The 55766-nt window shown below is 42.4% G+C and overlaps 6 protein-coding genes across 7 annotated transcripts in view; 3 read left to right on the plus strand and 3 right to left on the minus strand.

Moving 5' to 3' along the window:
* The window catches only part of cep290 (centrosomal protein 290), a 61250-nt gene extending 43106 nt beyond the window's left edge, over window positions 1-18144 (plus strand). The window contains exons 41-53 of the mRNA XM_023986029.2: window positions 7597-7742; window positions 8026-8181; window positions 8386-8488; window positions 10522-10644; window positions 10876-10962; window positions 11798-11962; window positions 12129-12251; window positions 12341-12510; window positions 14441-14582; window positions 14923-14996; window positions 15309-15397; window positions 15598-15656; window positions 15785-18144. Coding sequence (XP_023841797.1) covers window positions 7597-7742; window positions 8026-8181; window positions 8386-8488; window positions 10522-10644; window positions 10876-10962; window positions 11798-11962; window positions 12129-12251; window positions 12341-12510; window positions 14441-14582; window positions 14923-14996; window positions 15309-15397; window positions 15598-15656; window positions 15785-15973 — 1626 coding nt within the window. The 3' untranslated portion in view covers window positions 15974-18144. The remainder of the gene's footprint in view (window positions 1-7596; window positions 7743-8025; window positions 8182-8385; window positions 8489-10521; window positions 10645-10875; window positions 10963-11797; window positions 11963-12128; window positions 12252-12340; window positions 12511-14440; window positions 14583-14922; window positions 14997-15308; window positions 15398-15597; window positions 15657-15784) is intronic.
* Window positions 8732-10495, plus strand: LOC139027604 (protein FAM9A-like; the record flags this gene model as incomplete). The annotated part of the gene is made up of 1 exon (XM_070443223.1): window positions 8732-10495. A coding segment is annotated over one exon (585 nt), but the record flags the coding sequence as incomplete, so codon positions are not given.
* Window positions 18145-18272: 128 nt separating the features above from the next.
* On the minus strand, window positions 18273-22621 carry rlig1 (RNA 5'-phosphate and 3'-OH ligase 1). 2 transcript variants are annotated; one of them, XM_023986030.2, is made up of 6 exons: window positions 22331-22621; window positions 21350-21467; window positions 20987-21199; window positions 20612-20809; window positions 20340-20509; window positions 18273-20138 (listed from the first exon to the last, which is right to left on the minus strand). In XM_023986030.2, exons 1-6 carry the CDS (start codon window positions 22418-22420, stop codon window positions 19950-19952), a joined length of 978 nt encoding a protein of 325 aa, XP_023841798.1. In that variant the 5' UTR covers window positions 22421-22621; the 3' UTR covers window positions 18273-19949. The 2 variants fall into 2 exon arrangements, with proteins under 2 accessions (XP_023841798.1, XP_023841799.1); XM_023986031.2 differs by having other exon boundaries at window positions 18273-20193.
* A 2455-nt stretch (window positions 22622-25076) lies between these two features.
* lyve1b (lymphatic vessel endothelial hyaluronic receptor 1b) lies at window positions 25077-28139 on the minus strand. Its single transcript, XM_023986032.2, has 6 exons — window positions 27956-28139; window positions 27317-27482; window positions 26821-26960; window positions 26207-26647; window positions 26031-26100; window positions 25077-25370 (listed from the first exon to the last, which is right to left on the minus strand). The coding sequence occupies exons 1-6, from the start codon at window positions 28035-28037 to the stop codon at window positions 25163-25165; spliced, it is 1107 nt and encodes a 368-aa protein (XP_023841800.1). The 5' UTR covers window positions 28038-28139; the 3' UTR covers window positions 25077-25162.
* A 7475-nt stretch (window positions 28140-35614) lies between these two features.
* On the plus strand, window positions 35615-38047 carry LOC111962731 (tropomyosin). The gene is made up of 7 exons (XM_023986035.2): window positions 35615-35757; window positions 36026-36226; window positions 36433-36620; window positions 36875-37088; window positions 37346-37444; window positions 37568-37635; window positions 37806-38047. Exons 1-7 carry the CDS (start codon window positions 35668-35670, stop codon window positions 37963-37965), a joined length of 1020 nt encoding a protein of 339 aa, XP_023841803.1. The 5' UTR covers window positions 35615-35667; the 3' UTR covers window positions 37966-38047.
* A 1503-nt stretch (window positions 38048-39550) lies between these two features.
* Window positions 39551-52793, minus strand: eif4g2b (eukaryotic translation initiation factor 4, gamma 2b). Its single transcript, XM_023986034.2, has 22 exons — window positions 52597-52793; window positions 51744-51846; window positions 50804-50862; window positions 50251-50316; window positions 49413-49538; window positions 49029-49131; window positions 48764-48895; window positions 48520-48586; window positions 48260-48411; window positions 47959-48069; window positions 45975-46157; window positions 45372-45507; window positions 44849-45024; window positions 44497-44589; window positions 43932-44045; window positions 43590-43694; window positions 41798-42013; window positions 41280-41538; window positions 40884-41088; window positions 40354-40598; window positions 40000-40121; window positions 39551-39726 (listed from the first exon to the last, which is right to left on the minus strand). Exons 3-22 carry the CDS (start codon window positions 50842-50844, stop codon window positions 39661-39663), a joined length of 2718 nt encoding a protein of 905 aa, XP_023841802.1. The 5' UTR covers window positions 50845-50862; window positions 51744-51846; window positions 52597-52793; the 3' UTR covers window positions 39551-39660.
* Window positions 52794-55766: the final 2973 nt, after the last annotated feature.

The following is a 55766-nucleotide window of genomic DNA, read 5'->3' on the forward strand; positions in this document are numbered from 1 at the left end:
ATTTGCACTTGTTCGCACCAAAGTACGTTCATCTCTAGGAGACAGAACGCGTCTCCTTCCTGGCCAGTATGACGGCTGCGTTGGCTCCATTGTATTTATACTGCGTACTATTGTTTGTGTTAAGTTCATGTTTTAAGTATCCCTATACTCCTGTTATTACGGGGCTATCACTGAGTCAAGAGTGCGCATGCGCGGGAAAGTCTGTTCGTTTGTTGACCTAGCCTGGAGTGTAATGGCTACCTTGTAGGGTGTTCATATAGTAGAGTAAACTTTGTTAAACTGGAACCTTGTCCTTGCGTCATTTCGGATTAACATGGTAGCAGAGGATGGCTTCTAAAACTACAAACGTGCCACCTCGCTTCGACGAGAAGAGGTCGTACGAAAGTTGGAAAATGAACTGGGAATCTGGATACGCGTTACTAATCTGGACGCGAAAAAGCAAGCACTGCGTGGTATTATCGCTCGAGGGAAGAGCGAGATACAGCACTGGAAATATCCGTTGAGGATTTGAACAAGGATGACGGTATGGGAACTTGATCACAGCACTGGATTCTGTATTCTAAAGAAGAGAAAGACCGTTGCCTACGAGGCATATTTCAAACTTTGACAGGTTACGAGAGATATTTCGGTTGCAATGGCGGACTACATCATTGATTTCGAACAGAGGTACAATAGAATGCGCAAGTACGACATGGTTTTCTCCCAGATGCAGTGTTAGGGTTCAAAGTTGCTAGACACTGCTTGTCTAGATGGTAGGGAGAAACAGTTGGCTTTGACTGCTTTACTTGTGCTGACTTTTTGCATCTATGAAGTCGGCACTAAAAATAATATTTGGTGAGAAGACGTCTGTCGCGCCAATAACAGATGGAATGCAAGTAGAGTGACGCAGCATATTACACCGAGCAGCACAGAAAAGGCGCCAAAAAGTCACGTTCTCAAGACAACCAGAAGAGGCGCCATTTCCCGGCACAAATCCACTGGACACATATGGAAGGAGATCGAAATGTGTAATTTGTCAAAGCACTTACCATTGGTAAAGACTGCTCCTCATAAAAAATGAACAACGTTAAAACTAACAGAGGAAAATGTTGTAAACACAGAGATAGAAGCAGGAAATTACCACTGTTTTTCCAAATAATCTGATTACTGAATTTTTATAGTTGAAATCCTTTAGATTGATTCTGCTGTGATGATACTGCAGCACACGGGGACAGTGGTGTGCAAAATGGCTTTGGATAGCTTATGTCAGCTAAACTAAAATCTGAACAGGAAGTACACAAATATGATACACCACCAAGCAAACAGAGCTTCTCCAATTGGGATGGGAGAATGTCCATTACTTACCAAGATCAGTAAAGATACCAATGCTCAAAAAAATTGGCTCAGGACTAAAGTGTCACATGTTGAAACCAAGTGTGTCCCTAGCAGATATCCCTACTTATTATAAGCAAACTTCACCTCAAGAAGGCAGGGGCTTGTAATTAGACAAACAAAATGACACAGCGCAGTATGATGTTTAAACAACCAGTGACTTCTTGAACTTACACCTCAGGCCAACTAGTTGTGTAAAACATTTGACAACAAAGACATCACACAGAGTCCATGCAAAATGAGATCTTGACTACACAAGAAGCACATAGGAGTCTCTGACTAACAGAGAACATGAACACAAAAGAAAACACAAAGTATTGTTGAAACCGCTTCACAAACAAGCATTGGACATGCTACAGTTGACAGACTTCAGAAGTTACTCCAGGAGTGCAGGGAATAATGATGAGAGTATTTCCATCTTACGGCAGATGGTATAACAGTTGTGAGACATGTCAGAAATACAGCAACCTAAGCCCGACCAGCTGTTGGTTGCCACTGGCTTCCAAGTTACAATGAAAAACAGTGGCTGTAGATGTACATGAGTTAGGACCAAGTGTGTGGAACCTTCACATAATCCACCACTTCACATGCTTTAGTGCTGGAAGCATTGTGAATACAAAGAAACCCAGTGAAAATCGTCAAAGCACTTCATTCCTTCCTGTTAAGTGTGAATGGCCCGCCACAGAAATTGTACAGTGACAATGGAGGAGAATTCAATAATAATGAAATAAGAGAAATGGCAGAGAACTTCAAACATGGAAGTAAAGACAACTGCTTCAGTTGCATGGAGCAATGGACTTTCTGGAGAGACACAATCAAACACTCACAGAGAATCATGCTGAAAGTGAAGCAAGACAATGGAGTGACTGGAAACACAGGCCCTAGATTGGGCTTTGATGCAAAAAACTCAATTGCACAATGTTCATTGGTTACAGCCCATATCAACTATTGTTGGGGCAGAACCCAATCTTCCTCTGTACTGGTTGACAAGCCACCCAGCACTAGAAGGGAGCAGTGTGAGTGCATGGTGGACAGCACCTTCAGCACTACATGCAGCGAGAAAGCATTCACTGAAGCAGAGTGCTCAGAAAGAATTTCGCAGGGCTTCTGCGGAAACAGCTTCGACCCACCGTATGAGAAGTACGAGACTGGAACAGAGTGTACTACAAACGAGTTGACTGTCAAGAGTGGAAAGGACCGGGAGTAGTCATTGGCCCAAAGATGTTGTGGTGATATTTGTGAAGATCACGGAGCATCTTTGTCAGGGTGCATCACTCAAGATTGCGGAAAGTAAATGATCAACAAGATAGAGGGGCTGTTGCTGAGAATCAGTCTCCTAATGTAAATGACAAAAAGGACACAGTAAACAGAACCAAACCTACCAGATGTCGCATCCAATGATATGGACACCGAAACCGACACAGGAAAATGGAGCAGAGAATTCAACCATGCCACAGGTAATACTGTTTGAGCGTTCAAATGAGGAAAACATTCAACAACAGCCACATGTGTTAAGAGAACATGGTTGTTCCAATCTTAAAACTGGACAAACTGTTAAATACATGACAGAGGAAGTGGTATTCCACACACAGCAACCGTCCATTGGACGAGCAGGAAAAAGCCAAAGGAAACACCCAGAACTGTACAACTTGCACTACTCTGAACCAGCTTACACTTTCTGGTACAACAGGGTCAGCTGACCTGTCACTTGTAGATAATCTCAGAATTGAACCAATTGGAAAATCGAGGAAAACAGATATACATTCAAAATGATGATGTACTTGAAACAAAGACGTGTCATTTGACTCAGCTAAGCTAGATGAGCTCAGTAATTGGAGAAAAAAAATGACAGAGTGTTTGAGAGGACAAAGACATTGGCCAAAAATGTGTCTCAACAAGGTGGGTGTGTACCCTTAAAAGAATCCTTAACTGGAATAGTGCCTAAAGCACGTCTAGTGGCTAGAGGTTTTGAGGAGCTGGCTGCTAAAGAACTCCCAAAAGACTCACCGACATGCCGCCTCAGAGTCACTCAGATTGCTGATGTCAGTGATCTGCCAGAAAAAAATGGAAACTTAATTCCATAGACATCAAATTCTGCATTTTTGCAGGGAACAGAGCTGTCAAGGGACATTTCACATCCGACCTCCGCCCGAAGCTTAAAAGCGAAGGAACACTGTGGAAACTAAAAAAGTGTGTGTATGGACTGGCAGATGCATCACTCTACTGGTACAACAAAGTCAAGGCAACAATGCGAATACAGGTGGAAAAATGTCACAAGTGGACCCTGCAGTCTTCTTATTGACTTGATCAAGACTGCAATGTGGACTGGAGTACTGTCCTGTCATGTTGATGACTTTTATCTGGGTGGCTCACAGACCTTTGCTACAACTGTGATTTCCAAACCTCAAAGCTGTTTTCCCAGGTCGGCCGTGAAGAGCGATGATCATTTTTGTTATGTTGGCATAGAGTTTATTACAGTTGATGGAACAATACTGATGCAACAGGAGAGCTATATCAAGAATCTTCAACCCATCCACATGGATTCTTCAAGAGCCGTACAAGGAAATTCCCCTCTATGTGGAATTGAAGCGTTGATCAATTGAGTCGAAGCAAGGTCAAATTCTATGGGTTGCTAGACAGAGTAGACCTGATGTGATGTTTGATGTTTGCAACTTGGCAATCTAACAACAAAACAACGCCACTGTACAAACCATTCATGAGGCAAACAAAGTTGTTCGTAAACTGAAATCACAAACAAGTGACTTTAAAGTTTCAGCATGGTTGAAAAGATGGACTCTTTGAAACTAGTTGTCTTCAGTGATGCTTCACTAGGGAACCTTACAGATGGAGGCCACACAAGGTGGACATCTAATCGTTAATGGTTGAAGGAGGAAGATTCTCACCTATCTGTTGGCAGTCAAAAAGGATCAGAAGGGTGTCCGAAGCACACTTGCTGGAGAAACACTTGCTCTTGCGGATGGAATTGACAATGCGATCTTTCTTTGCAACTCTGTTCTCAGAGCTTACCACTGGTGAGACAAAACGGCACATTCTACCTGTAGTTTGTGTCACTGACAACTACTCATTAGTTGATGCTGTGAAGTCAACCCAAGTCTGTCACAGAGAAAAGACTTCGTCTTGAGATTAGCAGCATCAAGGAACTTATTTCAAAGGGCCTCCCGGGTTGGCGCAGTGGTCTAGAGCACTGCATCGCAGTGCTAGCTGCGCCACCAGAGTCTCTGGGTTCGCCCCAGGCTCTGTCGCAGCCGGCCGCGACCGGGAGGTCCGTGGGGCGACGCCACATCTGGCCTGAGCGGTGCCTAGCGTCATCCGGGTTAGGGAGGGTTTGGCCGGTAGGGATATCCTTGTCTCATCGCGCTCCAGCGACTCCTGTGGCGGGCCGGGCACAGTGCGCGCTAACCGAGGGGGGCGGGTGCACGGTGTTTCCTCCGACACATTGGTGCGGCTGGCTTCCGGGTTGGAGGCGCGCTGTGTTAAGAAGCAGTGCGGCTTGGTTGGGTTGTGCTTCGGAGGACGCATGGCTTTCGACCTTCATCTCTCCCGAGCCCGTACGGGAGTTGTAGCGATGAGACAAGATAGTAATTACTAGCGATTGGATACCACGAAAATTGGGGAGAAAGGGGGATAAAATTAAAAATTAAAAAAAAGGAACTTATTCAAGCACAGAGAATCCAGCGGATTCTGTGGTCGACCACAAAGGAACAGCTTGCTGACTGTCTGACTAAAAAAGGAGCATCCAGTCTTGTGCTCCTACAGGCTCTCAGTAATGGAAAGTGGCAGCTTGAGTAATACAAATAAAAACTGTCACACAACCCATTTGTAATGAGGATCTTGAATAATACTTGGACCTTTAATTATGTTGTTGATGTTTTATTTGTCTTTAAAGAAAAGGGGGAGATTGTTAAGTTCATGTTTTAAGTATCCCTATACTCCTGTTATTACAGGGCTATCACTGAGTCAAGAGTGCGCATGCGCGGGAAGTCTGTTCGTTGTTGGACCTAGCCTGGAGTGTAATGGCTACCTTGTAGTGTGTTGATATAGTAGAGTAAACTTTGTTAAACTGGAACCTTGTCCTTGTGTCATTTCGGATTAACAGTTTGTACAGATGAACATGGTACCTTCAGGCGTTTGGAAATTGCTCCCAAGGATGAACCAGACTTGTGAAGGTGTACAATTTGTTTCTGAGGTTTTGGCTGATTTCTTTAGATTTTCCCATGATGTCAAGCAAAGAGGCACTGAGTTTGAAGGTAGGTCTTGAAATACATCCACAGGTACACCTCCAATTGACTCAAATTATGCCGATTAGCCTATCAGAAGCTTCTAAAGCCATGACATCGTTTTCTGTAATTTTCCAAGCACAGGCACAGTCAACTTCGTGTATGTAAACTTCTGACCCACTGGAATTGTGATACAGTGAAATAATCTGTCTGTAAACAATTGTTGGAAAAATTACTTGTGTCATGCACAAAGTAGATGTCCTAACCGACTTGTTAACAAGACATTTGTGGAGTGGTTGAAAAATTACTTAATGACTCCAACCTAAGTGTATGTAAACTTCCAACTTCAACTGTATATACTGTATTCTAGTCAAGGCTCATCCTCTATAACTACTACTGTACACACCTTTTCTATTCAAATACTGTCCATAATGTCTATACACACCTTCATATACATACAGTATATATTTATATTCTGGACTCTGACATTGCTCATTCTAGCATTTCTATATTTCTTATTTCCTTTATATAAATGTTTTGGATTTGCATGTATTGTTAGGTAGTACTGCACTGAAACATAAGCATTTTGCTACACCCGCAGTAACATCTGCAAAATATGTGTACACGAACAATAACATTTGATTTGATTTGAAATGGCAACTGCTCAGCATCTGACCGTAAGGCGCTACAGAGGGTAATGCGTACGGCCCAGTTCATCACTGGGGCCAAGCTTCCTGACATCCAGGACCTATATACTAGGGGGTGTCATAGGAATGCCGAAAAAACTGTCAAAGACTCCAGTCACCCAAGTCATAGACTGTTCTCTGACAGTCCCTTCCCTTTGTTTTTACACTGCTGCTACTCACTGTTTATTATCATAATCACTTTACAAATTACCTCGACTATTCTGTACCCCCGCACGTTGACTCGGTACCTGTACACCCTGCATATATCCTCGACATTGACTCGGTACTGGTACCCCCTGTATATAGCCTCCACATTGACTCGGTACTGGTACCCCCTGTATAGAGCCTCCACATTGACTCGGTACTGGTACTCCCTGTATAGAGCCTTCCACAATTGACTTGGTACCCCCTGTATATAGCCTCCACATTGACTCGGTACTTGTACCCCTGTATAGAGCTCCACATTGACTCTGTACTGGTATCCCTGTATAGAGCCTCCACATTGACTCGTACCGGTACTCCCTGATATGGAGCCTCCACATTGACTCGGTACCGGTACCCCCTGTAATAGAGCCTCCACATTGACTCGCGTTACCCCCTGTATATGCCTCCACATTGACTCTGTACTGGTACCCCCTGTATATAGCCTCCACATTGACTCGGTACTGGTACTCCCTGTATATAGCCTCCACATTGACTCTGTACTGGTACCCCCTGTATATAGCCTCCACATTGACTCTGTACTGGTACCCCCTGTATATAGCCTCCACATTGACTCTGTACTGGTACCCCCTGTATATAGCCTCCACATTGACTCTTGGTACCGGTACCCCTGTATATAGCCTCCACATTGACTTCTGTATGGTACCCCTATATTAGCCTCCACATTGACTCTGTACTGGTACCCCCTGTATATAGCCTCCACATTGACTCTGTACTGGTACCCCCTGTATATAGCCTCCACATTGTTATGTACATTTATTGTGTAACTTTTTGATTGATTAGATTTGTTTTACTTTAGTTGATTTAGTAAATATTTCATTAACTCTATTTCTTGAACTGCATTGTTGGTTAAGGACTTGTAAGTAAGAATTTCACGGTAAGGTTTACACCTGTATTCAGCGCATGTGTCAAATCAGATTTGATTTGATCCCTGCCTCCCTGTCCCACTGCATGTTGGCTCCATAGAGATACTATAATTACATTCCTGTATTTCATGGACATTCACAAATACAAGGTATTTGAGGATTGAAAGGAACCTATATGTGACATGCCTCATCATCACACTATCTACCCTGCAGACAAATAAAGAAGAAATAGTGCGGTGGGAGGAGGGCAAGAAGTGGCAGGCCAGGATGGAGAAAGTGAGGAACATTCTGAAGGAGAAGGAGAGGGAAACCGAGTCTGTCTCTAAGCAGCTGAGTACTCTCAAGGAGCTCTACTCCAGGTTAGAACCAAGACACTCATGGTGCAAGGGGTTTAGCCACACCATCCACACACCATAAGAAACATACACATCCCACTCACTCCATGAAGACATACAAAGTACAGACATTTTGACTGACACACACGGACGCACATGCACACGGACAAGACCAACAAAAAGTTCACAGAAGCACATGACCCTGCTTACTCATACACAATAGATATCGAACACTCCTTCACTCCAATACTCCTTAGCCATATGGTCTTACGTTGTGCCATGTCCCTGGTTGTCCCTCTGTGTTCAGACTGGAGCAGGAGAAGGCAGGTCTGCAGAGGAAACTGAAGGGTCGTGGTGTGACGGCAGATCAGGTGGTGGGGGTGAGGACACAGGAGTCTGAGAAAGAACTGGTTGAGCTGAAGAGGAGGAACGGTGAACTGGAGCAACAGATCCTCACCATAAAGTAGGTGTTTCAGACATTGTAACTGTGCTGCTGTTGGTTCGTTTAATAGCAACTCTTTTTCTTGAGTAGCTCAAAATCATAGGGCTTTTTCTGGTGGACAAATAAGATGGTGGGAACACATCGTCAGCACTATTATCTATTGTGTTTGCAGTATAACCAGACCAACCCTTGTAGGACTAACATTTTCCTCTCTGTCTATTCCAGACAGCAGCAGGCCCTACCCAGAGATTCTGCCATGGAGGACATGAACCTGAGGAACCACTACCTGGAGGACAGGCTTCACTCCCTGGAGAGCCAGAAGTCCTCTGTAAGACTACACACTGACTGACTCAAATATGATCTGAGACTGCACTACCTTTTACACACAAACACAACAAGACAGGAAAACGTATTAAACTGCAGGGCTTGACGTTGAACGTTTGTGAAATCTCACTCAGACACAACAGACAACCACTGTTTACAAATATTGCCAACTGTCTTTCATCTCACTATGTACGTATGTTTGCATTAATTTCACATTTAAGTCATTAGGTTTCTACACTTTCTTTATTCTCTTTTCTACTTCTCTCTTTCACCCACTCCTCAATCCCATTCGATGCACGTGAAGGAGGGGAGAAGTTTGGTCTCCCCATCCGTGTCCTTGAAAGAGCTTCGTTCGCTGACGTTTGATGTTGGTGACGTACATGAGAAAAAGAGGGTCCTGACCTTCTTAGCCAATGACAGTGTAGCCTGTCAGAGAGATGGCACGTCAGCCCACAAGGAGGGGGCACTACACCCAAACCAAGGACAAAAAGAAACCCAGACAGTCTTTGATGGAACAAATGACTGTGTACCTGAGACAGAGCAGACAGAGAAACCAAGCAGGGCAGAGCGTGGAGAACAGGAAAGAACAGATGAGACTGGAGAGGGAGGACATGAAGAACAGATGGAAGATACAGGAGAGGGAGATGGGGAAACAGAAGAGACTGACAGAGAGTCCAAGAAGGAGAACCTGGAAAAAAGTGATGCAGAGTCAGAGAATATCAATGAGGTGGCTGTTGCTGAACTAGTGGACATAACCACAGAGGAGAATCTCATTGTCAGACAGGATTCCACAAGTGACACTGTGCTGGATTTGAGTGTACCCAAACCATAGAAATAGAATGAATAGAACGGTCTTGGAACCTCTAAACCTGGCAATTTGACTGGTGAACTAATTGGTACACTCGCAATGGCTGCCTGGTATTGTGATGCAATAATTTCCATTGTAATATAGAATGTTCCTTCAAATGATGTTAACTGATGTGGCTCATGCAATAGAATGGAATTTATGTCATGTCAGTTGAGTATAATCAAAATATTACAGCACATATTGATGAGTACACATAGGAGCAAAGTAGGACGTTAAATAAAAAGTGCACCGTACACTTCCTTTTTTATTTTACTTCCTGCTTTGCGAGTGTACCCATAGGAGCAATGACCACCAGTCCACCATTATGCCATAGTTTACTTGAATGGGGACATTCGTTCTATTCATTCTATTTCTACGATCCAAACCCCCTAAATCCAGAGTGAGCCATCAACCTCTGAGAGGCTTGAGTCAGCGAAACCTGCATCTGAGCAAGGAGAGGTGACAGCAGTCAAGTAGTGTGATGGGTACAGATAATGCAGAGGATACTGGGGGAGACAGAGATGGAGACACAGAGGGAGGTGGAGATAGAAATTAAGTGGGACAGTGGAGGAAACGTCAGGAAAGAAGAGGACTTCATAATGGAAGTCAGCGCTGACCCCAGTGCTGACCTCATTGACGGCGAATCTGTCCGTTTTGTCATCAAGGAACTCGACATTGATGATGTCACAGACAGCAAGCTCGAGTTTGCTTCGGAGAGTACCCGTGGTGCCGAGCTGGAGGTCATTACCAATGACATTGAGAAGATAAGACAAAAGCTCAAACCTATGTCTCCCAAAACTCATAAGGTACCAAAGGCTGCCCCTGGCTTCCACCCTGACAAGATGCTAGTGCAGTGTTTGAGCTAGCAGAAAGTGTGCAGTGTTTGGCTTGATAGGCTCCCAGTCTGTGTTTCATTTATTTTTTATTTAACCTTTATTTTAACTATGCAAGTCAGTTAAGAACAAATTCTTATTTACAATGACGGCCTACCACTGCCAAACCCTGTGTATAGTACCTCCTTCCAGTCCTAGGCGCTACGTTTTTTTATGTTTATCCATGTGGTCACCACCTTACACTTCCTTTCTTTGCTCCCTTCATCTCTTCCCTCTTCTCTCCTAATAAATTGTTATTTTTGTGTTTTGTCACATTCTGATTGCGTAAGCGTGACGGCTGTTATTTCTTTCTTTCAGACATCAGACAACCCCTCGCAGAAAGAGTACGAGCTTCAGAGAGAGAACCTGAAGCTTTCCTCAGAGAAGCTGGAGCTCCACTTTCAACTGGAACAGGCCAACAACGACCTACCCAGACTAAAGGTATGGTAGATACATTTTGGGGGGGATTTGACTAAAAACACAGCTGCAGATCATTAGCTCCCTTTCAACTGGGGCCTTGAAGCCCAATAACTTAAGCCCTGGAACTAAGTTCAAGCAACCGGTTAAGACCTCATTGGCTAGGTGGATTTTAAGACCTTTGGTCTGTTAAGACCTGCCAGAGATGTTTGTTTTCCAGCTTATCCAATGATACCCTCTCTACTTTACTGATAGGACCAAGTTGCAGACCTCAAAGAGATGTACAACGTTCTGAAGAAGGAAAAGGCGGAGGTGGAGAAAAAACTGGGTCACGTCCGTGAGGTAGGTCTATCCTAGTCTTGTGCAGGGGTTAAAGTTCTCGGTCTCTGCGACGGATTTTAGTCATATGGATGACGCATTAGGTTTGAGTCTAAAATAATATTTTTGGGGGGGGGTTATTATTTAGGGGATAATATTAATATATTTTTTCAAATAACTGCCCTTTTTTCTGGCCCGTAAACCCATTTTGACAAACAAATCAGTAATTTAAAAAAGTCTGTCCGTTAAATTTCGAAATCCTGATGTGGCTCTTGAGCCAAAAGGTTTGCCATGGGATTTTTTGACTGAAAAAGTTTCAATCATGGGATTTTTTTTGTGCTTTAATGCCTGCTTGTGTACGCTAGTGACTAGGTATCTACACTGAGTATACAAAACATTTAGAACACCTGCTCTTTTTGAAAATTTTATTTCACCTTTATTTAACCAGGTAGGCTAGTTGAGAACAAGTTCTCATTTACAACTGCGACCTAGCCAAGAATAAAGCAAAGCAGTTCGACACATACAACAACACAGAGTTACACATGGAATAAACAAACATACAATCAATAATTGTATTTTCCATGAAATAGACTGACCATGTAACTACTTAATGTATTAATTTCAACGCAATATTAGGAAGGTGTTCCTAATGTTTTGTACACTCGGTGTATACAGATGTCGTATTCCTAGTGGTCAGGCTGTAATTCTACTCTATCCACCTGTCTGTGTGCACTCTTGTTTTACTGACATGGCTTGTAGAGAGGTTCTCACTTTACAGTCAATTTAACCATCTAGTAAAAGTGTATTATACAACAACTGGATCACACGACTGAATGAAACTCTTTCCTGTCCACTGTAGGCGGGTCGCAGCGGTAAAACTGTGCCAGAGTTGGAGAAGACCATCGGGCTGATGAAGAGGGTGGTGGATAGGGTGCAGAGGGAGAATGAGACGCTGAAGAAAACTCCAGCAGCACTGAGTCAGGAACAGCTCACAGCTCTGGAGCGCAAGCATGAAAAACTCAAGGTGAACTCTAGTTGAACTACTTGTGTAATAAGGCATGAGATGTCCTATTACATGTTTAACAACCAGTGGAGCTCTTATAGCCCTTCAAAACTGCTCGAAGGTTATGCTGTTCAAGTTCAAATGTTTTTAACATTTATTTTGTCCTCTTGCTCTCCGTCTTCTCTAGAATGATTACGAGAAGCTCAAGAGAAACACAGAAACACAGCTGAGCTCCAGACTAGAGACCAAAACCAAAGGAGTGGAGAAAATTGTGATGGAAAACGAACATTTACGGAAAGAGATTAAAAGGGTATGTGTTCCGCCCCGTCCCTTTTCATGGGATGCATAGTTACAACATTTAGTCAAGTCTCAGGACTCATTTAAAAAGATGTGTTGCAGGAGACTGAGGCTGCGGAGAGGCTGAGGATGGCCAAGACCAGTCTAGAGATGACCAATGAGAAGCTGGAGGCTGAGCTGGAGGAGGCCAGACAACAGCTAGTGGCAGCCCAGTCCAGGGTCATCCCTGAGGGGGTCGAAAGTAAGACCTGGAAGGCCACTGTGGTAACAAGGTGAGGGATCCGTTGAAATGAACGAAGTCAACCACTCAGTCCTCACTCCTGTTCTCATCTGACTAAAAGACACGAGCGAACTCACTAACCCTGTTTCTTGGACTGTAACTACTTAATGTATAACCTAGAGCAGGGGTTCTAAAACTTTGTTTCGTGACCCGCCAATTGAGGTGACTTTTGAGTTACGACCTACCATAAGGGTTGAGCGGTGAAAAAACATACATAGACCAAAGAATAAGTTGTAGTTAAGCTAATTTCCTGCAATTCTACACATTTTACCATGGATAATGCTGTGTTTATGCTCAAACATTATAACAAAATCAATGGGGGCCTGATTGTCTAGTGTTTCTTTTGTTGATTGTAAAATCTCCAAGATTATAGGCTACACTGCCTTTCAAAAGTTTGGAGTCACTTAGAAATGTCCTTGTTTTTGAAAATCGAATTTTTTGTCCATTACAATAACATAAAATTGATCAGAAATACAGTGTAGATATTGTGAATGTTGTAAATGACTATTGTAGCTGGAAACGGCTGATTTTCTTATGGAATATCTACATGGGCGTACAGAGGCCCATTATCAGCAACCATCACTCCTGTGTTCCAATGGCACGTTGTGTTAGCTAATTCAAGTTTATCATTTTAAAAGGCTAATTGATCATTAGAAAACCCTTTTGCAATAATGTTAGCACAGCTGAAAACTGTTGTCCTGATTAAAGAAGCAATAAAATTGGCCTTCTTTAGACTAATTGAGTATCAGCCTTTGTGGGTTCGATTACAGGCTCAAAATGTCCAGAAACAAATAACTTTCTTCTGAAACTCGTCAGTCTATTCTTGTTCTGAGAAATGAAGGCTATTCCATGCGAGAAATTGCCAAGAAACTGAAGATCTCGTACAACGCTGTGTAGTACTCCCTTCACAGAACAGCGCCAACTGGCTCTAGCCAGAATAGAAAGAGTGGGAGGCCCCGGTGCACAACTGAGCAAGACGACAAGTACATTAGAGTGTCTAGTTTGAGAAACAGATGCCTCACAAGTCCTCAACTGGAAGCTTCATTAAATAGTACCCACAAAACACCAGTCTCAACGTCAACAGTGAAGAGGCGACTCCGGGATGCTTGCCTTCTAGGCAGAGTTCCTCTGTCCAGTGTCTGTGTTCTTTTTCCCATCTTAATCTTTTCTTTTTATTGGCCAGTCTGAGATATGGCTTTTTCTTTGCAACTCTGCTTAGAAGGCCAGCATCCTGGAGTCGCCTCTTCAATTGTCCGGATGGACTGGCCTTTGTATCTTAAAGTAATGATGGACTGTTGTTTCTCTTTGCTTATTTGAGCTGTTCTTGCCATAATATGGACTTGGTCTTTTACCAAATAGGGCTATATTCTGTATACCACCCCTACCTTGTCACAACACAACTGATTGGCTCAAACTCATTAAGAAGGAAAGAAATTCCACAAATTAAAAACAAGGCACACCTGTTAATTGAAATGCATTCCAGGTGACTACCTCATGAAGCTGGTTGAGAGACTGCCAAGAGTGTGCAAAGCTGTCATCAAGACAAAGGGTGGCTACTTTGAAGAATTTAACACTTTTTTGGTTACTACATGATTCCATGTGTTATTTCATAGTTTTGATGTCTTCACTATTATTCCACAATGTAGAAAATAGTCAAAATAAGAAAAACCCTGGAATGAGTAGGTGTGTCCAAACTTTTGACTGGTACTGTACAAAAAATTGCAATGCACAAAATGTTTTATCCCGCGACCTGCATGGACCCCTGCCACAACCTACAAGTGGGTCCCGACTGACAGTTTGGGAACCACTGACCTAAAGAACAAACATCTAGATCTGGTAGAATACCAAGCCAACGTAGACTACAGTGGGGTGTCTTGAAACTAGATGGCTGACTAAAAAGGGGTTGGTTTCCCTCCCTTCAGGATGTTTGAGAGTAAGATGAAAGCACTGGAGCAGGACATCAGCCAGAAGAACTCCAGTCTCTCAGAGCTCAGGCTGCAGCTGCGAGAGGCCAGTGAGAGGGAGGAGAAAGCACAGCGAGTCGCCAGCCAACTACAGGAGCAGGTAAGCGTAAGAGCTCCACAGTCTACACAACGGCTCCGACGTGGCTCCATAGCTCTGATTGCGTAGACTGTGAAATCACTGTGCGATTCTTGATTTTTCTCATTGGTTGAGTCTCAAATGGCACCCTGTTCCCTATATAGTGTAATACTTTTAACCATGGCTCATAGGGCTCTGGTCAAAAGTAGTGCACTACATACAGAATAGGGTGCCATATATGATGTACTATTGTCGTTCTGTGCTAATCAAACCAGATTGTTTATATAAAGAAAATGAAGTAGCATTCTAGTACTATGCTACATTATTTTAATGGTGGTGAAAACAGTTTTTGTTTGTTCTGAAGGTGAAGCTGTTAAACAACTTTCCCACCGCAGCAAACACTGAGTCAGGCCTCGCCAAGGAGTTCCAGTCAACGAGGTGAATATATCCCATAGGCCAGCTCTTCAATGTAGACAAACTTGTGATACATCTAACCTGATTGCCTTTGCATACAATAGCATTACAAACATATGGTTCACACATAGCTAACATGGGAATGCGTTATCAAAATGTGTTAGCTATGTGTGAACCATACGTTAATGTAAACAACAAAGTGAAGGAAATTGAAAACAGCATTTATGTTTGTAATATCTATTACTACACCGACGGGTCAAATTTGGTCATGAAAATTAGACATTTGATTTGCCATCCGTTAGTCACACAGGAATGTCTATCCCGTTTTGTCTTTAGATTGACCAATAACCAGCTGGAGAAGGAAGAGCTGGTACAGAAGCGTAGTGACTACACTAAGAAGTATGAGACAACCTCTGCTGAGCCAGGTGAGACATGTAAAAGCAAAGTGGTCCTGTTTGACAAGTTTCCACTTCGAGGTGGAAGATGTGCATTATTGATGTGTTCATGCATGTTCTGTGATGTCAAACAAAACTTGTACTGTTCAGGAATGCTGCAGAACCTAAACAGGCGCAGTAACTAACTAGCACAATATGCACATCAACAAGTGTCATGTTTTTGTCGTCAGGGTATGAGGAGCTACAAGCCCTGCTGAAGGCCACTGGCGAGGAAAAAAAACAGTTGCAGGTATTGTGACTCCTCCGAACTATTACCTCATCTATTTGGGTTGTTTTGAGTGTAGAAAAGTAAAAACATTTTTTTTTTTTTTATCTATTCCTCTGTGAACATATTTTTTATTACCTTCCCGATTCCAGGCCGAAGTAAAAAAGATGAAGATGGAACTGGAGAACTTTGACCCGACATTCTTTGAGGAGATTGAGGATCTGAAGTTTAATTACAATCTGGAGGTGAAGAAGAACATTGTTCTGGAGGAGCAACTGAAGAAAGTGTGTGAACAGTTTGGTGTAGGAGCTGCAGATATCCCTGATGTGTCCATCAGCTAACACAGGATGGATATTGTGCCTTTTAAACCATTAAATGTCTTAAATATATAGTATTTATATGGTTTTAATGTGAATGTTGTCTAGAAGATGAAGTTGAATGTAATTGTGTTTCTCCTCCTGGGGCAGTTTTGTTTTGTTCAGACAATGTAGCAGGGATTTTACATACGGTACTTGTCAAATAGTTTTTTACATTGGTATACAGTGCCTTCAGAAAATATTCATACCCCTTATTACACATTTTGTTGTGTTACAGCCTGAATTTAAAATAGATTTTTTTATGTTGATCCATCTACACACAATTCACCATAATGACACAGTGAAAACATGTTTTTAGAAATGTTTACAAATGTATTGAAAATGAAGTACATAAATATCTAATTTGCATAAGTATTCACACCCCTGAGTCAATCAATCAATACATGTTAGAATCACCTTTGGCAGTGATTACAGCTGTGAGCATTTCTGTGTACGTCTCTAAGAGCTTTGCACACCTGGATTGTACAATATTTTCACATTATTGTTTTCACAATTATTCAAACTCTGTCAAGTTGGTTGTTGATCATTGCTACAGACATTTTCAAGTCTTGCCATAGATTTTCAAGCTGATTTAAATCAAAAATGTAACTAGGCCACTCAGGAACATTCAATAACTTGGTAAGCAACTCCAATGTAAATTTAGCCTTGTGTTTTAGATTATTGTCCTGCTGAAAGGTGAATTTGTCTCCCAGTGTGTTGGAAAGCAGACTGAACCAGGGTTTCCTCTAGGATTCTGCATGTGCTTAGCTCTATTCTGTTTATTTTTATCCTAAGAAACTCCCTAGTCCTTGCCAATGACAAGCATACCCATAACATGATGCAGCCACCACCATGCTTGAAAATATAAAGAGCGGTACTCAGTGATGTGTTGGATTTGCCCTAAACATAAAAAGCTTTGTATTCAGGACATAAAGTTAATTTCTTTGCCACATTTTTTTGCAGTTTTACTTTAGTGCCTTATTGCAAACAGGATGCATGTTTTGGAATATTTTTATTCTGTACAGGCTTTCGTCTTTTCACTCTGTCATTTGGGTTAGTATTGTGGAGTAACTACAATGTTGTTGATCCATCCTCAATTTTCTCCTATCACAACTGTTTTAAAGTCATGGTGAAATCCCTGAGCAGGTTTCCTTCCTCTCTGGCAACTTAGTTAGGAAGGGTCCCTGTATCTTTGTAGTGACTGGGTGTATTGATACACCATCMAAAGTGTAATTAATAACTTCACCATGCTCAAAGGGATATTCAACGTCTGCTTTTTTATTTTTTACGAGGCATTGGAAAACCTCCGTTATTTGTGGTTGAATCTGTGTTTGAAATTCACTGCTCAATGTCATTGCTGGGGGGTGCTAGAAAGTTGGCTGTCAGAAGTATTACAACTTAAACTTGCTTTTATTACATCTGTCTGCATATTTCAAGACATGACCAATGGGGGTATGTGCTGGACGATTATTTTCTCATCACTTATTTAGATATTTTTTTATATATTAAAAACTTGGAAGTAAATCAATCCGCCATCATTGACACGATGGACAAATCTAATTATTTATTATTGAAATAGCATGGGCGACTGAGAAGAACAAATTGGTGCAATTTAGGACCAGGTGGCAAGTGACGATGCAGGCACTGGGAATGGGGGTGTGAGCATGCATGTCTGGGCAGAAGAGATGTGGTTACTGTTTGTATGTGTATACGTTTGTTTTGTTTTGAAGGAGAGAAAAGGGACAAATAAAATATTTACAAATTAAATTAACTTCTCAACTAAGGGACATTACAGATAATTATACCTTTGGGGTACAGAGATGAGGTAGTAAATCAAAAATCATGTTATAAAAACATCTATTCAACTTATGTAACTTAAGAAAATGTTGAATACTTGACATTTCAGCTTTTCATTTTTAATTAATTTGAATTTTTTTAAATCTATAAACATAATTCCACTTTGACATTATGAGGTGTTGTGTAGGCCAGTGACACAAAATCTCAATTTAATAAATGTTTAATTCAGGCTGCAACCTAACAAAATGTGTAAAAAGTTAAGGGGTGTGAATACTTTCTGAAGGCACAGTATGTTGGCTAGATTGTGTTTGATACGTTTTCTATTGCGTTACTTCTATCAATAAAGCAGATTTAATGTGCATATGTGTACATCAGTGACTACAATGGCCGAATTGTGCGTTTAATTTAAGGGCAAAAACAATTTGGAATAGTTTTTGAAATAGATATTTGGTAAAAAGATATGTACATGATACTTAGGCTACACATATTCAATATATTTACAGGCTTTTTATTTGGCAGGTTCGTTCATATTGGAAGACAGGTTAAACCAGATTGAACGCTGCACTCACCATTGTTTCACTGGTGACCCCACTATTTAGTCTGGTTCAACCATACTAATGGAAATACAGTATGGAAGCTTACAGTCCTGGAGCCAGGCCCCTAAATCTGGGCCGTCAGGCTCTCTTGTGGTGACGACGTCTCAAAAAAAAAAAAGTGAAGGTCTGTCCCAAGAGTTAGAAAATGTGTGATAGTAGTACAGCAATGGTAGCTTTCTGTGTTCCATAAGAGACATTCTTAGAGTGTTCAGGACCATCACAGGATTCACGCATTAACCCCACAGAATTTTTCCCCAAACCTTGGCCGCCAAACAACTAAAAATGATCTTATTGGATAAATGTTGCATTACCATACCTGTATGAAATAATTATATTATGCCCAATAATATCTTGAAATGTTCTTAGTGATGTAGAATACACAACCAAATTAGCCAGGTGTGCCAGACATAACAATGTTAAATTACTGACATAATTGTGGTTAGAATATGCCCAAGAAGCTGTTATGATCAGTAATTGCTATATTTAATCTTCAAACATGGMAAATGGATATGTACATGTGAATAGACATGGATGTGAGCTGATGACAATGACATTAACGGTTTTCATTAACAGAGGACTGGAAACATTTACAATGTAAAATTCCATAGGAATGCCAATATGTTTTAACCTAATATCTGGATGATGAGAGCAGCAAACCATTACACATAGTTAGTGTAAATCAAGATGTATTCTAATATAATTATATTCCATACAGGTATGGTAATGCAAAATGTATCCGATAACACCCAATTCAGTTGTTTGGCGRCCATATTGGAAAAAGGCTTCAGTGGGGTTAATGCTGTAGTGGCCCTGTATCTACAAATATTTTTTAAACCCTGTTCTAGCCGAGCATGTGAAATGTGGTGTTCCTATCACCAAAGTTACAATCCAAAAGCGTAGCTGCCCCATTACATGTAATTTAATGGTTAAGCTTAAAACGTTCTAATGTCAATGGCACAATATGGGCGATTTTTTTTTTTTACAATAGTTGTAGCTAGCGCATTTAAAGTAGGTTATATTATATATAATTTGAAATGTAATTTCATGACCTGTCATGACTTGTTAAACAAAGTTTAAAATGTATCCGGATTTCCTTTTTAAAGCAATTTATACAGGTCCATCTAATATGTACCGTTGACCTGAACATTGCGAGAATGTATCTGATGGATAGCTGTGAATCTAAGCTTTCTAATGCTATATGATTACAGGGTATACGTGAGCAATAACTTGTTGTATACTGAGATTGTCTGTCATAGGGTAAAATCCCTATGGGAAAAATGAATGGGATGGAGGGATGAATGAATGAAATTGATTGGGATGGAGGGATGAATGAAATTGATAACACAGAAAGCTGCCATTGCTGCACTGCTATCACACATTTCCAACTCTAAGGACATAGACCTTCACATAATCACTATGAGACATTATTACCCCAAGTGAGCCCGACCGATCCCACTGACTCATGGATTATTACAAACAGGAATGTTTCTTAAGACTCCGGGCGGCTCCTGGTGGATTTAGGGATAAAGGTCTTCTGACCTAAATAGGACTTCCTGGTTAAATAAAGGTTAAGGGTCAAACTGGATGTCCTGCAGTCTGCTGAAGCGATGTCCGTTTAACTGAGATAGAGATGTAAACAAGTCCTTGCTGGTGATGTGATACTCTCGTATGGTCCYGTCGACGTGGACGACCACAGGCCGAGCGTTCAGGATGGTGTCACCGTCCGGCCATCTCAGCCCCAGGTGATGACGATGGAGCTACAGCCAAACAAACAAACACTGGTTTTACCACTTAAATGTCAAAGCTCCTGACCTGGAGGAAACAAAATAACACACTTTTCATAATTTCATTATGATGTGATGAAAGAAAACTGACAAAGAAAATCTGAAGACATACCACAGTCCAAGTCTCAATTTAATTGCATAATAGGAGCCTCTGGTGGGTTCTTGAGTGCTTACCTTGACCAGGGTCCCGTCATTACAGTGCCAGACGATGCCCTCAACACGGCCCTCCTGGCTGTCCTGGAACCAGGAACACAACTGCTGGAAGTCCACCGGGGGAGGGTTCCTGATGTGTACACTCCCATGGGCAACCAGGACGTGGACAGGCTGCTTTTTACTTCCCAACCCTGTCAGAAACGACACAATATTTAGATGATTTGCTAAAAGGCCAGTTCAGAAGTGCATGTGTACATGTACAGTGGCGGACTTGGACTGTATGTCACATTTACCATATGGGTTCCCATTGACGTTGGTTCCAATAAGCTCCAGGGTTTGCTCCAGGAGATCAGCCAGTGGTACCATGGTGATCTCTAGCAGGTCTTCATTCTCAGCACTGGGCCTCAGAACCAGCGCTACACCAGCATCATAGTCCACAACAGACGAGTGCCAACAGTACTGCTTGTTGTCTTTCTCCACTGGAACCCAACCTGAACATACATTGAGAAAGTACAATCAGTATTTTAGTTCCCATATAAAGGACATACTGTTTGTAAATAGAAAATAGTGAAAAGCGAGTGAGTGACAGGCCTTTTAGTCCAGGACTAGGGTTAATCAGTGTCCGGGAAACCAGCTCGAGGAGTGTGTCCATATATAGTGTGTCCCACCTGGGATGTGTCCGTGGTCATCTGGTACAGGCTGTCCATTGTGGTGCTGAACTCTGTGTGCCGGGACCCAAGACTCTGGAACCGTCTTAAAGTCTTCTTTCACATTCCAGGTGAAACCTTTGCAACTTTTGTGGGAATACTGATGCTTCTTGAACCTCTTGTCTGCCTGCTTGGTGGGCTTCCGATCTAGTCGAGCCCAGAGGTATGATTGCCCTGGAAAAGAAAGAAACCATTTACAGTGTAACATTTCATTGACGGAACTTCATTTTTTCCATAACGAGGGCATAAAGGCCCAGGTGTGTGGACTGCAATGTTAATTTATGTTAATTTATGCAGTGTTCATTTATGCAGTTCAACACTCACCTTTATAAATTGAAACATAGCAGCAGGTGCCATCCAGCTTTTCTGTGGCAAGTGCACAGTCAATATTCGATTCCAGTGCTATAGGGTTCACATGTTTGGTGGCTACAACCTGAAATTGCTGTTAGAAAAAAGATAGCGAAAAGGGACATATCATTACACACGAGATCATTAAGGTGAAGATTTCCTGCATAGTAAGTGCAACTGACTGTCTTTTATAAGCAGCTACCGGTAAATCAAAGTTGCTAGAAATATATATATATCAATCATAACCTAAAAACTATGGTCATATTTTGTTGTATTGTGCCATATCAATTGAAATGTGTTTGTTGTCATAGAATATACATAAAGATATGTGCATCTTATGGTGTTCTCACATATATTCCTCTAACTCTAAATAGCAATTTATTCTGTTATTCTGTAACACCGTTTCCCCTGCCATAACCCCTCATATTGGTGCTACAAAAGAGAGAAGATGGTGAAATCACCCTTACAGTGGACACATTTCAAGAGCTCAACTGGGCCGTGTTCAACGGGACAAGGTTGAGATAGAAATGTATGATGTAGCTAGAGCAAACATCTCTTTGGTATACAGTATATAATATTAAATCACGTCAGCTTTAGTCATGGCATTTCTATCTGCAACGTTCCACGTTTTCGTACTGAACATGGCTCTGGTTTTCATTCAATGGGGTAACATCAGACTGCATCACTAACCAATAAACTGCTGCTGTGTTGACGTATTAGCTCGTTAGCATTAGCTTAGTATCCACCTAACTATGGTGCAGAGTAAGAATAATAACAAAACGTAGCTATTAGGAAAACAAATACAAAATTAATCTACAAAACCATTCATGTATACAGTAGTATTTAGGATATATCCTAACTGTTAATTTGAGTTATTTTACCTGGCGTACGCTAACTAGTTAGCAACGCACGTTAGCGATCTAACGTTAGCTGCTAACTGCAGTAACTCATACTCACTTGACATTCGCGTTTCCTGGATTGTTCCTCTTTCACCTCAGTCAAAAACACACAAGATATCTTTTGTTGCACAGAACCGAAACGTCGCATTATGGCAGACTGATAGTTCCGTAACGACTTTAATACGGAATAATTAAGATCAAAGAGAGAAGTTATTTTCTGCCTCGAACTCGTTCATTCCCGGGTATAGTAACCACTAGATATTAGTGGGCATGCGCAAAGCGAAAATCGTCAGTACGAACACCGGGTTGTATTTATTATGGATCCCCATTAGCTGCTGCTACTCTTCCTGTGGTCCAGTAAAATTAAGGCAGTTTATACCATTTTAAAAACATTACAATACATTCACAAGGTCTCTTCTCCACCGGTACCACATATCTGTAGTACAAAATCCACGTGTACATGTGTGTATGTTATCGTGTGCGTATGCATGTGTCTGTGCTTATGTTTGTGTTGCTGCTTCACAGTCCCCGCTGTTCCATAAGGTGTATTTGTATCTGTTTTTTTTTATCAAATTTTACTGCTTGCATCAGTTACTTGATGTGGAATAGAGTTCCATCTAGTCATGGCTCTATGTAGTACTGTGTGCCTCCCATAGTCTGTTCTGGACTTGGGGACTGTGAAGAGACCTCTTGTTTTGTGGGGTATGCATGGGTGTCTGAGCTGTGTGCCAGTAGTTCAAACAGACAGCTACAACTCGGTGCATTCAACATGTCAATACCTCTCAAAAATACAAGTAGGGATGAAGTCAATCTCTCCTCCACTTTGAGCCAGGAGAGATTGACATCCATTTTATTAATATTAGCTCTCTGTGTACATCCAAGGGCCAGCCATGCTGCCCTGTTCTGAGCCAATTGCAATTTTCCTTAGTACCTTTTTGTGGCACCTGACCACATGACTGAACAATWGACCAGGTGTGACAAAACTAGTGCCTGTAGGACCTGCCTTGTTGATAGTGTTGTTAAGAAGGTAGAGTAGCACATTATTAAGGACAGACTTCTCCCCATCTTAGCTACTGTTGTATTAATATGTTTTGACCGTGACAGTTTACAATCCAGGGTTACTCCAAGCAGTTTGGTCACTTCAACTTGCTCAATTTCCACATGATTTATTACTAGTTGAGGTTTATGGTTTAGTGAATGGTTTTTCCCAAATACAATGCTTTTAGTTTTAGAAATATTTAGGCCTAACTTATTCCTTGCCACGCACTCTGAAACTAACTGCAGCTCTTAGTTAAGTGTTGCAGTCATTTCAGTCGCTGTTGTAGCTGACATGTATAGTGTTGAGTCATCCTCATACATAGACACACTGGCTTTACTCATTAAAGAAGCCTCTCCTGCCAGTAGATGGCAGTGAAACGCAACCCTTACAAAAAACGATTGCCCTTTTGAAACTGCAGTAAAAGTGCAGAATCTGCATTCAACTGTGGTATTTTGGACGCAGTAATTGTAGAATAACTGCAGTGTACTTACTTGCAAAATTACTGCAGTATTTTCAGCATACTGCAGTTACAGTATACTGCACTCTAACTGTAGTTATACTGCACTCTGACTGCAATATTTTTTTGTAAGGGAACAGTCTCCACCAACCCAAAACGTATTCTCTAGGCCAGTGGTTCCCAACCTTTTTAGGTTACTGTACCCAGAGGCATCATGCCCATAGGGGGCACAGGGAGACATGCCCCCTTAGATTTGTCCTGTAACAATAATAATTTACAATTATAATTTTTTGGTTTTGTTTCTCTGTAATACTACTAGTCACCTTGCAATTTTATGAAAGCCCATTTAGGTTCCCAATCTCCCAACCTCATAACTAATGTTAGCTACCAAGAAGCCATTTCAAGCTATCAATTAAGTTAGATTCACTAGCTTGTCTAACTATCTTCGCTGGCATGCCTGGCATGCTGGCATGCCTGATGGCAAGGTTGGTAGACTTTAGAAAAGCATGCAATAACTAAACATACTGAATAAGACTCATATTCCTTTCTGTTACCCAGAATTTAGCAGAGAACCATATGTAGTTTCTTTAAAAAAAGAACCACCAGTCAGGAGGATACAGAAAGCTCAAGATGTATGGTTAGTTATGCAGAAAAATGTTTTTTTTTTTTTTTTATTAAAAAAGGGGTCCTAGTACCCTTGGTTGGGAACGACTGGGGATAGGCCAAGTACCCCCAGGGGTCCTAGTACCCTTGGTTGGGAACTACTGGGGATAGCCAAGTACCCCAGGGGTCCTAGTACCCTTGGTTGGGAACTACTGGGGATAGGCCAAGTACCCCCAGGGGTCCTAGTACCCTTGGTTGGGAACTACTGGGGATAGGCCAAGTACCCCAGGGGTCCTAGTACCCTTGGTTGGGAACTACTGGGGAATGGCCAAGTACCCCCAGGGGTCCTAGTACCTTGGTTGGGAACTACTGGGGATATGCTAAGTAACCCCCAGGAGTCCTGGTTGGAAACCACTGCACTAGACCCTACCCAATAAATCAACATTTTAGTAGCATTCATTTTTTGCTGCAACTCATAAAACAAAATGTGACTTAAAACTGTAAAAAAAATACAAGTTGGACAGACAAATCAAATGAATCAATAAAAAAACTGAAATAGATGACAGTGAATCTAGGCAAAGGAAAATATTTTTGTTTGATTGTTTACAATTATTTATAAAACAAAAAAGACATTGAATTATCAGAAACATTGTTGTTTTCAACATTATCTGAAAACTATTATTTGTACAGTTCCTAATACTTATTTCTGCTGTTCCTGTTAGTCAACAATATATTTTGCTAATGTCTTTTTCAGCACTGTAAATCCCCCTCAACATGGCTGTATATTGCTACTAAGGGCCATTTGTTGTGGTCTCTGGATTACTGACGATGATGTCACTGGTGGACTTCCTGTCTCCATTCTCCTCTCCTCCTTCTCTCTGTTGTGGGTCCTGCAGATCCATCTCACTGTCTGTGTGTCTCCACATCTCAGTCTCTATGTCATCCTTCAAGTTGTGCTGTCCTCTGCGCCAGAATTGGATTGGGAAAACACCCCTGGTCCTTTGAAGTAAATTTAAAGGAAACATGGAGAGAAGAAGAGCAAATGGTAACATGTTACGCCAACAGTTGTAGTGCATTTTTACCACAGACACGTCAAAGGGGGTATAAAGCTGAAGCATCCGTTTAGTATATTTTCCCACCACCAAATTTGGTAGTGAGAAAAAAGTCCAGTCACGGATGGAACTAGGTGAAACTGAGCCGACATTCTGCCAGTTTTCTCATCGATGAAACATCTGATCTCAATACATTTTTCTTTTCCCAAAACTAAACTCTGTTACGAACACAATGCACTACGTTTTATAGACTTGACGCTTTGCCAAAGTTTTTTTTAATTGCGTTGTTTAGAAGGAGTGCAAGGTCGAAATGAGTTTGTGCACATGCGCACTTCACAGAGGAGAGGTTCCCTAAYGGAAATATGCAAATACACGCTACAACGAGCCATTAGGATCTCGTGCTTGGCTTTGCCCACCTCTTTGCTTGTTCTGCCTACTATGCTTCATTTGCTTCCACTGTAAACGACACAGATGAACTATTTTGGGTTAGTTATAAATATCTTCACGTATAATCATGTATAAAATCCTAATAATCAATGTATAGTATAATATGTATAACATGCTTATGATCAAAGTAAGTACACAGCAATATAAACATAAGACCCACGTTTTGTAGTAACACACTGCTACTGCCGCAGCCAGCAAGAGTAGAATGATGAGGAGCGCCGTAGATATTGCTGAAAGGATAAAGGTGTGTCAAATATATTATAACAATCTAAAATGGAATCTGATCATAAATGTAATTGACAATACAAAAAAAGCAATTTGAGGATGACCACCTACCTCTGACAGGGCTCTCGATGTGGTTGGTGGAGGTGTTTTGAGAAGGAGAGGAAACGAGGGAGGAAGAGGTGAAAGACAAAAACGAGATGAGAGGTGCAGATGAGGGAGAGAAAGAGCTGGGGGGAGAGCGAGAGGATGTGGGAAGTAAGTGAGAGAGGGAAGTGGGACAAGGGAGGGACGAGGGGGATGGGGAGGGAGGAGGAGAGGTGGAGATGAAGCTGGTTGTTGACTGGACCAGGTAAGTGGTTGTTGTTGTGGTAGTGGGGGCCAATCTTGAGACTTGTGTTGTTGATTTAGGTGCTGGAACTTTAGGTGTTGTCTTGACCCTGTTTTTCACAGTTTTGGTAGTAGTTGGTGCTGATGTTGAGACTGTTGTAGTGGTCATAGTTTTTGTTGTGGTCTGGACTTTAGGTGTTGTGATATCCAAAGGATTCTCTAAATCTGCATGGGGTGAGCGAAGGCATCAACAAGTAAATTTTCTAAAGTTAAGCACATTCAAACTATTTTTCAAATGCATTTTTCATTGCTACATGTTTATGATCAATGCTTTGCTTTAGTTAATTTAACATGCATGATAATTAAATATATACAAGTTATATATATATACAAGTTACCTGTTAAATTGAAACAAAACACATGAAAGGGTTTGTTTATCGGTGCTCTCCATRGTATTAACCCAATGTTATTCCTGCCACATTTCATGCTCTGCACAATGCGAGGGATAACTGCAATCTGTTCATCTATCCAGCCATATCTGTTTGAAAGACCACACATGAGATATTATTTTATAGCGGATATTTAACCCTGCTCTGAGATGTTTTATTTGTGCTGTGCTTTTTACAAATGTATTGGTCAAATGTATAATGTCTCTAGGAGATGTACGGTACAGATCTACAACTTTAACACTACAGGAATTGTTACTTCTTGGAATTTATATAAATAAATGTTTTACTATTTTGGTTAAACATGTAGAACTATCGACGTAATTTAACAAGTCTATTACCTCCATCATCCTGTATATGCACACATACACAATTTGCAGTCCCTTAAAAGGGGACGTGCCCAGTGGGACATTTCTGCCACCATCCCACCCTACAGTGTTCAGCATACCCACACGTCTCCAGTCCATGTTGCTGAGCAGTATGGACCTGTTCCCTGGTCGCTATGGTGATGTTCAGGAACAGGCACATGGCTCTAGCCTGAGAGGCGTTCAGGGCATATTGATTCCCGTAAGACACCATGGACACTCCAGAGATTCTGCCAACCTCAGGGAAAACTGCACAAATCAAATCCATCAGACAATAAATCCATATTGCAATAAGAGTAGACTACACACAATAGTAGTGAAAACTGCAAAAAAAACATTATTACTATTATTTAAATAGATCTATGTGTAATGCATTATAAGACTTGTCATAAGTTGTTGACTTTGAATAACTTGTTATGTCTTACTATCATCTAAAAATGATCCTAAATAACTTAATATGTTTCATCCATTAAAGAAATTCCACATAGAAATACATGACATATTATAAGCACATTAATAAGACATGGGTGCTCATGCATGCTGATAACAAGTAATAAAGCATTATTTCTGATTGCTTCAGGGAAGTGTAATCAAAATGGTTATAAATAAGTATTGCCCGGGCCCATAACAATGCAACGAAACTCTAAACATTTGCAGCATCCCTTCTTTCATATTGATAATTTTTTTTTTTTAAATCCCATCAAACCAAAAAGGTGCCTTACCTTTAATGAGATTGAATTCAAAAGTCAGTGCATACACAGCCATGGTGAACAGAAGGCAAGAAAAGAGCCAGACCCTTGCCATGGTTTGTCTGGTAACATTTAATATCAGACTCTTAATGGTGCACTATAGTGTAGATGCTACCAGAATAAAGAGAGTGAGCGGGACAACTTTCACCAAACATAATGTCCACTTCCAGGGGTGACGACAGAGGCTTAGTCCAAAATGCCCCACCCCCCTACATGTATGGGCCCTGGTCAAAAGTAGTGCTCTTTAAAGGGAATAGGGTTCCATTTGGGACATAGTCAGAGAGGACACTGGGAAAGAGGAAACAGGAAGAGGGGCCAAATCTGTTTGGAGCCCCCGAATCAAGGGCCACTGGGGGCCACACATACCTTTAAAAACCAAATGGGGGCAGCTCTGGAGCACAGCCTGTTCTGGATTCACCTCTCACACATATGTTTTTATTATTACATAATAACATATGAATTGTGAAATAACATATTTTATTTATAGAATATATGATATAGCTATATTCTGGGTTCAGGAGGGCGAATGTGAGCATTTGACCCAGGATGAATTCATCATGAGATGTGATGAAATGTCATAACAAACAGCCAATGCATTGTCTACAAATGCACATAATATCATATTTAGCGGTTGATTTAGAACACAGTATCTGCCAGACAGGAAAACAACAATCAAGGACCCATTCCTCATTTCGACAGGACCGGTTTTCAACCACTTGTGTTTTTGTTTCACCAGCACTTAGTTCTAGCAGAGTTATGGTTGGTGTGACAGGCCAATCTTTAAGTGGAGGAGGAGGCTCTTCTTCACAACATAGCACTGATTCTCAAGGGGTTTTCCCTCTGCTGCTCTTTGACCTGGTGATTGGACGCTCTTCCCATCTCTTTAGATCAACATGGAACTGTAAGCTACCTGCCAGACACTCACATCAAAGAATACAGGCTACAACGTGTTCACATAACCCAGTGAGGGTTAGTGGGTGCAACCAATTGATTTTTAAAGAGAGGCTTGGCTGAGGAAGATGTGGCTTCGTTGTCGGGTTACTGCTTGAGATCGGAAACTATGTTTTAAGAATGGGACACATTAACGAGTGATGTTCGGAATCAGAATTTTTCTCTCACACACATAACATGAAAGAATTGCCAATTCCCCTTCCCATAATGACATCAAGAGAGTCATTAAGAAGAGTGGAGGAAAGCCATTGTTGAATGAAAACAACTCATCAAACTACTAAACGATGCCACACTGTTCCTCCATCTTCCTGATAAACAACATAAACACACACAGAGGACGTTTTTTTTTTTTTWATCCAGTATTTTCTCTGCGTCACAGATTTTATGGTCTCATCTTCTGATCTGTAGATTTCCACGGCAAAACACCACATTTGATTGGACCCATAGGAAACACAGGAAGCGGGTCGTAATGCAGGCGATATTAGAATTGAGTCTTGGGATATAATGCACGGTTCATAAACTGAGGATTGGATAGGGGATCCTATCCTTTAAAACAGTTGCCACACTGATACAGTTTTGTGTTGAAATCTACAGTGGATCGGTTTATAGCAGTGGTTCCCAACCTTTTTCAATTACTGTACCACCAACTGCATTTTGGCCTGGAGTACCCCTCTGGCTTTGTACCTGACTTGCATATCTTAGACCACCTTTTGCAAAACTTTAAATACGAATGTCATCAGTGAATACAAAATTCACTGTTAAGTGTTTTGTTCACAGAATAGTAAGACATTATTTTCATCAGAAGAGAAATTTGTGCACTTATGTTAACTGTTTTCGGCAGTCAGTAAATACTACTGCACACAATTATAAATCATCCCATCAGTGTCATACCATGTACAATATAGGAAATATCTAGGCAATGGGACTGTCTAATGTTTATTATTTGTTACAATATCGTGGACATGCATAGATGCAGAGAATGAAGTTGGGTTAGTTCTAAGTAACTTTGGGTTAGTCGGAAGTCATCTCCAACATTGTGACCTTCCATCACAGAGCTTTGGTGTGGATTGAGGCCAATAAATTCATATCAGTTGTGTTCCTCCACTGTATTCATCTTTCCTTATTTCTATTGTGGATTGTGTTTCTGTGCACCAATGGTCTAGAAAACTATGAGCAAACCAGCCTATGTATTGAATACATCGATTTGGATTGGGATGATACCGATTAATGAATCCAGCACACAATGTGCTTATTTTTTATTAAAATAATTATCAGGAATAATATTTGTTTTGATGTGTATGAAATCTTTTGGTAAAATATGCATGAAAGGAGAGTAATTCTGCACCTTTGAATATTAATACTTCCAATTTTGATCATAATGATTTAGTGACTGCAAAAGAAAATGTATCTATCTACATGGGAATTTTAAAAGACAGACTAACTTTCTGTTTTGTCTGCTTGGACTCGATATATTAGTATGATTTCGTTGATCTTTTTTGCAGGCAGTCGTGTTCTTTTGATGAATGTATTTGCAATTTTCACATTATAATCTAGTTTTGATTAATATATTTATCTTTTGAAAATGCATTTACTGTTTTGAAAATTGACATTGTTCCAAAAAAATACTTGTACGGAGTGATAAAAAATGTCAATTGTACGTCATCTGAATATCTCAGTGTTAAAGACCTTGTCAAGTACATCCTGCCTGTTCAAGGTTACTGTAGAATACGGCCCTACACAGGTCTTGTGTCAAGGCCATTCTTCCTGGATACCACGCCAACCCCTAAACAATACATCCAAAGCGCTTCATTCATAGAATAATACAGGAATTTCCCYTATTAAAATTTGTATAGATAGTTTTATTTTATTTTTATTTTATTTATACAGGGACCTGGTCCAATAGCWGCAGGGGGAACACGTTTCAGACAAAACAACGTACATACACTAACACAACATTAAACAAAACTATAAACACACATACACTACAAAAATTACATATTACGTTAAAAACACAAAAGTCTTGACTAAAAACAGCTGTCCTAAAGACAATTACACTCTTCTATCATATATACATCGATCAAGTGTTTAAACTCCACCAACAAAACTAGATCATCAAATTTTTTWATGTTCAGGAGAGAWTTCCAGGACCACGGGGATAAGTAACTAAAACTATTTCTACYATGACCTGTTCTAATTTTTGGTACTGTTAGAAGCAAATGAGAATGGGACCGTCATTTATATTTATTTACCGACCTGACTGAAAAAGAACAGATAAAATGGCATTTTACCCAATATGGCCTTATAAATCAGTGTATACCATTGTTTAAGCCTACGCAAGGTCAATGACAACCAACTGATTTTTGCAGTTCGTTCCAGTCATTGGCAGCAGAGAACTGGAAGGAAAGGCAGCCAAAGTAGGTATTGGCTTTGGGGGTGACTAGTGAGATATACCTGCTGGAGCGTAAGCTACGGGTGGGTGCTGCTATGGTGACCAGTGAGCTGAGATAAGGCAGGGCTTTACCTAGTAGAGACTTGTAGATGACCTGGAGCCAGTGGGTTTGGTGACGAGTATGAAGCGAGGGCCAGCCAACGAGAGCATACAGGTCGCAGTGGTGGGTAGTATATGGGGCTTTGGTGACAAAACGGATGGCACTGTGATAGACTGCATCCAATTTGTTGAGTAGAGTGTTGGAGGCTATTTTGTAAATGACATCGCCGAAGTCGAGGATTGGTAGGATGGTCAGTTTTACGAGGGTATGTTTGGGTGAAGGATGCTTTGTTGCGAAATAGGAAGCCGATTATAGATTTAATTTTAGATTGGAGATCTGGATTGAGTCTGGAAGGAGAGTTTACAGTCTAACCAGACACCTAGGTATTTGTAGTTGTCCACATATTCTAAGTCAGAACCGTCCAGAGTAGTGATGCTAATCGGGCGGGCAGCGACCGGTTGAAGAGCATGCATTTAGTTTTACTTGCATTTAAGAGCAATTGGAGGCCACGGAAGGAGAGTTGCATGGCATTGAAGCTCGTCTGGAGGTTAGTTAACACAGTGTCCAAAGAAGGGCCAGCAGTATACAGAATGGTGTCGTCTGTGTAGAGGTGGATCAGAGACTCACCAGCAGCGAGAGCGACATCATTGATGTATACAGAGAAGAGAGTCGGCCCGAGAATTGAACCTTGTGGCACCCCCATAGACTGCCAGATGTCCGGACAACAGACCCTCCGATTTGACACACTGAACTCTATCAGAGAAGTAGTTGGTGAACCAGGCGAGGCAGTCTTTTGAGAAACCAAGGCTGTTTAGTCTGCAGATAAGAATGTGGTGATTGACAGAGTCGAAAGCCTTGGCAAGGTCGATGAATACGGCTGCACAGTAATGTCTCTTATCGATGGCGGTTATGATATCGTTTAGGACCTTGAGCRTGGCTGAGGTACACCCATGACCAGCTCTAAAACCAAATTGCATAGCGGAGAAGGTACGGTGGGATTCGAAATGGTCGGTAATCTGTTTGTTAACTTGGCTTTCGAAGACCTTAGAAAAGGCAGGGTAGGATAGATATAGGTCTGTGGCAGTTTGGGTGTAGAGTACCTCCCCCTTTGAAGAGGGGGATGATCGCGGCAGCTTTCCAATCTTTGGGAATCTCAGACGATACGAGAGGTTGAACAGGCTAGTAATAGGGGTTGCAACAATTTTGGCAGATCATTTTAGAAAGAAAGGGTCCAGATTGTYTAGCCCAGATGATTTGTAGGGGTCCAGATTTTGCAGCTCTTTTAGAACATCTGCTATCTGGATGTGGGTGAAGGAAAAATGGTGGAGGCTTGGGCGAGTTGCTGTGGGGGGTGCCGGGCAGTTGAGCGGGGTAGGGGTAAGCCATGTGGAAAGCATGGCCAGCGGTAGAAAAATGCTTATTGAAATTCTCAATTATGGTGGATTTATTGGTGGTGACAGTGTTCCCTAGCCTTAGTGCAGTGGGCAGCTGGGAGGAGGTGCTCTTATTCTCCATGGACTTTAGTGTCCCAGAACCTTTTTGAGTTTGTGCTACAGGATGCAAATTTATGTTTGCAAATGCTAGCCTTAGCTTTACTAACTGCCTGTGTATATTGGTTCCTAACTTCCCTGAAAAGTTGCATATCACGGGGKCTATTCGATGCTAATGCAGTATGCCACAGGATGTTTTTGTGCTGGTCAAGGGCAGAGAGGTCTGGAGTGAACCAATGGCTATATCTGTTCCTGTTTTTTTTATTTATTAACGTTGCATGCTTATTTAAGATGGTGAAGAAGGCACTTTTAAAGAATTACCAGGCATCCTCTACTGACGGGATGAGGTCAATATCATTCCAGGATACCCCGGCCAGGTCGATTAGAAAGGCCTTCTCGCTGAAGTGCTTTAGGGAGCATTTAACAGTGATGAGGGGTGGTCGTTTGACCGCAGACCCATTATGGATGCAGGCAATGAGGCAGTGATCGCTGAGATCTTGGTTGAAAACAGCAGAGGTGTATTTGGAGGGCGAGTTGGTTAGGATGAAATCTATGAGGGTGCCCGTGTTTACGGATTTGGGGATGTACCTGGTAGGTTCATTGATAATTTGTGTGAGATYGAGGGCATCAAGCTTAGATTGTAGGATGGCCGGGGTGTTAAGCATGTCCCAGTTTAGGTCACYTAGCAGCACGAGCTCTGAAGATAGATGGGGGGCAATCAATTCACATATGGTATCCAGGGCACAGCTGGGGGCAGAGGGTGGTCTATAGCAAGCAGCAACGGTGAGTGACTTGTTTCTGGAAAGGTGGATTTTTTAAATTAGAAGCTCGAATTGTTGGGGTACAGACCTGGATAGTAAGACAGAACTCTGCAGGCTGCAGTAGATTGCAACACCGCCCCCTTTGGCAGTTCTATCGTTGCGGGAAATGTTATAGTTAGGGATGGAAATTTCAGGGCTTTTGGTGGTCTTCCTAAGCCAGGATTCAGACACGGCTAAGACATCCGGGTTGGCAGTGTGTGCTAAAGCAGTGAATAAAGCAAACTTAGGGAGGAGGCTTCTAATATTAACATGCATGAAACCAAGGCTTTTACGGTTACAGAAATCAACAAATGAGAGCACCTGGGTAATAGGAGTGGAGCTAGGCACTGCAGGTCCTGGATTAACCTCTACATCACCAGAGGAACAAATAATGTTATCATGATGCCACTTTGATTGAAAGACGTTGTCATGGATGTTGTGTCTGTTCATTCTTTGTAGTGATTCACGTGGAACCAAAGCAGGGTAGTGGGATTTGTTCTACTGTGTGTAAATAATACATCCAAAGGGGAGAAGGGTTAGTTTCCTGTCCACTTCTGGGGTAAAATGGATCACTGGAGCTCAGTGTTTGTAAAGGATACGACGAGAGCCTATCAGAAAGTGTAGTAGAGGCTAATTGGCCACACTTCCAAAGTCAGGAGTGACCACCAGTCTTTTCCAGTAGTGTCGGTGAAGAGTGTAGAAACAAGGGTGGGATATTATGTCACTCTATAAAAAACATATCCAGGCGATCTAGTAAATAGTGTGATAATTGTTTGTCAGTAAAGTCAAAAGTCCCCTGTTCTCACTTTCCTGATATTCATAAATCTAAAGAGAAGTTATATGATAATCTGATCCTCCATAGTGATTCCTTCATAGAGGGTGATATCAACCACCTCTAAGTAGTCTCTAAGTAGCAGTGTAATTAGTCAAGCTAGCAGGCCCCCAACCCCAGCACTTCTGCCACACACTCTGTTAAGGTTTCCAAGCACAACCGGTAGAGTACGGTTTCTCTCCAGTCCCTTGTGCTGAACTATCACATTACCCAATGAATATTTCATCCATTCCACCAGTGATAGGATCCTTCACCTCCCAGAGACCAGTGGAGTAAACACAACACTAGACAAGGACTTCATTCCTGAAGTAAGGAGAGTATCTCTTGGTGGGATTTGGCAGTTGGTGAGTTCCATCCATACTCAAAGCCTAGTATACCAAACTTGTAAGGTTGAATCGGACCACATCTCTGGATCTGGATTCAACATGTCTCTGAGAGCCACATCTCACAGCAACCTGCAGTCCCTCTCTTCACCAAAGCCTCTGGCGCTGGACAACGGGATATACAAGTCTTTCTCCCTGAGCAGCAGCAATATGAATGGGAAAGGGGGAGGTGGCGGGAGGATAGTGTTTGGGAAGGAGCAGGTGGAGGAGGTGAAGGGGTTCTCTAGGCCATGCAGGAGGCCTGTGCGGGCCGTCAGACCGGTTAGTGCCCAAAGCGTTAACGTCAGCGGATCCTTCCTACAGATCAACCATCTGCAAGGAGAGCTGGTGAGGAAGAGAAAGGTGAGGTCTAGGAGGGAAAGGGGGATACCTCGTCAGCTCTAAAACTGAATGCATTCAACCGAAATGTGACTTCCGCATTTAACCCAACCCCTTATCGGCGCCCGGGAGCAGTTGTTGTTGGGGGTTAACTGCCTTGCTCAAGTGCAGAACGGCAGATTTTTCCACCTTCCGTCTCAGAAATTCAAACCAGCGACCTTTTGGTTACTGGCCCAATGCTCTTAACCGCTAGGCTACCTGACGGCAGTGTGTGCATGCATGTGCATGTGCGCACGTGTTGATTGTATGAAACCCAGAAATGCAGAAGTGAAAATGTGTCTGTCTTGTTTCCATGTTTATGTAAACCTCAGGAATGTGAAGACCTGAAGAAGGAAAATAAGTATCTATCCAATGAGATCCATATGGAGCGGATTATGATGCGGACAGAGAATGAACTCACCATGAGGAACCTGAGAAACCTTAACCAGGAGCTCCAGGCCCAGGTCAAAGAGGTACTGTCCCTCTTCCTCTCCCTCTCTCCAACACAGCAGAAAAGACAGGCACTATTTAACGACGATGCAGTAGAAAACACGAGCTAATTCAACACATTGAGCAGTACTCCCAGTTCTCATAGGTCATTTGCCAGTGCCACTATAGCTTTTCAACTCCACTTGAAAATCATCCTTCTTAAACTGGTCTAATCCTGCATCGTCAAATTACAGCTGAAAACAGTAACATTCCTCCTCTGTGTGTAAAACCCATTCGCTCTGGCCTCCGCAGCTGAAGCACAAGGTGTATCTGGCCCAGCAGAGGGCGACGTTGTGCACCCGAGTGGCGGATGAGGCGACCGATGCGCGGGGCGAGGCAGAGAAGCACAGGGCCCTTGCAGAGGCCCGGGCCCACAGCCTCAGGCAGGACAGAGAACTGACAGAGGCAGACAGGAGCCAACTGAGCGAGGACCTGCTGAAGCTAAAAAAACAGGTATCTAAACACATGCACGAACACAGACACACACACGTCAGATGATAATGCTTATAGTATCAATTCTCTCAGTTTGCAACTAATTACAGTCCTATAGTAGTGCAACAAGTAATAGTACACACTAACCGTTGGCTCAGTCAGGTTTGCCCTATGTAGAATACAAGAGACCCAGTAGCTTGTGATGATGTCTATGCTGTCTCCAACAGCACCAAGACGCTCAGCTTCTTCTGGCACAAACGGAGAAGAACTATTTTGAGACAAGGCTGAAGCTAGACAGGATATCAGGAGAGAAACAGGCTCTGCTGGAAGAGAACAGATGTCTGGAGGGGGACAGGGATGCTCTGAGGCACAAACTCAGACAAGTGATGGATGAGAACACAAAAGTCAACGAAAAGTAAGGCTACAGAAAATGTGGCATCATGTAGTTCTTATGTTATATATTCTATGTATACGCAGTATAATGCATTCTGTAGGAGAATGACAACTCAATAAGACTGACACACGTCCTGCTGAGGCTGAGGATGTCCTAATATGGACACCATAACCGTACATGCCACGCCAGGCTTTAAGGCTCTCCTATAAAGTCGTCGGATAGACCACACAGTTGGTGAATTAGACTATCCACTGTGATGTCTTCTCTGTCTGCAGGGAGGTGAGTTCGAGGCGCAGGGCGTTGGTAGCGGAGGAGCAGAGTGAGAAGGCCAGCCAGGCGAAGCAGGAAGCTAACCAGGAGAGGCGGCTGGTGGAGAAGGAGAGGCAGGAGCGCACGGCCGAGTGTTTCAACTGGAGGGAGAAACATCAGGCTCTGGCAGACATCTTCAAAGCCCAGGAGGACCTCAAGTCTCAGAGGCAGAGCAAAGCAGTGAGTCAGACTCAGACCCCTTCTGCAGCACCAAATGTATCAGCAATAATCCTACTTTTGTCTTTCAGTGGGCTATAGTCTAATGATTATCTGGGATGTCAATCAGGTCCCATCACAATAACTGAGGTAGTTGAGATGTGATCAGACAGTAGCGCCATCTAGCTGTTGACCAGCTAGCTATTGGTTATTGTCAGGCCTAGGATAAATTCTTACTCACTAGTTTTTAATTTGATTTATGTTGACTGTTCTCTCCCCAGTGTCAAGCTACTATCAAAAGCTTTTTCCTCTGCGTGACGGAAAGTGACCAGAGGGTGAAGATTCTGAAGAATCAAGATGGCACTCCCAGGAACTTCACAGTGAGAGTTTAACCATCATTGCACAGAACATCACTATAGGTCAAGTGAGGATGTTGGTGAAAACTGAAGGCTATTCTATACTCCTCCTTGCCCTGCTGCAATCATCTTCACTCTCTCTCTCAGGAAGGGGATCCAATCTTCATCTCCACACCAGAGCCTGGGGCTGAGGATGCTGACAGGAGCTCATCCAGGTAACCAAGGACAGGATGCCTTGACCATTTTTATTTTTGTAGAATCCCAGTGGTTGTTTTTTTCCAACCCTTGAATAGGTTGTTCCAAGTCAGGTTGAGCTTACATGAAATACAGTCAGAGGTACAGTACTAAACATGTTCACACTTGAGTGACTGCTTCCTTTTCCCAGGAGCATGTTCAGAGTATCTGCCCCGCGAGTGGGGAAGGACCTGGGTCCATCTCWCTTTGGTGATCTGTCTCCCGGCATGGGAGGGGAGCACGAGGCCGGGCATCCACGGAGAAGCAGGAAAACTGTGGAATATTTCTGGATCCCAACAGATGAGGAATGACGGCATTACGCACATTGTTCACTGACGAGTTACAACCCACTTCGGAATATCCCGTTTTGTTTGTTGATGCTTTTCTATTTACCAAGGGAATGTGTCATTTAAATGTGAAGAGTAGTCAACTTTCATGCTGCAAAAGATGAAACTACAATTAAATCATGATCAGCACGGGAAAGTGAACACCATTTATAAAGACATGTGTAATAGTTTGAAATAAAAATAGTGCAAAGGACAAGTTTCAGTGCTCAAGTATTGGACTTTATTGACAGTTATGCAATAGGTGCACAATAGTCATTCCTTGAATACAACATGATCAAAATCTATTGCTTTCTAAATACACATGGCTTGAGAGCACATTGGCTAATCTTGTTGGGCAAAGTTAAAATTGTATTTCTCATGATTTCATTAAGACTTGAGTTACTGGTCTGTTGAGCATTTTTTCCTGTTCTACAAGGGGACGACCGAAGCAAGATTACTTTCTCTAACCTTTATTCACCAATAAAGACAGGATAACATTTATTTGGTTCCAAATTTCTGGTTTGCGAAACAAATCAAATATATCATTCTACTTTCATAAACTCAATATGCTGGGGAGAATATATTCCKGACCCCCAACTTTGACATAAATTGCAGGCAAAAGGGATCGGGAAACAACATTGAGTTATCCAATTCAAGTTAAAAAAGTGTGACTTTCTTACGTTCTTAAACACTAGTGAACCGCATAAGGGGAGCTCCATTGGAAGTCCAATCCAAGGTTGTATTGTGGAAGTAGACCAGGATATTCATTTCGAAGACTTCTGCATTTGCTTTCTAGTATAAGTCTCTCTAAAAAGGATCTTCTGTATCCCAGCACAAAACACAAAGCCCATCTAACTAAGAGGTAGAAACAGACAACTTTTGAAACGTTACGGCAGCACACCAATGATTAACTTACAGTTTATATGATTCCATGTTAACGGAGTCTTGCAGCCACTCAGGTATGACAGAAGGATGTGTGTGTCTTAAGTCTACAGCTTTGCTTGAGAGGAATAGGTTCCCCATATACACAAAATGTAACATGTTCCTCATCAGCGACAGGGCATTGAAGAGCACTTTGGTTTAAAAAAAATAATGGGAGAATGTATTTCAGATAAGCGTTGGTTGACCAAGCACACAAAATCCATGGTTTTACTAAAGTTGACTCACTGTCTAGATTGGGCATCCTTTGGATGGCCTTTAGGGGAATTACTTGAAGGCTAAAACAGGTGTCAAATACAAGCCTTTTCTTCAAAGGGGATTAGAAATAATACCACGAGGAAATGCAATACTGCTGTCACAATGAGTAAATATGGCAAAACTAACTCCATTGTCACAGTAGGAGAAAAACTACATCTGTACTTTTGTAGGTTGAGTCAGTCCATAGGCTACATTCAACTCCTATTGCAGAAACAGGACCCAAAACAAATCAACCTTTAAGGTGAAATGGAAGGTACTATAAAAACAGAAGCTTCAGTAGCCTATCTAGACCACAGAGACAGACGGTTATCTACTATGCCCTGATAACATGCTTGGCTTTATATTGCAGGACATAAGCAGTCTCTGGCAGTGGTTATGTTCAGTAGTTTAATAATGGGGGGAGGTGATGGTGGTAACATATCTGTACTGAATGTTAAAGTATGTTTCTCTGCTCTATGGTGCCTGACGGTTCTGGTTGGTTTCTCAGTCGGCCTCTTCTTCAGACTCCTCTTCCTCAGCTGTTTCCAACCAGGTTAGCCACTGGTTGACCTAACAGGGAGAAGGTTATACAGGGTCATGTTAAGTTAGTGTAGCAAAATGTTAAGCAAAGGATAACGAAAAWCTGTTACTGGACAAGTTCAGGTAGTAGGCTACCYCCCTGTTTCACACCATTTCAACMTGCTTTCMACCAACTGAACGCAACCCTGTTGTGGTTGCTAGCATAACGACTTGATTTACTCGCAGAATTAAGGACTGGGTCCACATGGTTTAGTATATTAGCTACCCATGGGTCAAATGTTAGATTTTYCCCAAAACAAGTACCTGGAATAAAGCTTTTCCTTTTCCAGGGAATTCTTGGGTAATATCTTCTTTCCATGCTAGGAAGGCTTCTTCTTCAATGATCTCCATGTCGTAGAAGTGGACATAGTAGCGCAGCAGCATGCCTGAAACACACAACATTATGACATCTCTACCACAGTATGCCGCAGCAGAGACATAGTTGCACTGAGGTCAAGACAGTAGAATATCCTACATCCATGTCCAAAAACCATTAAAATCTTGATCACTGACAACTGAAGGAAAACAAACAAGTGAATGGGTTTCCACCACATTGACACCAAATTATTAATTTAAAAAATGGACAGCCTGGTCAGTGGCGTGGGCCAGTAAACCTACCTTTGGGGAAGTGGCTGGCGTTACAGTGCACTTGCAGGGCGTACAGGGCGGAGACCTGCAGCTGAGGCTGGTCATGTAGGAACTTTTGCATGACTGGTTTGAAGGACAGCAGCAGCTGCTTCTCCTGGTCAAGCTGTTCTTTGGAGGGCCCTGCCACCTGCTCTTCTCCACCACTGCCCTCCTCCTCCTCCTCCTCCTCCACCACCTCCACACAACACAGCTCCCCTGAGATGTACTGCAGGAAACTGGGAGGAGGGGAAGTAAGAGCATGTTCAAATAGAAATTGATACCATGTGTGTGTTTTCCACATTCCATACGTGTATGTGTGTCTTGCCCCACCCCAGGGTACATGAAAGTTAAAAATATATATATAAATTGACTGCTTGAAAGGGCAATTCTATATTGTGACAAGTACAGTCCAGACTGTCATATTGGGCTCGAGCCTTGAATGAATACCTTTATTCAACCATAAGCAGTCTAAATACAGCCAAATTAAAAAGCAGTCTCCATCCTGGAGGGTCAGTACCTACCTGGTCATGAGGATGTTGACAAATCCCTTGTCGGTGTGGAGCTTGGGGGAGATGTTGTCTTTGATCCACTTGTAGATGGCCTGGGGAGAGGGGTCAGCCTTGATCTGCAGCAACAGGTCCTTCTCCAGCTTCAACAGGGGGAACAAGAAGCTCAGGCCCTTACCCTCCAGGATCTCCAGCATGCGGTCCTTGTTCTGGTCTATCTCTGGAAAACCACAACGGACAGACAGGTCAGATCAGCCATAGCATCACTGACATGGAAGATGAATGTGCTGCAGTCTAATGCTCACAAGATGTCATCACATGACAAATTAAACATCACAGTGAACTGAAAAACATTTCAGTCAATGAAGCGCCTTTAGCGGGAGTATGTAGGAAGGAGGGTTGTCTACCTACCGGGTAGCATCTTCTGCATGTTGACCTTGCTCTGTTGAAAGAGGTCAGTGAGCCACTCCTTGTCCTTGAGTCTGGCAGTCTGCTGCAGGCAGAGCAGGAAGAGGGGGAAGTGGGTTCCGTTCTCYAGTGGTTGGGCCAGCTCCGCCACGCTCACAAGCTCAGATATAACGGCCCGTGCTGCAAACTGGGCCAGGTACGACTTGACCAGGGGAACGTCCACCTCGATCTTAGGACACTGGTCCAGCACGTTGAGGAAAGCCTAAGTAGTGATGGAGGGCGAGAGACCAATAAAGTTAGGCCAAAGACATTGGTGAGAGGAAAACAAAGCTTTAATCAAGCACATCAACAGCATGACATTAAATTTGACCCACGTCTGCCAAACTAAATCCTAGTGGTGTGTATTTTACATCACTGATCCCATTCCAAAATTAACATGGACAGACAGAATCAGACAATCATGTCCTAGTGAATGTGCTGTAGCATTAGCTGTAACCCACTTGCTAACTGAAGACGYGTACCTGCATGAAGTTCTCCCCAGTGATGAGGCCCTCGGTACGTAGCGTGTGGATGAGGGTGCTGGCGTGCTCCTTGTCGTCGTCAGACCGGTCCAGCGACACCACGATGACCTTACCCAGCAACTCTGCCAGAAAATGCTTGGGAGCCTTCATTTCTCTGATGCCGTTAACAGCTTCATCAATGTGCTTACCGTTCAGGTACTCTGTCACAACTGTCTCCTAAAGGGAAGGATTGAAAGTGAGCTTCGTTAGTGTTGCATCAGTGCCAATAGTAGGTCACAATAAAGCCTCACGATACCAATGACATCTACATTTTAGAAAACAGTACCGTTGCATAAGGTTTAATCCTAAACTCAGCAAAAAAGAAAAGAAAAGGCCCCTTTTCAGGACACTGTCTTTCAAATAAAATTTGTAAAAATCGAATTAACTTCATAGATCTTCATTGTAAAGGGGTTAAACACGGTTTCCCATGCTTGTTCAATGAACCATAAGCAATTTATGAACATGCACCTGTGGAACGATCTTTAAGACACCAGCAGCTTACAGACGGTAGGCAATTAAGGTCAGTTATGAAAACTTAGGACACTAAAGAGGCCTTTCTACTGACTGAAAAACACCAAAAGAAAGATGCCCAGGCTCCCTGCGTAAACGTGCCTTMGGCATGCTGCAATGTGGCCAGGGCAATAAATTGMGATGTCCATACTGTGAAACGTTTAAGACAGCACTACAGGGAGACAGGACAGACAGCTGATCATCCTCGAGAGTGGCAGACCACGTGTAACACCTGCACAGGATCGGTACATCCGAACATCACACCTGCAGGACAGGTACAGGATGGCAACAACTGCCCGAGTTACACCAGGAAAGCACAATCCCYCCATCAGTGTTCAGACTGTCCGCAATAGGCTGAGAGAGGCTGGACTTAGGGCTTGTAGGCCTGTTGTAAGTCAGGTCATCACTGGCAACAACGTCGCCTATGGGCACAAACCCACCGTCGCTGGACCAGACAAGACTGGCAAAAAGTGCTCTTCACTTACGAGTCGCGGTTTTGTCTCACCAGCGGTGATGGCCGGATTCGCGTTTATCGTCGGAGGAATGAGCGTTACACCGTTACACTGGARCGGGATCGATTTGGAGGTAGAGTCCGTCATAGTCTGGGGCGTTGTGTCACAGCATCATCGAACTGAGCTTGTTGTCATTGCAGGCAATCTCAACGCTGTGCGTTACAGGGAAGATATCCTCCTCCCTCATGTGGTACCCTTCCTGCAGGCTCATCCTGACATGACCCTCCAGCATGACAATGCCACCGGCCATACTGCTCGCTATGTGCGTGATTTCCTGCAAGACAGGAATGTCAGTGTTCTGCCATGGCCAGCGAAGAGCCCGGATCTCAATCCCATTGAGCACGTCTGGAACCTGTTGGATCGGAGGGAGAAGGCCATTCCCCCCAGAAATGTCCAGGATCTTGCAGGTGCCTTGGTGGAAGAGTGGGGTAACATCTCACAGCAAGAACTGGCAAATCTGGTACAGTCCATGAGGAGATGCACTGCAGTACTTCATGCAGCTGGTGGCCACACCAGATACTATTAATTTTGACACCCCTTTGTTCAGGGACACATTATTCCATTTCTGATAGTCACATGTCTGTGAAACTTGTTCAGTTTATATCTCAGTTGTTGAATCTTGTTATGTTCATACAAATATTTACACATGTTAAGTTTGCTGAAAATAAAYGCAGTTGACGTTTCTTTTTTGCTGAGTTTGTCAGTCACACAGGTACAAAATTGTTGCCTACCGTTATTTTTAGCAGCTCTTCCCTAGCCGGCGGCGGTTTCTTGCTGCTCTTCAGAGGTTTCTCCTGAATGGGAAGAGGGTTGCTTTTGAGGCCGAGCTGTGGAGACTGGGAGAGAAGAGGGAAGCCTAGGTCAACTACATTGGAACATCCAACAGGACAAGCACCCAAAACCCCAGTTGGAATCAGTAGGGGTCAATTCCTTTTCAATTCAAGAAAATTGAAATCAATGTTCAAATGAGGAATTTCAGYTTTTCTTCCTGATTTGAAATGAAATTACCCCAACAGTTTGAAATGCTGGGGTGTTAAAAAGGTGAGGAGGGTTTTTGCTGTGCTCGGTCTTACCTGTCCCATTGGAGGGGTGTTGGTGCTGGGGGGGATCATAGTGGGCATTTGGGGCTGCAATTTGGGAACCTGGTTCTTGTTGAGGAGGAAAGACTGAGCCGGTCTCAGGCTGATCTACAACACAGAAGGTCGATGTGAGGGGAAACAGTAGCAAAATGGTTAGCATGGCATCTTGGAAAGGACGATATTCTGAGATGAGCATAATATCATGCCCTCATGTCTCACAGTCAATGGACCAGAAGAAACGATGTAGCGTAGGAGAGCAGGGAGTAGGACACAAGAGACAGTTTAATTCCGTCGTTCTATAATCTGCTTGCTTGAGTAGACTAAAAACACCATGGAACAAATGTCTTCCCTCACAATAAAGATGTTTAGGGCTGGTTTCATGGACTAAATGTAATCTTAGACTACACTCCCTATGGAAATTCTACATTAAATGCTTTTTAATYCATGACTAGGCTTATTCTCAGTCTTGAACACTGCTGGTTTGCCTCTTGTGCTCTATAGTCAGAGGRGTTTTTCCTCTGACTAGGAATGTGGCCAGACTGGTGGTAGATTCCTGTACCTCATCTAGGTTGAGTTGTCCCTTCTTGCTGAAGCGTGGAGGCATGTCCTTGTTGGACTGGACCGGCTGGTTCTGGAAATGCAGATTCTGCACCTGGAAAACAGACCAAACAAAGAGCATCAATAGGTGGCACTAGCAAGAAGTGTAACAAGCAGGAAAGAGGGACAGCTCATCTCAGTTGTGTATACATGCCCTGAAAACAATGTTTCATATATGCTGAAAGTTGACTAAACCATCAATCTGGCCAATTCGCTCCTGTTCTTAAAAACATTAAAACTGCATTAAATCAAAGTAGCTGATCAGATCCAATGATTTACTGCTAGTTTAATAATCATCAAGGCTGCAAGATTACCTGGTTGGACTTGATGAAGGGCTTGTTGGCACCCATTTCGAACTGAGACTGTGGTTGGGGGGCGGTGTTGTGGCTGTTGTGTCCGTTGCCGTTGTAGAGCGGATTGGAGCGATGACGTCCCATAGTGGGAGAGAACCGGTCCTGAATGACCCCYGGGCCCGTCCCGATCCCACCGCCTGAGAGTGTAGGAAGTGACAAAATTACATCTGGCTGTCACAGTTTTAAAGTGYTGATAAGCATAAACGAGCCCCGCAAACACTGTCAGACAACTAGTGTTTAATGGAGGAAACCAGGGGCGCGTTCAGCAGGAGAACGTTTTGGAACACTCAGATTGGAATGGGTTATCTASAACAGGGGTTCTCAAACYTTTTGGGCTCGGTGACCCCTTTTGTGATCGCATATTCATCAGGGATCAACTCAATCAGAACACAACTCGAGTGAGAAAAATAGCATACAACTTTTACTACGACATCAGCACTGCATGAAACATTTTAAAGCTAGACTAACCTAAGCCCACACCTACCTGGCATTTGCCCAAACATGTCAGCCAATCCCCCGAGAGTCTCCATTTTCATGCGGTTGGGCATGAAGGGGCCTTCCAAGAAGAAGTCCATCTTCATCCCCTGGGCCATGGTCGCTGGAATGAAAACACCCAAATCCTGTGGAGGGAGAATATAGACACATACCAATGAGCTGGGCTCAAAAAAGCCCAAAACACATCTTATTTGTTGGTTCTTGATGCTGTAGTAATATAGCCATGAGCATTCTCTGCCACTTACCACTCTTAGTAGATGCTTGCTCAGTGCATCTAATGGAAGCATGCGATCATTCAGAAGACAGATTTTCTCTGGTGTATAATACATTGCAAGTTTCTTTTAAAAGAGAGACCCGGTGGGGTTGCCAGGAAGCATCAGTTATAAACAAGCCTAGGGCTGCTGTAGCAACTGTAGTTTGGCCTGAGACCACGGGTAGGGCATCACAGGTTCAAAGACAGTGCACCAACTAAATGCTACTTTGCCTTAAGATGTTTGTATACACAAACTTCCTCAATTTGTGTCCCCCCCTTCCCTGAGATTGAACAACAGACTCACAGTCCATAGTGTGGACAATACTGGAACTGACTCACTTTCACTGCCTCCTGGCGGATCTGGTTGATGGTCTTTGGTCCGTTATCGATGAATGCTTTGCGGGGGACCCAGTTGTTGTCCCGCAGCTCCACCGTGTCCTGCAGCAGGAAGCGGATCCTGGCAGGCAACTCCTTGTTGTTCATTAAGGATAGCATACGGCCAAAGTACTGGTCCATTAAAGACTGGGAAAATGAACAGTGGTGTTAGGAGACGGGCACATACACCCTCACAAATCGCATTGGGCCAAAGTACTGATTGATTTAAGACTGGGGGGACAGCTGTGTCATGACAGAGAGAAGACATACAGTTGAAGTGGGAAGTTTACATACACTTAGGTTGGGAGTCATTAAAACTCGTTTTCAACCACTCCACACATTTCTTGTTAACAAACTATAGTTTTGGAAAGTCGGTTAGGACATCTACTTTGAGCATGACACAAGTCATTTTTCCAACAACTTGTTTACAAACAGATTATTTCACTGTATCACAATTCCAGTGGGTCAGAAGTTTACATACACGAAGTTGACTGTGCCTTTAAACAGCTTGGGAAATTACAGAAAATGTCATGGCTTTAGAAAATTCTGATAGGCTAATTGACATAATTTGAGTCAATTGGAGGTGTACCTGTGGATGTAAGGCCTACCATCAMACTCAGTGCCTCTTTGCTTGACATCATTGGAAAATAAAAAATAAATCAGCCAAGACCTCAGAAAAAAAATGTGTAGACTTCCACAAGTCTGGTTCATTCTTGGGAGCAATTTCCAAATGCCTGAAGGTACCACGTTCATCTGTACAAACACCATGGGACCACGCAGCCATCATACTGCTCAGGAAGGAAACGCGTTCTGTCTCCTAGAGATGAACRTACTTTGTTGCGAAAAGTGCAAATCAATCCCAGAACAACAGAAAAGGACCTTGTGAAGATGCTGGAGGAAACGGGTGCAAAAGTATCTATATATATATATATATATATAGTAAAACGAGTCCTATATCGACATAACCTGAAAGGCCGCTCAGCAAGGAAGAAGCCACTGCTCCAAAACCGCCATAAAAAAATCCAGACTACAGTTTGCAACTGCACATGGGGACGAAGATAGTACATTTTGGAGAAATGTCCTCTGGTCTGATGAAACAAAAATAGAACTGTTTGGCCATAATGATCATCGTTGTGTTGTGAAGAAAAAGRGGGATGCTTGCAAGCCGAAGAACACCATCTCAACCGTGAAGCACGGGGGTGGCAGCATCATGTTGTGGGGGTGCTTTACTGCACTTCACAAAATAGATGGCATCATGAGGCAGGAAAATTATGTGGATATATTGAACATCTCAAGACATCAGCCAGGACGTTAAAGCTTGGTCACAAATGGGTCTTCCAAATGGACAATCACCCCAAGCATACTTCCAAAGTTGTGGCAAAATGTCTTAAGGACAACAAAGTCAAGGTATTGGAATGGTCATCACAAAACCCTGACCTCAATCCTATAGAAAATGTGTGGGCAGAACTGAAAAAGCATGTGCGAGCAAGGAGGCCTACAAACCTGACTCAGTTACAACAGCTATGTCAGGAGGAATGGGCCACAATTCACCAAACTTGTTGTGGGAAGCTTGTGGAAGGCTACCTGAAACATTTGGCCCAAGTTAAACAATTTAAAGGCAATACTACCAAATACTAATTGAGTGTGTAAACTTCTGACCCACTGGGAATGTGATGAAAGAAATAAAAGCAGAAATAAATAATTCTCTACTATTATTCTGACGTTTCACATTCTTAAATTAAAGTGGTGATCCTAACAKCCCTAAAACAGGGCWTTTTTACTAGGATTAAATGTCAGGAATTGTGAAAAACGGAGTTTAAATGTATTTGGCTAAGGTGTATGTAAACTTCCGACTTCAACTGTACATGACAGAGACATACTGCTTGGCTATGTGCCAAGTGGAGCAGCAGGGACCACAGCCAGACTGATAGGGGAAAAGAGAGCGTACCTTAGCTTTGTCATGGTCGAGTCTAGGGCCCACTGTTCTCATTATCTGACAGAGACACTCCACATCCTCCCCCATATCCTTGAGCTGGACTCTCTTCTTCTTTTCCAAAAGCTGGGGAGAGGAAGATGACGGTGTTATACAAGTGGCATATTAGGGACCCGTGCCAGTAAAACATGTAACTAAGATTGTCAAGCATAGCAGAAATCAAATGTATTCAAGGACAAAGTTGTATCAGAAGTTGTCAATCAATGATAAAAAGGTCTGCAAAWCAAAAAATCCAAAAGAACTAGAGTGAACGTACTGTTTTGATGCACTTATGAAGGATAGATTCATGGATGAGGTCGAGTTTGCCAAGTTCCGAGATGAATTTAATGTTTCCAAGCATCTTGATCTTGGCAATGGCACGCTGCTCCTCCTCCTCAGAWGTAAGAGGGTTGTCATGTTTGTCATAGACTAGGGGAAGAAAAAACTGAGTTAGTAMAAGTACAATGGTGAGTCAATGGGTGGTCTGGTGGTTGGACATTTTCCAAAGGAGCCATGTAGGGAAGTAGTAGTACTCACTTTCAACATTTCTGCTGCGGTTTTCAAATTCATCTTGAAGCTTGGAAATTAGAAGTCTTCTGAAGGTCTGCAAAATCAGGACAACATTTGAGATTGAACATCAGGACCAGTGACATTCTATACAGCCACTTGGACATTAGGAAAATAAATATTGCATTTTCTAGACGCTAATGCACAGCACAGTTTTAAGTTGATTAGAAGACAGAACCATGCAGAATAAAAGCTATCCAAATTTGATGCTTACAGTGCTCTGCTTTTGGGATGTTTGGATTTCGGATGAAGGGCCATCAAAGTTTGGTGCGTCCTCTGCCAAACGCAGACATAGCTGAGCATAGAGCGAGCTATACTTGGGCTCTTCTAGGGCTTTGTCTACAATCTGGACAGGAGGGAGGAGAGAAAAAGAAGGCCATTTAAAAAAACAAGTATGAGTCATATATGGAGGATGCCAAGGAATTATGGAATACATTTGCAAAGAGCAGACAGTTAAGGGGAAACAGAGCCTTACTTACCAGCAAGATGATTGCTTTAAGGACGAGTTTTGTATCTACGCCCACGTTGAGTAGCTCAAGGCATAGCTTGTCAAACTTCTCAGGCGTGAGCTTGTTGAGTATGCTACAGTGGAGAAGAGCGGGGAAAGGAAAGAACAGGAAAATGTCAAGTCAGGGGTACATGCCTAATCAAGAGGGGTTGAGAAAGCAACAAGCTTTGCTTGTTAGCCAAATAAAAGAGTTGCAGTTCTCTGCTGTAGTAAACATCACCTGATAGAGAAGCATGTGCTCATGCAGGCACCAAGCATGATAAAACCAAATCACACAACTGAGAACATCTTGTCAGTGAGGCGATTACACTTAAACCAATTGGTGGCCAAATTGCATTTCTTGACACAGACTTACCCCCTCACTTTCCTGAAGATTGCATCGTGTCGCTCTTTTTCATTGCTGGAGTTGGCATCTCGTCTAGTGCTTCGTGAAGGAACCCATTTCGGAGCGCTGTGCCCTGGGGGTTTCCCCAGGAACTCGCTGGAGTAAGAGAAAGGAGACTGTTAAGCTATGGCTCCAAGTGATCACACTGGCCACCAGTACATAAAGGTGACAGAAAACACACAGAGGATGACGCTCTTTAATGATAAACAACTCCACTCAAACACATAGGCCTCTAGTTGACATACAAAAAAGTTTATAGGGCTCCCGAGTGGTGCAGCGGTCTACGGCACTGCATCTCAATACTAGAGGCATCACTACAGACACCCTGGTCCAAATCCAGGCTGTATCACAACCGGCCGTGATTGGGAGTCCCACAATTGACCCAGCATCGTCCGGGTTTGGCCGGTATAGGCCGCCATTTCAAATAAGAATTTGTTCTTAAGTTAAATAAAAGGTATTTAAAAAATAATAAAAAAAACGTTTTAAAGGCCTTCTAGCTAACCACTAGGCTACCTGGGGTGACACGTAGCCTAGTGGTTAGAGCGTTGGACTAGTAACCAATAGGTTGCAAGATCGAATCCCCGAGCTGACAAGGTAAAAATCTGTCATTCTGCCCCTGAACAAGGCAGTTAACAGACTGTTCCTAGGCCGTCATTGTAAATAAGAATTTGTTCTTAACTGACTTGCCTAGTTAAATAAAGTTAAAATATTTTAAATAAAAACTGGGGGAAATGGCAGGGGCCAGAGTTTATTATTTGAGGACCCTAAGGGACAGTTTCTGGGGATCATGCCTGTGTGGTAGGCCTACCTGTTGCCGACAGTCTTGGGATTGTGCTGAGGTGCACCCCTAACACCTCCTCCTCCCGAAGAAGCACTGTTAGGATAAAAAGATAACATTATTCATTATGCAAGACCATTGCACAGGAATGGTCAATGTTTTACTAATTGAAAAAGTTGCTAGCAGCTTCACACACCCATCTATATTCCAATAATGTCCTGTAAGTGGAAGCTAAAAAGTGCTTGTGATTTAAGCACCATACAGTTTGTTCCCCAAGATTTGTCAATACATTGTTACCCAGAGCCTTATATATATATTAATTAAAAAACAAATATATATACACACACATACACACGGCTCCGTTGTCACCTATTCATTTAGGTCTTTAGCCTACTTCAAGCTTAAGTTACCACTGTTACTGTCAAGGAGAATCTGGAAACACATAGGCCTATGTCAGCCATAAAGATATGACAAATCACAATGGATTGACATAGGACCGTGTTATCATCACCATAGTAATATCACCACTGTGGATCGGAACACTTATTTACATTCAACATTTTGAGCATAAAGAGTAACCCACTTTTCCTTGATTTTGCTTTGTTGAAGCCATTCTTGTTGCATAATATCCACGGTCTTAATCTTCATGGAAAGCAAGTACATTAATTATCACATTAGGCAGATCACATTATTGGGATAACATAGCCTACCCCTGGATGGGTAAGCCAGTGAGGCCAAATAAACAAGTCATAACGATTCATTGCAATATTGACTGTGAAACAATGGTGGAAATAGGGAGAAATTCAGTCTTGCCATCCCTGGTTCCACCGTAAACCAAAAAGGGGTGTGGTGCAGATTTCAATATCAGTACATCCGAAATGGTAGTGGCGATTTAGTGACCCTGAAATCTTTATGAATAAACATTGSTAATTACAATTGCCAACATACAGAGGACACAAAACATTTGTCACTGTCAATTGTTTGGGAGCAGGAGCTGGCTGGTACGACATTGTACACATTCAGAGTAGGAATAATAATCTTATCACAGTCAGTGCTATACTATTTTATGTTATACAGTGTCAGTTTGACACATTTTTGAGTCATGGCTTTGAATGTGGTTTGACAGCATCCTGACCCTAAAGCCTTTGGATGACATCAATGTCAAGTGACATGTTTGGAAGATCTCTGTGGGGCAGAGACTATACTGTTGGATTGCTGTACTATCGTGTAATAGTTAAGAGCCAGGGACCTGCAAAAACATCTGCTAAAGATGTGTTCCTGACCAATAAAATTTGAGAGCAGCGGCTTACTGATCCATTGGGGTGGGTAGTTTCTGATCATCAACGGGCAGTACTCAATAATGTACTAGCCATGTACTTCCATACAGCTAAAGGGTGGGTTATGAGGAACAAATGCCACAGCACAGAGAGCAGATGCTGCTGATGAAACCCTATTGTGTGAGTAGCTATTTGGAAGTGTCCATTCATTTTCTAAAAGGGATTCCTACCAAGGGAAGACCATACCTGAAACGAGAAGCACCCCCTTCTGCAATCACACTCTCCACTTTGGCGGCTTGACAACGATGAATCTTTAAAATAATAATAGGGAGGGGTGGCGAAAACGGTGCTGTAGGAGAGAAAGATATGCATCATACACTAMCGTTAATATCGTGAGTTGCATACTCTACCAAAAATTACAAGGGCTGTTCACTAATTAGCCTGCCGGTAAAGATGTCTTCGACGGCAGTCTTTGTCAAGCGCAACAAAGCAAAGGCTAGCTGGCTAATTAGCTAACGTTAGCTACGCCAGCACTCCCTGTCAAGGCAAGTTTCTCCAGTTACCGTTAAAACCTGCTACTTTTAGCAATTTGTTCAAGACACACATTTGTTCATTGTGGAATAGTGAATGTGTACATCTTAGTAAAGTGAGATCAGAAATGTGTGATATTAGCTAACGTTAGATTGCGCTAGCACTAATCATAGAAAAAAAAGTATGACTAGAACGGGCTTGGAACGTTGAATGGGGACGACGGTTCTATTTATTCTTATTTCTATGGCTCTACCGTTAACTAACTAGCATGYTAGCCCCCATGGCTTGAACGTAACTAGCTAGTTAGCTAGCTAAAAGGAAGTATAATGTTCTGTATATTGTGTTGAACTGTTGGTCATGTGTCAGACAGTGTATAACAAATATGTTTGTAATGTTTCAACATTTGTCTATAATTAGCCGGTAACCGCATGGCAGCATTAAAACATGACCATGTTATTCCATCACGACGCCATTTTATGCAGTAATCAGCTGGCGAGGCTATCTAGCTAGCATAGGGTAGCCATTTTAGAAAAACTGGTGCAAATGGGTAAGGAAATTTGAATCTTACCTTTACTAAAAGAACTTCAGTGTTGTATTTTGGGTGGGCACAAAAGAAGAAATGTAAAATAAAAAAAAAAAGGTAATTTGAAAGCGTGAGACAGCCAATGATATCATGTACGACAGAGTAGCTATCTGAACGTACACTTTTCCTTCGTGCTAGAGAAGACTAAAAGGTAGTCTATCTACGACGTCATTCATGAACTCGATCTGTAGGGGCCGAAATGTCACAATATGCATTGTTCACGCAATTCGTTGCTATGTCTCTTTTAGCGAATCACAACTAAGACATATTTTGAAGGCAGTGCCTACATTTACAATTACCCAATGAGAGTGGCTTTTAGCTAAGGGTAACCGCCCCTTGTAGTTGATTGACGTACATTTCACTCAGCCGCAGTGCAGGGAAAGGGATTTGACGTTTATGAAATATACAAGAAACAGCAGCAGTTCAAATTTTCCTAGGGGCAAGGATGAGTAAAATGCACACTGCAATTTTTTGTGCATGCTGAAGGTGGATAGGATACTCGTGAACGCACATTTCGAGTAGCAGAAGTGTTCGTTTAGTTTAGCCTAAAACTAGAAATGAGCCTAATTTGTAGAATAAGAAGTTGTCTGTATCCCTGTCAGCATCACTAGTGGAGGGTGGGGCCGAGATAGGCTAGTTGACCTATCTCTGGCTCGGCTCCAAATGACAAATTCAACTGTTACTGTGATATATTATCAAAATGCATTGAAACCAATGTCTGATAGGCCCACATCTATTCAGTGGAGCAGAAGAATATCATGGTGCTACCTAGTCACCTGTATTCTAGGATCGAGCACTAGAGCAGGGCTCTCCAACCMTGTTCCTGAAGAGTTATAATCCTGTAGGTTTTTACCCCAACCCTAATCTAGAATCTAGCACACTTGATTCTAATAATTAGCTGGTTAATAAACTGAATCAGGTTAGTTACAACTGGTTGGAGTGAAAAACTACAGGAGGATTGGAGAGCACTGCACTAGAGTAAATTAGCCTACAAGACAACCATGAGCGCAAAGTCCTTATAAAGCTATCATGTGTAGCAGGTGAAATCCATGTTTTTACTTATTAATAATAATTCAGGTTTGGCGTTTGGATTTATGCGTTTGACTAGGGTATGATAGAAGCTGATGGTTTGTGTAACATGGGATATGTTGGAATTGGAAAAGCGGTACAGTAAGCAGAATGTTTGAGGATGGGTCTTGGCAGTAGGCCTACTACAGCAGTGGTTTTAGCCAATATCTCAGGTTGCATAAGTGCATGAAATTAATTCGGAGTATATGCAAATGTAGGCGGAGAGCATAGGTGTAGTAGAGTGAGTGGATCAGGAAATAGCAGGGGGCACCACTCAAAATGTACAGCAGCTCCTCATCAGTGGTGGAAAAGTACCCAAATGTCATATTTGAGTAAAAGTAAAGGTACCTTAATAGAAAATGACTCAAGTGAAAGTCACCCAGTAAAATACTACTTGACTAAAAGTCTAAAAGTATTAGGTTTAAAATATACTTAAATATCAAAAGTAAATGTAATTGCAAAAATAAAAAGTATCAAAAGTAAAAGTATAAATCCTTTCAAATTCCTTACATTGAGCAAACCAGATGGCCTTATTTTTACGGATAGCCAGGGGCAAACTCCAACACTCAGACATAATTTACAAACTAAGATCAGAGGCAGTAGGGATGACCAGGGATGTTCTCTTGATAAGTGTGTGAATCAGATCATTTTTCTGTACTACTAAGCATTCAAAAGTACTTTTGGGTATCAGGGAAAATGTATGGGGTAAAAAGTACATTATTATCTTTAGGAATGTAGTAAAGTTAAAGTTGTTAAAATATGAATAGTAAAGCAAAGTACAAATACCCCCAAAAAACGAATTAAGTAGTACTTTAAAGTATTTTTACTTTACACCACTGCTCCTGAGGGATGAAAAGAGTTCACAAACTCTTACATGGAGTTGCTCTCTCTCTCTGTATGCGTATCATGCGTGCATACCCATAGCCACGGAAAGTAGTTTTGCTGTGGTGTAATGTGGCGATGCAGATTATTTTTTTATTTTTTTTACATCCGTCTATTAATACAAGACTAGTAAAGCCCCAGTGTACTACTTTTGTGAAAACAATTTTTTTTCAAGGGGTGCTTCAACTCCCCTACTTGCGGCTTTTTACATCCATCTACCTGTACAGAGAGTATCTCCTCCCTCTGTCCTCCATTAGAATTCCAGCTCTGTCTGAAGCTCCCCTGAATCCCATTACCTTCTCCATCCCACCACTGACTTAAACCCTCAAGACAAAACAATCTCTCTCCAGGTGAAGTAGTCTATCTCTCTACAGGTGAAGTAGTCTCTCTCTCTCCAGGTGAAGTAGTCTATCTCTCTCCAGGTGAAGTAGTCTCTCTCTCTCCAGGTGAAGTAGTCTATCTCTCTACAGGTGAAGTAGTCTATCTCTCTCCAGGTGAAGTAGTCTCTCTGTCTCCAGGTGAAGTAGTCTCTCTGTCTCCAGGTGAAGTAGTCTCTCTCTCTCAAGAGAGAGCATACTTCACCTGGAAGAGAGAGAGACTACTTCACCTGGGAGACAGAGAGACTACTTCACCTGGAGAGAGAGAGAGACTACTCACCTGGAGAGAGAGACTCTTACTTGGAGACAGAGAGACTACTTCACCTGGAGACAGAGAGACTACTTCACCTGAGAGAGAGAGACTACTTCACCTGAGAAGAGAGACTACTCACCTGGAGAGAGAGAGAGACTACTTCACCTGGAGAGAGAGAGAGACTACTTCACTGAGACAGAGAGACTACTTCACCTGAGACAGAGAGACTACTTCACCTGGAGACAGAGAGAGACTACTTCACCTGGAGAGAGAGAGACTACTTCACTGGAGACAGAGAGACTACTTCACCTGGAGACAGAGAGACTACTTCACCTGGAGACAGAGAGAGACTACTTCACCTGGAGAGAGAGAGACTACTTCACCTGGAGAGAGAGAGATTACTTCACTGGGAGAGAACAGAGAGACTACTTCACCTGGAGAGAGAGAGAAGAGAGACAGAGAGACTACTTCACCTGGAGACAGAGAGACTTACTTCACCTGGAGACAGAGAGAACTACTTCACCTGGAGAGAGAGAGACTACACTTCACCTGGAGACAGAGGACTATCTTCACCT

The sequence above is a fragment of the Salvelinus sp. IW2-2015 genome, linkage group LG4q.1:29, assembly GCF_002910315.2.
Source record: "Salvelinus sp. IW2-2015 linkage group LG4q.1:29, ASM291031v2, whole genome shotgun sequence".
Taxonomy (NCBI): Eukaryota; Metazoa; Chordata; class Actinopteri; order Salmoniformes; family Salmonidae; genus Salvelinus; species Salvelinus sp. IW2-2015.